Source organism: Neoarius graeffei, chromosome 2, assembly GCF_027579695.1.
Source record: "Neoarius graeffei isolate fNeoGra1 chromosome 2, fNeoGra1.pri, whole genome shotgun sequence".
NCBI classification, from domain to species: Eukaryota; Metazoa; Chordata; class Actinopteri; order Siluriformes; family Ariidae; genus Neoarius; species Neoarius graeffei.
Window position 1 is genome coordinate 14372390 of NC_083570.1, and position 72089 is coordinate 14444478.

The following is a 72089-nucleotide window of genomic DNA, read 5'->3' on the forward strand; positions in this document are numbered from 1 at the left end:
CTCAAAAAAAAAGAGTTTGCCATGAATACATTGTTTTTCATTCTTTTAATGAAGTATAATTGATTTGTTTTTCCAAAACCTTTGCTAATGTTAAACAGGTCAAGCAGTGAAGCTGATCTCAGCAGGTCGTCCACATCTAGAAAAACACAAGGTTACACTTGGACTGTCAGTCAAAGTCCATGAACAGCCATCAAGGTTTATTCTGTCCGATTAAATAATGAAGTATTTTATTTATGAAGCCATGAGACAAAGCCAGGGCCACTGTTTTCAACCAGGGGGTTAAAGGAACACACTGTGAGAGAAGGTAGGAGGCTTGTGGGGACAGTGTTGGCTCAGCAGATCCTTCATGCTGGAACATCACTGTGACAAAAACCAGCATGGCGAGGGGACAAACCCAAAAACGCCACTTCACTCCATCAATATACGCTGTTGTTGTTAAAAATCAGCGAATCCTGAGATTCACTCAGATGTGTCGGTCATGATTAAACCATGAAGACACAAATGTGAAAATATTCGAGGGCCTTTTGATTTCAAGAGCTTGGAAATAACTTGAGTGTCAATTTCGACAGCAAAAAATCTGAGTGTGCTCAGTTCATTGCTGCGATACTCGAATCTCTTTCACCAGAGAAGAGCTCATGAACATCAGGGGAACAACTCCAGCAGACTTAGTACCAACTTTTATGGTGTCATCTATGGAATTATTGGACATTCTGGTCAAAACTGCGATCACCTTTGCTCACTCAGTGAGATACCGGAGGAGAAGGAAATACACTGGTGCGCTCATGCGTCAACACCAGCACAGACTTCACACTCCTCTACCTGCAATATTTCTCTCCAGTGTTCACTTACTGTACAATAAACTGGAGGAACTCCAGCTGCTGGTGGAGAGAAACAGGGACTTTTATTCATCTTCCATTTTATGCTACACGGAGATGTGGCGATGAGGACTCGGACCAGACTCTGAACTGCAGCTGGTCAGCTTCCACCTTTTCAGAGCGGGCCGTAACACAGACCTCTCCTCTTTATCTACTTTTAGGACTTGTGTGAAAATCTGATGATGTTTTAGATCATATTTATGCAGAAATATAGAAACTTCTCAAGGGTTCACAAACTTTCAAGCACCACTGTAAATGGCAAACAGATGGAGTTTCTATAAAATGACACAAAGTTGTCTTTAAAAAGAGAAGGGCATCAGATTTGACCCTCTGGTTTCTTTTTTCCTCCTCTTTGGAGGTGCTCATCCCTCAGTTTGCTTTCCAAGGCGTCTCTCGGCCCGGTCCCCTGCTCAGCACCTTGTGCACATCAGTGTTTCGTTGGTTCTGCACTTGGGTTCACTCCCCCAGTCTCAGTTCCTGGAGCAGTAGGTCGCGCTCCTTTCTTTAGGAGCCGCGACTGAACCAGTTCCCCATTACATCATCATCATCCATTACTCTTCTTCTACAGTAGTTTAATTAATGATGTCATATCCTGTGGGCGTGGTCTTTACCAGTCTGGAGGCTGGAGGCGAGAGTGAGGCTGAGCGAGAGCGGGCTGAGAGGTTGCGCAGGAGCCGGCCGAGAGCTACCTGCGGGCTGCGTAACAACAACAAACGCAATGCCCCCGAAGAGAGCTCCTACGGTCGAGGAGATTGACAACATCAAAAAATCCCTCGACTTTCTGGGTGAGGAAATCTCTGCTGTCAGGATGCAGCAGAAGACCATCCTGGACCTGGTGGAAGAGGTCAGAGTTCTGCGGCTGCAGAACACGGAGAAGGCAAAGAGGATCGCCTTTCTCGAGAACCGAGTGGAGGATCTGGAGCAATACACCTGGATAAATAACATCATTATGACCAGACTGCAGATTAAACCCCAGTGATATGCTGGAGCAGTGGCGAGAGGAGACGGAGAGGAGCAGAACGAGGAGGATGCTAACTCTGTGGAGCAACAGGTGATAGCATTCCTGCACTCCAAAGGGATAGAGGTAAAAAGCTCAAACATCGAAGCATGTCACCCTCTCCCACGGAGAAGCAACACAGACAAACCGGCTTTAATAATAAGATTTGCCAACAGAAAGCATAAAATGCAACTGTTAAAGCAAGGGAGGAAACTGAAAGGCTCAGACATTTTTCTAAATGAGCATTTAACCAAAAAAAATGCAGACATTTCAAGAAAGGTGAGACTCCTGAGGAAACAGGGGAAAATCCAAAACACTTGGACACAAAACTGCAAAATATTCATAAAGCTGAAGGGATCTCCAGAAGAGGCCAAGATCCTGGTCATCCGAGATGTTGGGGAACTGGATAAACTCTGAGGGAGCCAATCAAAGCAACTTACAATCATGACACAAGGATTGGACACTGGACACAAGAACTGGACACTTTCCTTTATACTGAGCATAAAACACAAGATATGGAAAATAATATTGATCCGGAAAATAATCTTTTCAGCAACATCAATATCAGCTGCCGGTATTACACTGAAAATCAATACAATGCAACAATCAGAGAAGGAAATAAGATACCAATTATTCATTTCAATACCAGAAGTCTGTATGCCAATTTCCATAAAATGAAGGAATATCTCAGTCAGTTCAATACTCCATTCAATATAATAGCCATATCAGAAACTTTTATCAATGATGAGATGGGAGTAGATTTTGAGCTAAACGGGTATGAACTTAATTATATCAACAGAAAGAACAAAAGAGGAGGGGGAGTGGCAATATATGTTGATAATAGTTTGGAATATAAAATTAATAATAAAATGATGGCAGCTGTTGATGATTGGATGGAGTGTATTACAGTAGAAATATGTTGTGAAAAAATGAAAAATATAACGGTGAGCTGTATATACAGATCTCCTGGATCAAGCATAGAAGTTTTTATAGATTGGATGGAAAGTATGTTTATAAAATCAACACAGAAGGTCATGTACATCTGTGGTGATTTTAACATCGACCTCTTAAATCATAAAAAACATAAAATGACAGAAGAGTTCATTAACTCAATGTTCAGTATGGGACTGTATCCAACTATTACCAGACCAAGCAGGATCACTTCTCACAGCACCACTTTAATAGATAATATATTTATTAATATCATGGAAAATAATATAGAGAGTGGACTACTATTAACAGACATCAGTGACCACCTACCTATTTTTAATGTATATTACTGTAATTATAGCAAGAAAAAGGATACTAAAAATTATAAATATATAAGAGTGAAAACTGAAGAAACCATGATTGCACTAAAAAATGACTTAATGATACAGGACTGGAATGTAGTTTATAAAGAAAAAGATGTTGATAAAGCATATGAGGAATTTTTAATAATATTCAATGAACTATATAATAAAAATTGTCCTATAAAGAAATACAGTAATATACATAAATATACAAATAGTCCGTGGGTCACCAAGGGGCTACAAAATGCCTGCAAAAAGAAAAAAAATTATACAGACAATTCTTAAAGCATCGAACTATAGAGGCAGAGGAAAAATATAAAAAATATAATAATAAATTTACTAATATTATGAGGATATGTAAGAAAGACTATTATAATAAATTAGTGGAGAAAAATAAAAACAATATTAAAGGTATATGGACTGTACTAAATGGTATTGTGAGAAATGGATCCAAAACTGCAAATTACCCGGAGTACTACACTGAAAATAATAAGACCATAAATAATATGGAGGATGTGGTGAATGGTTTTAACCAATTCTTTGTAAATGTGGGACCAGATTTAGCAGCAAAAATAAAGGACCCCGAGACAACACAATGTGGGGACATAGAAGATATGGGGGACAGAAATCCAAGTACAATTTTTCTAACTGCAACTGATGAGGAAGAAATTATCCAAATTGTAAGAAAATGTAAAAACAAAACCTCTGCAGACTGGAATGATATAGACATGTTAACAGAAAGTTATTGAGGGAATTGTGAAACCACTCACCCACATCTCCAATTTATCTTTCCAATCAGGTACATTTCCAGACAAAATGAAAATTGCAAAAGTGATACCATTGTTTAAAACCGGAGATAGACACCATTTCACAAACTACAAGCCTGTTTCTTTACTCCCCCAATTCTCCAAAATACTCGAAAAACTTTTTTCAGATAGACTGGACAAATTCATTGAAAAACACAACCTCCTTACAGACAGTCAATATGGATTCAGAACGGACAGATCAACATCGATGGCACTAATGGAACTAATAGAGGAAATCACAAAATGTATAGACAATAAAAAAATAGCAATTGGAGTATTTGTGGACCTAAAAAAAGCATTCGATACCATTGATCATAGTATATTATTAAGTAAACTAGAAAAGTGTGGTGTTAGGGGAGTTGGGTGGAGCTGGCTGTCGAGCTATCTAAGAAACAGGCAACAGTTTGTGCAGATAGGTGACCATAAATCTGATTTCATGAACATTACATGCGGGGTACCACAGGGGTCAATATTAGGTCCAAAATTATTCATATTATATATCAATGACATATGTAGAATTTCGCAAGTACTGAAATTTGTTTTGTTTGCAGATGACACCAATATTTTTTGTTCCGGTGAGAATTTGCAGCAGACTTTCGAGACAATCACAACTGAAATAAATAAACTAAAACTATGGTTTGACAAAAATAAATTATCATTAAATCTAAGCAAAACAAAGATCATGTTGTTTGGGAGACACAAAATAGATTGTAATGTAGAATTGATAATAGAAAATACTAAGATCGAAATGGTACAGGAAATTAAATTTCTTGGTGTGATTTTGGATCATAAAGTCTGCTGGAAACCTCATGTAGGATACATACGAGCAAAACTGGCAAAGTGCTCGGCAATTCTCTGGAAAGCAAAACATATTCTTGATTGCAAATCTTTGCGTACTCTATATTACTCGTTATTTTTGCCATATCTGACTTACTGTATCGAAGTCTGGGGAAACACCTACAAAACCACCCTGCAGCCGATATGTACAATACAGAAAAGAGCAATAAGGACAATAAACAAAACGGGATACAGAGATCACACAAACCCACTATTCATAAAATCACACATGTTGAAATTTATGGATCTGGTCAAATTCAGAACAGCACAAATAATGTACAAAGTGAGAAATAATCTATTGCCAAAAAATATACAAGGAATGTTTAGTGAGAGAGAGGGGGGATATAATCTAAGGGGAGACCTCAATTTTAAAAAAACAAAGCTTCGAACAAATATGAAAAGCATGTGCGTATCGAGCTGTGGGGTGACTTTATGGAACAGACTGGAGACAGAAATAAAACAAAGTGCAAATATAAATCTGTTTAAAAAAGGTACAAAAATATTTTTAAACAAGTATATAGAAGAGGAAGTATGTTAACGGAGGATGATGAGGGATAAATAGAATAGGGTTGATTGTTATATTAGAACTAACTTAGTATATGGTATATATTTATTAATGGGGATAGTTTATATATTCATATTTACAGGCAGAGCCGGCCCGTGCGTATAGGCAATATAGGCAAATGCTAAGGGCGCTGCGTCCATCCAGGGGCGCAGAAACGGGGGGAGAAAAATGATGACTTCCACTATTCTGAAAACGAGTCAGCATTATAATGTCTTAGCCTAATTTAATTGTACAGCAAAGCAGGGTGCGATTTGTCAAAAAAAGCGGGGTGGGGTGTGGTGTGGTGGTGGTTGTTAATCATGAAACAATAAGCGCTCAACAGTGCAAGTGCGCATCCGCGGCTATTCTCTGTTTTGGCCATAGAGCGCAAAGTGTGCCCAGGGGCGCCAAGGCGACCAAAACCCCACCAAAAAGGAGGGATGGAGTTATTGAATGGAGATGTTACCAAGTGCATCAGTGGTGTACAGTGTTTTCAACCACTGTGCTGCCGAACTCTAGTACCGCGGAACACTAGTGTGCCGTGAGAGATCACCAAGTGTACCGTGGAAAATTATAGAATGACTGTATATTGTAAATATTGGCAACAGCGTTTTAGTTTCAGTCAACATTTTCTATTGGTGATGTGCCTTGAGATTTTTTCATTGAAAAAAGTGCGCCCTGGCTCAAAAAGGTTGGAAAACAAGTGTAGCCTACGCAGTAGTGGTCGGTGATTTCCTTATGCCTACTAAAAATGCACAATGATAGGTTATAAGGGTGGCGGGGGGAGCGGTGTTCATCGGGGAATGAGAATGGCTATCCACTGCAAAAAGTAGCCCAGACTACAAGTGCTTAAATGAAGAAATCCAAACTCTCGGCTACAGGAAGAAACAAATAGAGCCAAGTATAGAGTTAAGTCTGATCTAATCTCTCATATCAACCATTATAGTGGCAAATTAATATTTTAGATGCCTGAATCAATGTCTGCCTAGCTAACTAGAATCAAACAGCAATAGACTTCAATAACAAAGTACCCATAATAGCACTTTTGTTTGAAAATACAGCCCATTGATGTCCTAACAGGGTGCTTAAGTTTGCACAATTTAGAATTGTAGAATTTTTGATTCATTTAATTTGTTAATTCTTCAGAGATGACTTAACTTTTAATAGCAAAAAGGAAAATAATTTCTTGTTTATTGTCCATGCACTACACTTTGAACAGGGTGCGGAAGAGTTTTTGCCCATTATATGGAGATATGGATTGGATTTGTGTGGTCATTTTACTTTGTGACACTTTATGTTAATAATGATAACAATAATTACAATATAAAAATGACTTCTTGTTTATTGTCCATGCACCGTACATTGTTTAATAGTAATAGAATAGAGTGATTAGATTAAAGTGTTATTTAGATGTTATTAGAGGGTTTTTTTTCTTGGGGGGGCAAAACTCAATCTCGCCTAGGGCAGCCAAAGACCTAGAGCCGGCCCTGTTTACAGGGATAGGTATGTAGTAGATGTAATTATATATTTATATAGATATTCATGAAGTGTATATATGGTATATATTTTTATAGGTGTATTAATGTAGTTTGGATTTCGGGGTAGTTAAAAAGGGGTGGGAAATTAAAAAAGTATTGTACTTCTTCCCACTCCTTTTTCGAACAATGTGCGGTGTTTTGTAATGTCTTAGCTCTGTATGTTATTTTATTTATTTTTTGTTAATTTCTCGTTTTCTTTCTTTTGTATGTACAAATAGTTACATACATTTTTTATACATGTTCAAAATAAAAATAAATTCATTCATTCAAGTTGTGACGTGGCGGATTTACGGGTCAGGGGCGAGACAGTTGATGCAGCGCACAGACGCTTTAAAATCTCCCGTGTGTTCTTCCCCCTGAGTCTGCTGTGTTCTCTGAGCAGTTTACTGTCACAAACATCACCTGTATTTCTATAAACATCACTCACTCATCACTAATCCATGTTAATCATTGAGCTTTTGATGGTGTTCAGTGTTTAATGTCAAATTAAAATTCTATTTGATTGAGGGGGAATTTTGGAGCTGATTATTTGAGCGGATTTACAGCGCAGCACCTTTACTGCTGTTTCTGTGTGAGTCGTTTACACCAACATTTATTCACTATGAGAGAGACACACACCATTTGTGCAGCATTTTTCAACTGAGGAGTTTATTTTTGAAAAGTTTCTCATTTCCAGTCAGGGCGTGTCGATGTTACTGAGGGACGACCTGAAAGAGAAAAGCAGAGGAGAGATTTTTTTACAACAATAATCATCAAACCTTTTATCCTGGTATATAATATTCCCATTGCACTATTCTAGATCATATTACTGCATTCAAAAGTATTCGCTCCACATGTGCTTTGTTTAGTAGCGAGCTCCTGAGGTAATGAACAAGACCCATTCTGTAAGACATTACAAATATGACTGTGACTCATTCTGAGCTCCCTGACCACTGCACCCTTCTTCTCCTCCTCAACCTTCTCCTTTACCTCCAGGATGTCGTCCACCTGCCCCTCCATCCTTTTGGCGCCCCATTTCCTCCATTAGTTCTCCCCAAGGGAGTAATGTGGGAGTTGAGGGTCTGGATGGGATTGGGTCGACGCTGTCCATTATCTCGCCCCACATCAGTGCCTTTGGACTCGCGGGTCTGGAGGACAAAGGCTCCTCGACGCCCACAGTTTCAGGTGGCAGACTGGAAGCGGGTTGAGGTTCGGGCTCTGACTCAGCTGGTGCTGGTGTTTCTGGTGCCGCATGTAGATCTGGACAAAATCAAGGACAAGAAGGAGATAAAATGGAACGTTAAGACAGAGAAAACATTACAACATTAAAGAATGCGCAAAAGAATCAACAGCGGAAAACTGAGATATATTTTAATCTGGTTTACCGAGTGTGAGCACGTCAGTGGCATGAGCCTGAGCAGTGATCACACAGCCATCGTCTACACGTCCACCTTCAGGTGGTGTCACAGGAGACGTGGCGTTTCCTCCCAGAATCTCCTCCTGGACGGATGGGACGTGGTGTTCGTTCTTCCCCATCGTTGCGGGTGGAGGGTAGTAGGAGGCGGATCTCAGAACGGGGTGGGACGGGGGGTAGAACCGGTCCGGCATGATGAAGTAGGCCGGGGGGAAGAACTGCGGTGGTAGGATGGGGTAGAACAGGGGGTCGAAGTGAGCAGCCTGAGACTGGAACTGAAGAAAGAAACAGAGTTGGATTTTAGAGAAACAAATTATTTCTTCAGCAACAAAGTCCAAAAAGAAATGAACAGGTCCATACTGTCTTACTGAATATTACAGCGACAAAATCCCGGTGGTTCTGTCATATGAACCCTGACCATCAAATTTACTCATCAGCATCATCATCTTCAGAAGGGGATCTGGTTCCAACTTACCATTTTCGATAGAGGATGGTGTCACGCGTGAAAAGTGAAGTTTGAAGGCAGAGAGAGATGTGAAGCGTCGAGTGAGAGACGTGAAGTGTGAAATGTGGAGTGTGGAATGGAGTGGGTGTGTCATTTATATGTATTGTTTCAGGATTCCGATCTTTGAAGTTTGAATTTGAATTCGATTCTGTTTTTGTTTAAATTGTCCAGCATGAAAAACTTCATCATAGCTCCGCCCCTTTTTACAGTTATTTTTTGAAGTTTGTATTTCAATTGTTTGAGTTTGAATTGGACCCTAATATTGTCATTTTTATTTTAACATGGGGAGACCCTCAAAAAACCATCAGGTTGCAGGCCTCCCCTGCATGTCTTGTATTTGTTACATTTTTTAAGCAAATTTTGTTCTTGTATGTGCAATAAACAATAAAACAAAACAATAAAACCAGATGATGTATAGGTTCATGAATAGAGAGCTATTTATCTGAAAGGTAAATATGGCTTATTTGAACTTTATTAGTTATAACATAAGATGAATTAATAACCCAATCAAGAGGGGAAAAAATTATGGAGCAACTAAAGAAATGACAATGTTCAGTGGCTCTTATTCAAGAAACTCCTTTATCTGAGACAGAGCACTTAAAATGAAAAAGAGAGCGGGTTGAGCAGAGTTACAGTCCATCATGTAGGAAAGGGAAGAAAAAAGGGGTGGCCATACTTTTCAACAAATCTGTATCTTGCCATTTTAAATGGCAAACAGAAAACCCTTTTGACAGTAACTGTATGTAACCGTACCGAGGGCGTTTTGATTTCGAGAGCTTGGAAAACATTTTAGTGTCAATTTCGACAGCAAAAAGATCAGAGTGAGGCCTCTTGGGGCTGAGCCGCTCATATCTTAAAGCCTCGGCACATTGTGTGATGTGGTTATGAACATAAACACAGTACGGTTACAGACAGTTACTGTCAAACATTGACTGTCAAAAGGGTTTTCTGTTTGCCATTTAATATGGCAAGATTATACAGATTTGATTAGGGTCCAATTCAAACTCAAACAATTGAAATACAAACTTCAAAGGACTGTTTAAAAAAGGGGGCGGAGCTATGATTAAATTTTTCATGCTGGACAATTTAAACAAAAACAGAATTGAATTCAAATTCAAACTTCAAAGATCGGAATCCTGAAACAATACATATAAATGACACACCCACTCCATTCCACACTCCACATTTCACACTTCACGTCTCTCACTCGACGCTTCACATCTCTCTCTGCCTTCAAACTTCACTTTTCACGCGTGACACCATCCTCTATCGAAAATGGTAAGTTGGAACCAGATCCCCTTCTGAAGATGATGATGCTGATGAGTAAATTTGATGGTCAGGGTTCATATGACAGAACCACCGGGATTTTGTCGCTGTAATATTCAGTAAGACAGTATGGACCTGTTCATTTCTTTTTGGACTTTGTTGTTGAAGAAATAATTTGTTTCTCTAAAATCCAACTCTGTTTCTTTCTTCAGTTCCAGTCTCAGGCTGCTCACTTCGACCCCCTGTTCTACCCCATCCTACCACCGCAGTTCTTCCCCCCGGCCTACTTCATCATGCCGGACCGGTTCTACCCCCCGTCCCACCCCGTTCTGAGATCCGCCTCCTACTACCCTCCACCCGCAACGATGGGGAAGAACGAACACCACGTCCCATCCGTCCAGGAGGAGATTCTGGGAGGAAACGCCACGTCTCCTGTGACACCACCTGAAGGTGGACGTGTAGACGATGGCTGTGTGATCACTGCTCAGGCTCATGCCACTGACGTGCTCACACTCGGTAAACCAGATTAAAATATATCTCAGTTTTCCGCTGTTGATTCTTTTGCGCATTCTTTAATGTTGTAATGTTTTCTCTGTCTTAACGTTCCATTTTATCTCCTTCTTGTCCTTGATTTTGTCCAGATCTACATGCGGCACCAGAAACACCAGCACCAGCTGAGTCAGAGCCCGAACCTCAACCCACTTCCAGTCTGCCACCTGAAACTGTGGGCGTCGAGGAGCCTTTGTCCTCCAGACCCGCGAGTCCAAAGGCACTGATGTGGGGCGAGATAATGGACAGCGTCGACCCAATCCCATCCAGACCCTCAACTCCCACATTTCTCCCTTGGGGAGAACTAATGGAGGAAATGGGGCGCCAAAAGGATGGAGGGGCAGGTGGACGACATCCTGGAGGTAAAGGAGAAGGTTGAGGAGGAGAAGAAGGGTGCAGTGGTCAGGGAGCTCAGAATGAGTCACAGTCATATTTGTAATGTCTTACAGAATGGGTCTTGTTCATTACCTCAGGAGCTCGCTACTAAACAAAGCACATGTGGAGCGAATACTTTTGAATGCAGTAATATGATCTAGAATAGTGCAATGGGAATATTATATACCAGGATAAAAGGTTTGATGATTATTGTTGTAAAAAAATCTCTCCTCTGCTTTTCTCTTTCAGGTCGTCCCTCAGTAACATCGACACGCCCTGACTGGAAATGAGAAACTTTTCAAAAATAAACTCCTCAGTTGAAAAATGCTGCACAAATGGTGTGTGTCTCTCTCATAGTGAATAAATGTTGGTGTAAACGACTCACACAGAAACAGCAGTAAAGGTGCTGCGCTGTAAATCCGCTCAAATAATCAGCTCCAAAATTCCCCCTCAATCAAATGGAATTTTAATTTGACATTAAACACTGAACACCATCAAAAGCTCAATGATTAACATGGATTAGTGATGAGTGAGTGATGTTTATAGAAATACAGGTGATGTTTGTGACAGTAAACTGCTCAGAGAACACAGCAGACTCAGGGGGAAGAACACACGGGAGATTTTAAAGCGTCTGTGCGCTGCATCAACTGTCTCGCCCCTGACCCGTAAATCCGCCACGTCACAACTTGAATGAATGAATGTATTTTTATTTTGAACATGTATAAAAAATGTATGTAACTATTTGTACATACAAAAGAAAGAAAACGAGAAATTAACAAAAAATAAATAAAATAACATAAAGAGCTAAGACATTACAAAACACCGCACATTGTTCGAAAAAGGAGTGGGAAGAAGTACAATACTTTTTTAATTTCCCACCCCTTTTTAACTACCCCGATATCCAAACTACATGAATACACCTATAAAAATATATACCATATATACACTTCATGAATATCTATATAAATATATAATTACAAAAATAAATATATACTACATATCATATACACACACACTTCATAAATATCTATATAAATATATAATTACAAAAATAAATATCTACTACATACCTATCCCTGTAAACAGGGCCGGCTCTAGGTCTTTGGCTGCCCTAGGCGAGATTGAGTTTTGCCCCCCCAAGGAAAAAAACCCTTTAATAACATCTAAATAACACTTTAATCTAATCACTCTATTCTATTACTATTAAACAACCATCTAAAAAATAATGGGGCCAGTACTGGTTCTTCAGGGCGATGCCATAGAAGAACCTTTTTCAGGGCTTCAAAGTACCATTCATGCAACAGTTCTTTAAAGAACCATTTATTGAATGGTTCTTCAAAGACCTTGTTTTAGTTCCATGAAGCACCTTTTCAAAAGGTTCTTCCAAGAACCTATTCTTACAAGGATCTTCAAAGAACCAGTGAATCTAGTTCGTCAAAGAACCAATTAAGGTTCATTTTATACAGCACTTCATTTTATGTTAGTTACTTTTTTTTTTTTACACAATCAATCTATGCTTTTGGAGAAAGAAGACTGACAATGCTTAACACTTTTTGTCATTTTTATGTTTATTTAAAATTATGCTTAGTTCATTACAGTGATCAACTATATAGATGGGCACAGCCAAAATAGCAATTTTATTATTTCGATACAAACAGGTGTGAACACACACATACCGTAAGTTTTATGAGCAACTGATTCAAGTGTTATTAACTCAATGAACTGATTACAACATACACACCTGCACTACCACACTGATCAGTCAATTGTATTTTACACACAGATGTGAACACACACACACACACACACACACACACACACACACACACACACACACACACACACACACACAAATCCAACCCTAATCTGAAGTCACAACAAGACATTAACAGTCCACCAGTCACAAGACCTCCTTAAACTACACTCCTACTTAATTTAGTGTAGAAGATCCAGAAATGTTGAACTAGTGTGAATATTTTTTTAATCACATTTTTAAAATATATTTTAAAATAACTTCAATGTCTTCTAAACTTCTAAATGCCAAAGATTGTCCAGATAATTATGTAAAGCAAAGTAGCCTAGGCTATTAGCATCAGCTCAGTTCAGAAGAAACTGCAAGACATTGGAAAAGTATGTGGCAGCATAACAATATCTACATAGTATATTTAAGGAAGAAATACAGATTAATGTAACTTTATCCAAATGATGCATGTAAGCCCTTGGCCCTAACTTGTCAGCCTGAACGATTAGCTCTATACAAAGGCAGTCTGCCTGTGGCGCCAGTTGCCTCACACCAAATCACATTTTTACTGTAGTTAATAAAATGCAATATTTTAGACATGAAAAGCCTCCTGTTTTCCTGCCATACATGTTTGAAATTATGTGGCCTTCCTTCAACCAGAGCATAGCAAGTTGCTTGCACAAGGGCTTATTTGACAAGGGCTATTTGACATGCTTTGCTTAGATAAACTCTCCCTGCTAGGACCAATGTTGTATCAAGTATCTAGATGCTCATACACACACACACACACACGTACACATACACATGCGCGCACACACACACACACACACACACCCAACCCTACTCTGATGCCAAGCTGTCACCCAGTACACACAGACACACACACAGTACACAAATATCACAAAAATCACTCGAGTGAATTGAATAGTTTCTGAACTGTTAGAGGAACACTAGTTTTCATCAGAAAGACGAAGGCCTCGAGAAAGGCCATTGTCTTTCTGATTTGTTTTGGATAATGGACTTGGTAGACATGGAAAATAGTAAAAGAAATGGCCAAGGCCAAACTGACATCAATGCTACCATCATCTAAAATCATCTCAGAGCCATCCATCTTCACTGTTATGTCTGTGCTGGTCAGGGGGTTGGTGCCAGTCATCACAATGGTGGGAGTGGGAGAAATGGGTTCCTGTAAAATTAGACTGCATGTTACAAAATATTACAAACAGTTTAACCAAATACAAGCAGACAAACCAACAAACAATGAACCAGCTTTCTTGTAATACATTATCAAATTCTATCATGTGCTCTACCAGTTCTACCATGTGTGACCACAGTGTTCAGAGTAACGTGAAAGCAAAAGTATTACATGAAAATAGCATATTAAAGCGATAAGGTAACAAAATGCTACGGCCTATTTTTTAAGGAGGCATTACCTGGTCGTTGACAAAAAGGAATGCAGGATTTTCTTTGAAGAATGATGGCAGCAAGACAATGGCTGCATTGACCATATGGGCTATAACAAAACAAAATAAAAAACAGACATCCTTTCAATTCCAGAACCCCATACTGTTTAGTCACTACATAGCATTCTGCTAAATAGAACTCACTTTACTTTTAAACATTACATTACATTATCAAGGTTCCTTGATAATTATTGTATACATTTTGCATTAGGTTTCATTTGCATACTTGTACACAACACTTCAGAAAACTGGTAATACAAAAGATGTCAATGTGAATAATCAGATGAGGTTTTGTGTGGCTATCTATAAGTTGAATTATAAACTATTCCCCTCTAATATAGCTCTCCATGGATATATATACTGTATTATAGACATAAACTTCCTGATAAAACATTAAAAGTTACGCTAAATGCAATGCAAACATCGAGACTCACTGCCCTTTAGTGGTACAGATGGGCCAAATTTGGGCATCTGGCTCAAGGACTAGGAGTTTCTACAGCGAAAACTGCATAGTGTTCCTTAAATGAAAAACATACACACCTTTTCTTTCCTGCTCATCTTCACATGATTGCAGTGTCTGAAGGCAGGTGTCTTTTAAAGCACCTGTAGAAAATCAGTGATTCAGAAATCAACAATGCTAAACGGTTTGAAAACAAGCACAATTTATATGTCAGTTGCTGAATCCTCTCTAATCCTCTCTAAGACCTGAGCCCTCACAGACTTCACTGGCTCACATTATTGTGATTGAATTTGTGCTCACTGACCACAGTTACATGCAAGGACTATTACGGTTTTAAATGGAATATTGGCGACATTTAGGTTATGCCAGATACCAGAATACGGCCAAACCGTATTCTGGTATTTGTAATTGATTGATGTCAATCAATCGAGTTTACATGACTTCTGTGCAAACCGAATATCACCACTATTAGTTTAGATTCGGAATAATCCCTGCATGTAACTGTGCTCAATGGCTACACGTTTTTTTAAGGGAAAAAACTGTACCTTTAGGGGCCTTTTCTAACAACTTTGGTGCAAATTCTCCCATTTTGGCTAGGATGGCTTTATCAGCGTCAATCTGGTGGATTCTTTTCATCTCTCCAAGGAGCTGCAGTAGACACAGAAGAAAATTGATGATTGTACAAACAAAGTTGGTTGTTCTTGAGCTACAAATGGCAGATTTACTGTAGGGAGCAGTGGCAGTGTAGTCTTAGTGTATGGGTTAGCAAGCTGTAGCCAGAAAAGATGTGAAAATTCTCAGCTGCCACCACTTGCCACCCTTGAGCAAGGCACGGCGGAAGTCACTTTGGATAAAATGTCTAAATACGTAAGTAAGGGATAACGTTCTGCGAGGCGGTCATTATTGTGGAATAACTCCCAACAGGGTGAAGCAGCGCAGCCCGAGGCCTACCTGTGGCATCACTCTGAAGGGAGATATTCCACGATAATGACCACCTCGCAGAATGTTATCCTGCTTATTACACGGCTACCTACTGAAGATATCAATAACATGGCAATGAAGCATTGTTTATCATTGCTTTCATTGTCATTTTAATGATTAAGATGGATAATAGCTTCCGGGGTCTGTTATACTTAGCAACGGTCCGTTATCAAGAAATATCAGACCGTAGAACGTTGGGAAAGCCCACTGAAGTGAATGGAGCATTCTACAGCATTACAAAGAGCCGTGTAATAAATAAATAAAAATGTATTTATATTCTCCAATACATATACTTACAAGAGTTGGTCTCATGAGACAGGGAAATTCTTTAAGGACTTCTGCAGTGGTGTGGTTTTGAATGTAGTGCTGGCGATAGGTCTTGGTTCTGTCGAGTCTCTGTAGAATTATGTCAAAACTTGGCCTCGCCTTATGATGCTCCTGCTGCAAAACCTCAATGTGCTGCAGGATGGATCTCAAGTCTTCTGCAGAATCCAAGGAAACCTACAGTGTAGAACCAAAAACAAAAAAGCCAAACTGTTACCTTTGTCATCATCAACGCTGATTTTACATACCAGAAGAACAGAGGGAAGCGGTGATCTGAGTTCAATTTATGCATTTAACCTGCCTCAACAAATGCTGGCGCTCCATTTCTTACCGCTGGGATGTAGTGGTGCGTAAACGCACATAAACGCCGTTTACCCACCTCCAGATTTTAGGAAATAGCGTTTATGAACCTCTAAATATAGTTTACGCACGTCCAAGCATAGTTTACCCACCTCTAAATACAGTTTACGCACGTATGTCTCTTGTTTTATACAGATATTAAAACAGCTTTTCCGTTTTTTTTCAATTGCCTACACCTAGTAGATGCTGCACAAGTTCTTGTGGGTTTTATCAATACTGCGTAGCCTACGCATAGTAATTGTCTGTCTACCGCTCGCCCTCTTGCGGGAGCCAGCAGACTGCGAGATTCATTAGTCACTGATTACGTGTGTGAAGAAATGGTGAAGAAATGGATATTAGGCGATTTCTGAAGCGTCGGAGCATCACCCTTCCAGCTGATACCAGCAAAACGTCTCGACACAGTGAGTCCAAAAAGAATCCTAAACTTCACGTTTTTAGGATAAACTCCCCATCGTTTTGGTTTGTGAACCATGCCACTAACTAACGTTAGGTTGTTAACTTGTGCCAACAAATTAGCCTACCTTTCTGGCAGACAAATGACATTGTTAGTGCAGTCTAAAGTTTTTGGTAATTATTATATCAACATAAATTCAGTATTTGTAGTGCATTGTAAGACAAATAGTTGTCATTTCATGTTAATCTCGAAGTCATGATGACAGCATGCTAGCTTCATGTCACGGACATAATATAGAGAACTTAGCCTAAAGTAACGTTAGGCAAGTCACTCCTCCCCGCCCTTCTCGGTGTGTGAGTGTGTGTGTTTATTTTTTAAAGAAGGCTATAGCATTCAGATTGGGCAGAAATACTTGTCCACATGACTGGTGTACTTAGCCGTTTTAATTTAATTTTACAGATAGTGGTGGAGAGACAGACAGTGTTGCGGGGCCAGGAGAAACAGCAGGAGGAGAGACAGAAGGAGGAGAGAGTGAGAGGAGGACAATAGGGCAAAGAGAGGATGAAACAGGATCAACTACAAGAGGAGAAAAGGGAGGAAAAGAGAGAAGGCAAATGGATGGAGAATCAGATAGGCCTTTAAGAGAAACTTTGATAGAGGAAACTGAGGGAGAAACAGAGAGAGGAGAAAATGAGGGAAGAAAAACAGAAATAGATGGAACAGAAGGAAGAGAAAATGAGGGAGGAGAATCAGACAGAGAAGATGCAGAGACAGACGAAATGGAGGCAGAGGAAACTGAGACAGTATCAGAAAGCATCAGATGCCATCCACACATCTGGACTGAAAAACAACATAAACAATTTAAAGAAGACAATACTTGGCTTGTTGTCCGTGGTGAATATCTTGGCTGTGAAACATGTAATCATGTCAAATCCCTTGGAGTGTTTAAAGAAACAGGAATGTCTCTTTCAAATGAATGGTCTCAAACAAAAGTGACATACAGCCACAATGGCAATCGGCAGTATCAGCTATCATGCTTGAGAAGCAAAATTTACAAACATGCAATGTCAAAAAGCCATAAGGCAGCAGAAGAGTTGTCAAAGAAAAAAAGTACAATCGATGTGTCCATTCAAAAACAACTAGAAGGGGAAGTGGACAAGACAGCCTCACTTTTTCGAACAGCTTACCATATGGCAAAGAAAAACAGGCCTTACACAGACTATCAGGACCTGGTGGTACTCCAGCAAGCAAATGGCCTTGACATGGGCATCACGCTCCATTCAAGATACACTGCTAAAAACATAATTGACCACACAGCGCAAGAAATGAGAAATAAAATATTGAATCACATACTAACTGAAGATAAGAGGTTTAGCGTACTAATTGACGAGTCCACAACACTAAGCAAGAAGTCAGCATTGGTGGTATATTTAACATCCACAGTAAATAATGTGCCCACTGCAATATTTCTTGACTTGATCGAGCTAGAAAGTCAGTCAGCTGAGAATATCACCAATACCTTACTACAGTGTCTAACAACTTGTGGACTAAATGAAAATTTTATCAGGGCAAACTTTGTTGCATTTGCTTGTGATGGTGCCAGTGCCATGCTTGGGAGGAAATCTGGTGTAGCCACACGTCTGCAACAGATGTATCCAGAGTTAATCGTATGGCATTGCCTCAATCACAGACTTGAGTTGGCCGTGGGTGATACTGTGAAAAAAGTCAACAATGTCAACCATTTCACATCCTTTTTGGACAAAGTATATACAGCCTACCATAGATCACCAAAGAACACCCGCGAACTGGCTCAGCATGCGGAAGAACTTGAAATACATGTGCAGAAGATTGGGAGGGTTCTTGATGTTCGGTGGGCTGCTAGCAGCTTCAGAACAGTTAAAGCTGTCTGGAATTCCTACAGAGCTTTACACCATCACTTCAGTGCTGCTTCTGTGGATTGCACAAGAGATGAGAATGAAAAGGCTATGTACAGGGGCCTGATGACAAAAATGGAGACCCAAGAATTCCTCTGTGATTTAGGTTTAATGTATGACACATTAGAGGAAATTTCACACCTGTCCTTGACCTTACAAGAGAGAGGAATGACGCTCACCAGAGCAGACAAACTAATGAAAAGGACCATTCGAATAATTGCATCAATGATAACCTCTCCAGGGGATAAAAGGAAGGATGCTCTTGCAGCTGCAGAGAGAGAGGAGTTTCATGGCATTCCCTTAACAGCCAGTCCTAGGCTGAGATGGATAGACTCAGCAGTGTTCCTTCAGTCCCTTACTGAGAACCTAGAGGAAAGGTTGTTCAGCACTGGCTCAAGCAGACACCCTGGTGTATCAGCTGAGAACACTGCTCAATATACAGACTTACTTGAGCACTTTAATGTCCTGATTCCAGAAAACTGGCCTGTGCCCTTACAAGAGCAGTATGGAGAAGCTTGCATAAAGCAACTTGCACATCGGTTCAGACTTAACCCAAGGAAAGCGCTTGAAGGCTTCAGGGATTATAAAGAGAACTCCAGTGAGATACCTGAAAACTTGTCCCCACTCACCAATATTCTCAACCTGATACCTGTGAGCAATGCCGAATGTGAACGAGGATTCAGTTTAATGAACATTATTGTGTCTCCGCTTAGGTGTAGGGTGTTGATCCAGTCTGTGTCATCACTGATGTTTGTTAACCTGAATGGTCCCCCATTGATAAAGTGGAACCCAAAAGACTATGTGAAATCTTGGCTGGTAAAGCACAGGGCAGCTACAGATCCACGTGCACGTCCCTGCACACTAAAATATCCAACAGACAAAGAGGCTCTGTGGGCACTGTTGTGAGTGACATTATTACTAATGGGTAGCTACAAAGTTAGGTTCAGTGCTGTAATGATTACTTGATATTGTTCTTTGTTTTGTTTGGACTGCTCCTGCAGCTTTGTGTTGTGTACCTGGACATAGTCACAGTCACATAGTCTTTATTTTTCTCTCTTTACTGATTATTAAGATTTCATAAATTCCACCCTACATGGTGCCACACACACATGCATGCCCACATTCACACATGCACACACAAACACACACACACACACACACACACACACACACACACACACACACACACACACACACACACACACACACACTCGTACACACACAAAGGTTAAGATTCTTCTAGTGCAAGATCTAATGATGTGATGTATGTGTCAGCTTATGGATTTCATATGGCCTACAGTTGGTTCAGTTTACAATTTGGCCATTCTTACCCAACAGACAAAGAGGCTCTGTGGGCACTGTTGTGAGTGACATTATTACTAATGGGTAGCTACAAAGTTAGGTTCAGTGCTGTAATGATTACTTGATATGGTTCTTTATTTTGTTTAACTGCTCCTGCAGCTTTGTGTTGTGCTACCTGGACATAGTCACAAAAGATTATTCTAGTGCAAGATCTAGTGATGTGATATATCTGTCAGCTTATGGATTTCATATGGCCTACTGTAAGTATGTGTAATTTGCCATTCTTACACACAGTCTTTATTTTTCTCTCTTTATTGATTATTTAGATTTCATAAACACCACTCTACTTGGTGTCTCACACACACACACACACACACACACACACACACACACACACACACACACACACACACACACACATAAATGCTTGGACTCACTCACACATGCACATAAGTAAACACACATGCACATTCACACTCACACACACACACACAAACACTTTCATACACACACATACAAAAGTTAACATTCTTCTAGTGCAAGGTCTACTGCTGTGATATATCTGTCAGCTTATGGATTTCATATGGCCTACTGTTGGTATGTGTAATTTGCCATTCTTTCACACTGACATTATTTTTCTCTTTATTAAGATTTAATAAACCTCAAACATACTTATTGTGTATCTTGTTTTATGAATGATATAGAGTAGAGACCTCAGGGAACCCTTGTCACACACACATACATACATGCACTCACACACACAAGTACACACACATGCACATTCACAAACACTCTGTCATATACACACACACACACACATGCACTGTCATGCACACACACACACACACACACACACACACACACACACACACACACACACACACACACACTCCTATGTGTCAGAAAAGTTGTTTCATACAATACGCATCGTAGCATCCTTGCGTCATGCTTGCGTCGACTATGAATTGGCCCTGACAACGTCGTGGTCCCCCGATCCCAAAATTTATAGTTTACCCACCTCTTTTTTTACCACTACACCCCTGACTATAAGATACAACTCATGCACTCTCAACACACACCCTCTCTAACACACACACACACACACACACACACACACACACACACACACACACACACACACACACACCACTCATGCATGATGCACTCCATTTCTATATTTACATGTAACACACTCACTGGTATACACACCACTCGTGCACTCTGAACACACACTCACCCACACACCACCCATGCACTACATTTCTATATTCACATATAACACACACAACACTCATGCACTCTGAACATACACTCTCTCTCTCACACACACAACTTATGCACTTCATTTTTGTATTTACATGTAACATAGCTTCACACACACACACACACACACACACACACACACACACACACAATTCGTATACTACAGCTCATCTATATCTACATGCAGTGCACATACCCCCCCCCCCCCCCCACACACACACACACACACCACTCATGCACTACACCTCATCTATGTCATGTGTTCCATCAGTGTAACACTTTCACTCACTCACACACACACGGGCACACACACAAACACATTCTGTAACTCAACACATTTAGTTTGTACAGTACTTATAATGGACAATATCACAACATGTTGTAAGTGTTTACATATGTTGTATGTATGAGTTAAGTATACAAGAGTTTTCCTTTTCCTGAGCAAAGCACTCTTTATTCAAGCCTGACTAATATCCTTCCTACTTCCCAGGTGCCTGGGACAGGTGATCTTTTAGTTTTTACTTCTGCATTTTAGTAGTGATCGTTAAAATCCTGATGCTTAACTAGAGTAAACAAGTTGGATGGTTTCTTTGTTTTGCAGATGCTTTATGTTACATGAATGAATTAATACATTAATTTCTGACCTCTTGGCTCACATGTGTTTTGTTCATGAGTTAGGCACCAGATATACTACCAGATACATCAGAATACAGGAAATCAAATCTCGCTAATTCTAAAATTCAAAATTTCCCGGGGGAGGACCCCCGGAACCCCACCGCTTTATTTAGTCACAGCATGGCCACCCCCTGGATATCCTTGGCCCCCCTTTGGCCACCCCATGTAAAAAATCCTGGCTACGCCACTGTCAGCATTGGTCCCAGGTTTTGGCACCAGTGTGACACATCAGGGGGTTGAGAGACTAATGTGATGGAGCCAAGTTGCCTACGTACTTTTACTGCTTTATTCACTTCACTATCAGCGTTCGCTTGTCAGCTATTTTATCGCTTCTCAGTCTCCCTCTGAGACACACACAGACACACAGGTACACACAAACAGCTCTGTGCTGGATCTTAAATTGCATTCTCTCCCCTCTCTGCTTTTCCCCCCCTCCTCTTTTAAGGTATGTATACTATTTTCATTTTATTATATATGAAAGCATCCAGGTCCTGGGTTCGAGCCCCGGGGCCGGCGAGGGCCTTTCTGTGTAGAGTTTGCATGTTCTCCCCGTGTCCGCGTGGGTTTCCTCCAGGTGCTCCGGTTTCCCCCACAGTCCAAAGACATGCAGGTTAGGTTAACTGGTGACTCTAAATTGACCGTAGGTGTGAATGTGAGTGTGAATGGTTGTCTGTGTCTATGTGTCAGCCCTGTGATGACCTGGCGACTTGTCCAGGGTGTACCCCGCCTTTCACCCGTAGTCAGCTGGGATAGGCTCCAGCTTGCCTGCGACCCTGTAGAAGGATAAAGCGGCTAGAGATAATGAGATGAGATGAAAGCATCCACATCACAATATTTGTGATATATTTATTTATTAGTCTTAATGAGTCATAAATTTATGAAAACAGAACAATTGTTAAATGGATGTACCGAAGAATGTACTTTTAGTATGGAGGTCCTTAGATTATTAATAGATTCCTTGGAAAATGTATGCAAGTTTTGCACAGACCAGTGTAGAAGCTTACACATACAGTCGTGAAAAAAAAAATAAGTCCATCAAATAGAAATTAGAAACTTTCCTCAACAAATTTAAACAAGCAAACATTTCACTCTTTTGATACAGTGCCTCCAGATAAAGGTGATATACTTGAACAAAACAGCAGGAAAAATAAGCTCTTTCAATCATTTATTGAATAGAATTATTAATAGATTTATTCAATAACATATAAATAGATGTAATATTCTTCTGTGGAGAAAGTAAGTACACCCTTTGCTTCAAAATCTAGTACTGCCCCCTTTAACAGAAATAACTTTTTGAAGGTGTTTCGCCAAATCGTCCAACAGTCTCTGATATCAGATTGCTGAAATGTTTGACCTCTGTTCCATGCAAAATTCCTTCAGTTGCAAGACATTTCAGGGTTTTCTTGCATGTTCTGCCCTTTTCAAATCTCCCCACAAGATTTCAATGGGGTGCAAATCTTGGCTTTGACTAGGCCTTTCCATAACCCTCCATTTTTTCTTTTTCAGCAGTTCCTTGGTTGATTTGCTCGTGTGCTTAGGATCGTTTCCTTGTTGAAAGGTCTACCTCTGGTTCAGCTTCAACTTTTGGACAGATGGCCTCACATTATCTTCAAGCACTCTTTGATGGGATTCAGAATTTAGAGTTAAATCCATTAAAGCACACTTCCCAGTCCCTGAGGCAGTGAAGAAACACCAAACCAAACATGATGCTTCACAAATGGTATGAGGTTTTCTGCTGAAAAGCTCTTTGGTCTGTGTCACATGTGTACTCTTACTGTGGCCAAACAGCTCTACTATTGATTCAGCTGTCCAGAGCATGTGAGACCAAAAGTCCTAGTCGTTTCCTCTATGTTTGTTTGCAAACTATAGTCTTCTTTTAATGTTCCTTTTGGACAGCACAGGCTTTTTCCTGGCATGCCTCCCATGCAGGTCAAATTTGTCCACTCTCTGATTGTAGATGTGTGCACTTTCACACCAACAGGTGCAAGAGTTACCTTGAGATCCAGTTTTGAAATTTTGGGATTCCTCGAGACTTTGTTGAGCATCAAATGGTCTGCTCTTGGGCTGAATTTGCTGAGGCGGCTAGTCCTGGACAAATTGGCAGTTGATTGAAATCGACACCACTTGTAGATGATTTTCCTTACAGTGGAATTATTAATTTCTCATCGAGATATTTTTCAATCCCTTGCCAGATTCATTGGTACCCGCAACACTTTTCTGAGGTCCTTCGGGAACTTTTTAGATTTTGGCATGATGAAACCACACACTTCAAAAGCAAAGAGAATACCAGACCCTAGATGGCAGGTTTAAATAAGACAGGTTCCACCTGCACTTCCAGCTGCAGGAGGTTCTGATCAACGGCACTTAATCTGGAACACCTGGTTCTAATTTTATGGACTTGAAAGTATGATAAATCTAAGGGTGTACATACTTTTTTCTAGGGTGTCCTAATTTTTTTATTTATATATTTTTTATTTAAATTATGAAAATGCGGATAAAATATCGATTTTATGTGTTGTTTATTGGAGTATATCATGTTTATCTACAAGCATTGTATCAAAGATGGTGAAATATTTGCTTGTTTAATGTGTTGAGAAAAGTCAACAATTTCACAATTTCCATGGGATGTACTTATTTTTTTCACATGGCTGTACAGAATGTTATATTGTGCAGTTTGGAGGTTTATATTTTGCCTCAGAAAAAACTGTGTCCAAGAAATGATTAACAGAGGAACGTTCATGAACTCTGTCTTTGCGCTCCTCCTCCTCTCTCTCTCTCTCTCTCTCATTACACACACAACCAGGAAATGACTTCGCATTTCAGAAGAAAAGAAACTTAGAGACTCTCTCTCTCTCTTTGTCTCGCAGTGCGTGAGTTCAGGAAAATGGCCGAGGCCAGTATTTCAATAGATCAGGACCAGTTCCTCTGTTCAGTGTGTCTGGATCTACTGAAGGATCCAGTGGCGATCCCCTGTGGTCACAGTTTCTGTAAAGTGTGTATTAATGACTGCTGGGATCAGGATGATAAGAGCGGAGTTTATCGCTGTCCTCAGTGCAGAGACACTTTCACACCAAGGCCTGTTCTACGCAGAAACAACATGCTGTCTGAAGTGGTGGAGAAACTGAAGAAGACTGAAGTCCAAGCTGCTTCTCCTGCTCACTGTTACGCTGGACCTGGAGATGTGGAGTGTGATTTCTGCACCGGGAGAAAACACAAAGCTGTCAAGTCCTGTCTGATGTGTCTGGCCTCCTTTTGTGAAACTCATCTGAAACCTCACTATGAAGTTCCAGCTTTGAAAAAGCACAAGTTAGTCGAAGCTTCTGGAAATCTACAAGAGATGATCTGCTCTCAGCATGATAAAGTGCTGGAGATCTACTGTCGTACTGACCAAAGCTTCATCTGTTATCTCTGTACGATGCATGAACACAGAGGTCATGACACAGTCGCAGCTGCAGCGGAAAGAACTGAAAAACAGGTGAGAACGTTTTAGAAACACTTTCAGAACCAATTCATCCTAATTTTACTCGTGTCTACAATCAGATGTTTTAATCTGTTTACAAATTAATCGAAGGTTTAAAAATGTTATGATTGTTTGTTCATCAGAAAGATTTGCCAATGAACTAAAAGATTTTTAAAGTGTAATATAACATCATTAAAGGTAGACTGACTTTCAGATTTTTCGAATTTAGGCCATGAATAGAATTTTCCCTGACACCCAATTATGTTTTTTTAGTGGACCAAAAGTTACTGAACTCGAATCACAGACTTCAAATTTTATTACTTTTTTCCCTAAAAGAACAATTCATGAATTTAGAGCCCTGTGGCCCAAAATTCTCTGCCATTTTTTTCTTGCCTCACCGTGAGCTAAACCAAGACACTACGTCACGCATGACATGGTGTGGTTTCTCCGTTCGCAACACATTGTGGGATACAAATTTGCAACCTGAGATAACAATAGAACATGTGACTGCGCGCTTGAAACATGGAAGACCGACTACCCTTAGCAAAAAGTAGTATACTTAAAGTTCATTTTGTAAAGTATTCTGAAGTGTAAGTATAAGTATATCAAGTGTACTACAGGCCATGTACTTCAAGTGTACTAGAAAGCATACTAATTTAATACTTCTTCGGACTAAATTGGAACATTTTAAGTTTATAAAAGTATACTTTCAAGTCCGTTTTAAGTTTACAAAAGTACACTTTCAAGTATACTCATTTATATACTATCAATGCACTTGGTATATCCCTATTGTGTACTTGAAGTATATCATAAGTACACTTATTTATGTACTGCCATTGTACTAGTTATATACTGTAAGTATATTCATTTATATACTATCAATGTACTTGGTATATCCTTATTGTGTACTTGAAGTATATCATAAGTACACTTATTTATGTACTGCCATTGTACTAGTTATATACTGTAAGTATACAAGAGGGATATACCAAGTACATTTACAGTATAGATATAGTATAGATGAGAGTACTTAAAGAGTACTTTTGCTAACTTAAAAGTAACTTTGAAGTATACTTTTATAAACTTAAAATGTTCCAATTTAGTCCGAAGAAGTATTAAATTAGTATGCTTTCTAGTACACTTGAAGTACATGGCCTGTAGTACACTTGATATACTTATACGTACACTTCAGAATACTTTACAAAATGAACTTTAAGTATACTACTTTTTGCTAAGGGAAACCAGTATAAAAATGTCATATAGGCTTGCCATCGAAAAGTTGTGTGGGAAACTAAGTAACTGCTTTTGGTCTTACAACCGTTTTTTGGTTGATGGAGTTACGTACCACAGTAAAACCTATGACAGACTAAAGAAGAGATTCAACAGTGCTGCATACTTGAAAGATGGTACATTGTTGTATTATAGAATTGGTTGTTTTTAAACAAATATGTTCACATGAAATCTCTGCTTTTTGTCCATGTCGCAAACTATGTTGTGTTTTAGTTGACGTACTTAGTAAATCAGGCAGGCCTGTATGTAAAGATTCGCAAATAAATGTACAAAGTCATTTTGTATATGATGTTCAAAAAACTGAAACTGTTCATGCTGTCTCGCCTGACATGATCAAAACAAAATGTGTCCTTGTTGAAACAGCTGACACACTGTACATAACACCATTGCCAAACCCTTTTGAAAGGGACTAGTTAAATAAATAAAGTCAAGCCAAACTTTTTTCTGTTTTCCTGTTTTTGTGTATGATGAAGTGTAAGGTACATGAAGATAATGCAATTCAGTACACATAATGACTAAGTGTTAATCTCCAGAATTATAATAAGACATTAAACAAGACATGCATGTTGACGGTTGGGTTGGCTGGTAATGTTCATCATGTGCTGTTGAGTAAGGCTGCTGCAGAGGGGATGAAGGACTTTTTGTTTATAGTGGTACATTGTAGCGCCAGCCTGATGGGAGCAGTTGGAAGGAGTGATGGAGGGGGTGAGAGGGGCCCTCTGATCAGGTTGGATTCCCTAATCACTTACCAGCTGTATAGCTCAGCTAATGTAATATAAATTATATAATATATATATATAAAATATAATGTAATATAAATTATACATATAGTATAAATATATAAATTAAATGTTGAGTCAATTAATGAGTTGACCTTATTGTGCTCTTGAAGCAAGATATATGCTAAGCATTCCTATTTTGTGGCAAAAAGATTTACAAAGTATACTTAGGTCCAAGTATAAGTTTTAGTATTAAAGTAATGTATAAGTGTAAGTCTTAGTATTGATATAGGTCTACTTATACTTTTTTATACTTGGTTCAGTATAAACCAAGTATACTTCCCTGTACTATGTTTTAAGTGTATCAAGAATTAGTTTATAAGAAGTAACCTTCAAGTACACTTCCTCGATTTTAGTATAAAATAAGTATACTTGTAGCACACTTGATTAAACTTCTTTTTGCTAAGGGTCCTGAATGATGCAGCAAAAAACATTCACCTTCCAGTCAGGAGATGATGAGTTTAAATCCCATCGATGCTCTACGCCAGCATAACTGGGCCAGATCTCACCTCTGTCAATTAGAACAACATTAGCCGTGTGGGTGTGAGCTCATGTATATAGAAGGAGCAGATGCAGGAGGAAGTGGAGGAAAAATAACAAACATCTAAACAGCTAAATGTTCACAGAGTGAGTTAAAGGAGGAGCAGATGAAATCCCAGCAGAGAATCCAGGAGAAGCAGAAGAAGGTGCAGGAGCTGAAACAGGCTGTGAACACTATAAAGGTGAGCAGTGAGCAAAGACAGAGCTGCTCCTAGAAACACACACAACATGGACAACGAGTCATTTACAGTCCCAGTAAGAGAGGGAATGATAGATGAGCTTTAAATCTTGTGTGTGTGTGTGTGTGTGTGTGTGTGTGTGTGTGTGTGTGTGTGTGTGTGTCCTAACAGCTCAGTGCACAGACAGCAGTGGAGGACAGTGAGAGGATCTTTACTGAGCTGATCAGCTCCATGGAGAAAAAGCGCTGGGAGGTGACGGAGCTGATCAGAGATCAGGAGAAGGCTGAACTGAGTCGAGCTGAACGACTCCTGGAGCAACTGGAGCAGGAGATTGCTGATCTTCAGAGGAGAGTCACTGAGCTGGAGCAGCTTTCACACACACACGATCACATCCATTTCCTCCAGGTAACTAACACACACACACACACACACACACACACACACACACCAGTCTGAATAATCTCATGAATATTTCTCCACCTTTCTCCTTCTCCATGATGTTTGTTTCTTTCTCTCTGTAGAGTTTCCAGTCTCTCTGTGTCTCTTCTGGACGTGAGGACTCACCCAGCATCACTGTCAATCAACATCTCTCATTTGATGGAGTGAGGAAATCTCTCTCTGATCTGAAAAAGAGACTCGAGGAATTCTGCCAGGAGGAATTCATCAAAATCCCTGAACATGGTGAGAGAAATCGTCCTTCTGGGAAATCTTTACTTTCTCTGCAGCACAGTAAAGAGAGACATCAGATTTCCCCAAAACACACAGAAATTATTTCAGATGATGACGTGAACTTCCTGTTATTGCTGCTCTCGACTGGAAAGATGATTTTATACACTTACACTTTTTATTCAGGTCTTAATAGTGTCAAAGCTTCTGTTTTGTTTTCAGTGATTGTACTATTAATAAAGTATAGAGGACACACACATTTATTCGCACATTCCTCCAGAGAGAGAGAGAGAGAGAGAGAGAGAGAGTTCATAAGTCATATGAATAGCATTTATTCTGTACTCATTAGTTACCAAAGCAGCTCTCTGCTCGTGCTCATGTTATTAATCACGTTTATTTCTGCGTCATTCAAAAATCTCATTTAAATCCCACACCTAGAGAATGTGTTTTCTAAAATAAAACGCTGATTAAACATCAGACACAAATTGTATCACTTTAAACTGTTTCCGTCTTTTACAGAACCTGATTTTTCATCTCCATTGTGTTTCTGTGTCTCCACAGCTGCAGCAGTTCAGATGATTTTACCCTCAGAACCAAAGAGCAGAGAAGATTTTCTGCACTGTACGTGTAAAAAACACACACACACACACACACACACACACACACACACACACACACACAGTGTCTCACTCTCCACATAAATCTGTGCTGTGATTAATATCTAACATGTTCACATTTCTCATGTGTTTAGATTTCTGTGATCTGACTCTGGATCCCAACACAGTAAATTATCACCTCATTCTGTCTGAGAAGAACAGAGTGGTGACGGGCAGTGAGAGAAATCAGCCGTACTCTGATCATCCAGAGAGATTTGACTCCTGGTGGCAGGTGTTGTGTAAGGAGAGAGTGTGTGGACGCTGTTACTGGGAGGTGGAGTGGAGCAGTAAAGATTGGGTGTACATATCAGTCTCATATAAAGACATCAGAAGGAAAGGACGGGGTAATGAGTGTTGGTTTGGACTCAACAATCAGTCCTGGAGTCTGCGGTGTTCTTCTTCTTCTCTCTCTTTCTATCACAACAGCATTGAGACTGATCTCAGAGTTCCATCCCCCTCCAGAATAGGAGTGTATGTGGATCACAGTGCAGGAACTCTGTCCTTCTACAGCGTCTCTGACACGATGAAGCTCCTCCACAGAGTCCACACCACATTCACTCAGACTCTATACGCTGGGTTCAATTTGCATTATTGTGGATCAACTGTGAGATTGTGCGATCCAAAATAAAATATTCATGATTTGACGTTTTTAAAATTAAGATGAACAGCTTTACTTTTATATAGAGTTTTTAAGTCCAATAAAGATGGAACATGAGGAAAGTCTTTTACAGACCCTCCAGGATTTCGCGATGTTGTGATTTGCAACTTCAACGCAAATTCAACCAATCCCCGCGAATTCAGGGCGGGGCTGCAATTATATCCAATCACCGCAACTTTCCCGCAAATTTGACCAATCGTTGGCGTCGTCTTGAGGTGACGTCACAAACTACCTTCCACCTTACTTCCGTGTTTCCGTTCAAGAGAAGCAGCATGTGCGCAGTGTTGCCAGATTGGGCGGTTTTAAGTGCATTTTGGCGGATTTTGAACATATTTTTGGCTGGAAAACGTCAGCAACGCTGTGCGAGTCAGTGTTTATATAGGCTTAAATTCTGTTACTGAAAGTGTGTTATGTTTACAGTGAAGGACTGTGTGCACTTTACATTTTTTTTTACTTAATACAAGAAATTAATGGATGCCAACATTTTTGCAAAAATGGTATTTTATTTTCCATTGTTTAGGCAGCTTCAGCATCATACTGTGAGATTCTGTTCAAATTGTTTTTTTTTTCTTCTACAAAGCCTGAGCCACTTATTTTTTAGTTTATAATTGTTTAATTTAGTCTTCAGGAGAGACTGCCTGCACACAGTACTAGTATTAATAGTTTTTTTTTTCTTACATGAAAGCTGAGGCATTTATATTATATTTTAAGGTAACTTCATGTTGTGCTGTGAGGTTCTATGCACTTTGACTTTTGAACCAACAGGAGCATTTGGATAAGTAAAGCCTATTTTTCTGCATTTTTGTAGTCCTGGTAACCTTTTATATTGGTAAAGTTGTTTATAGGACCATTTCTCAGTGTCTTGGTTTTTTTAATCAATAGTTTTTCAGTAATAACTTAATATTTAACATACTCAATTTTAATCACAAAAAGAGAAAATCGCAACAATTTCTCGCAACTTTCACTTCCTCCCGCAATGTAATCACCACAAAAGCCTAAAAAACACCGCAACTTTCATTGCAATTTTTTGGAAAACCCCCCGCAACATCAGACATTTTAGCCTGCAACAATCACAAAAAAGGCCCGCGAAATCCTGGGGGGACTGCTTTTAGATTTTCTAATATTTATTTATAATATGAGATCTTCATTTCTCTGTCTTTTAGGAGATTTAATATTATAATTGTGACCATTATATAAAAATAATTATCAGAACTTAAAAAAAAAATCTGCATTATCATAACTGCTATAATTGCTGGCACGTTATTTTTTTAAATATTCAAATGAAATTTTACAGCTTTACAGTTTTATTAATATTAGATTGATGATCATTGTATCACTTCGACAAACTTATCATTTTGTAATCTCAGAGGAAATGAAAATGAATCTCAGTAATGTGTTGTTCTTCTGTCTGTATCTCATTATATTATCTGTCTACTGACTGTCTCAATTATAGCAATACATAAAGTGCATAATATTATTAAATTATTAACATTTCCTCAAATATTTCTCAGTCAATGTTGTTGTTTTTTTCTTCCTATAAATCACCAGGGTTGATAATGTATGTAGCTAACAAGCTAAGAATTTGGGAAAATGTTAGCATAACAGCTAAAAGATTAGCATCGTGAAAGGATTTTCTGTTTTGTTAAGTTCACTAATTATTAATCTTCCACATGAATCATTAAGTCTGTCCTTGTCCTGTATATTCAGTCACAATTTCCTGTAAACATTTTGTGATAAACTGTAAATCTGTTGTTGGAGGACTGGAATATAATTATTCTGCCCTTGTTAGTTGTTGTGGACTTGGCAGATCGCGAACAGAGTTCTTCAATTGAGGTATTTCACCTGACGTCGCAGGGTCACGTGACGGCCCGGTGTCCGCCATTTTGACCGTCAAGCTACATACTAACGCTGCAGACAGAGAGGGAGAACCGGCTTGAAAAAAAACGTGTTACAGACACCTAGAATAGATTAATTTGTCAGTAAGCACTCTATAAATAACCATGGCGTTTGCTTGTTGTGCTGTGGGCTGCCACAACAGACAGGGACAGCGTGCAGGACGCTCCTTTTACCGGTTTCTAGTGATGGGAATTTCGGCTCTTTTGGCTCTTCTTACTATAAGGAGCCGGCTCTTTCGGCTCCCAAACGGCTCCTGAGATTTTATTTTTGATTTAATTGCTGCAATTAACTAGTTAATTAATTACATTATTTATATTTTATCAATAGGATGTTTTCCATTTTATTTTTTAGTTTTTGTAGCCATTGTAAAGCTTTGTAAAGTATAGCAGTGTAACAATGTTCTAGCTATAGAAATAAAACTTACTTACCAATTAATAAATTATTTTCTCACAAACATAATGCAAAACTGTGTTATATTACCAATATAAAATACACAGCTGATTTTCCCCTCCTCAGGTGCCTCACAGACTCCTCTCCCCTGCGCTCCACAGCTTTAAGCATTACACCAATTTTCCTATTTTCGCAGCTGTGAATGACATCAACCAAAAAAAGTAGTCGTACACCATGCTACTTTTTTTCCTTTGAATGGTAATAGACAACACAAAGACGCAATCGGACAGCAACTTTTTTTGTGAAAGTCTCTCTCTCTCTGAGGCACCTAAGGACAAAAAAATAATTCGGCTCCCCAACTCGGCTCCCACCGAAGAGCCAGCTCCCATCGTTCACTTCAAAGAGCCAGCTCTTTGAACCGGATCATTCGCGACCGACACATCACTACCGGTTTACTACTGACCCAGACAAGAGGGATTACAGCTGTGAAAAGACAGGATTGGGAGCCAACAGAGTACTCCAGACTTTGCAGTGATCATTTCATTTCAGGTTAGTCATAGGCGGTTTTAAACAGGGGCCAGGGGGGCCAGTGCCCCTGTAAAATTGCTCCTGGCCCCTGTTGTGGCCCCTGTGCTGAACAGATAAGCTTTATTAATTTTGACATGCGCTGGCTCGAAGATCGGAACTGACATGACGGAGTGTTCTACACGGACTCCTTAAAGCGCTACACGCACACTGTTACCTGCAGCAGAAAGATCAGCAGCAGCGCGAATTGTAAACTTCAGACATGAGAGATAACAGCTGCAGCCCTGCAAGGACTAGGCTATTGCAAAGGGGCGAAGGTAAGGAAAATTATTCAATTTTGTAACATCAGTGTTTGCACATATCCGTGTTTTACTGTTGTTGTTCACTACAATAATAAATCCGTTTTATTGCGCTTTCTTAAAAGTGCGTTGCACAGCAATAAGTAGCCTAACTTAATATTTTTGGGAAATGGGTAAAATAACCGACAGTGTTTAACCTGCTTGTAAAACTCGAATGGCCTTGTGATATGTAGAGGCTACATTCCTCTCTGTTTACTTTTTAGTATAGGCCTACTGTAGGCTGTCATCATGAAAAGGAGCAAGAAGGACATTATGTCCTTTTTTGCACCTGTTGGCAAAAAGCAACATAGAGAGAGTAAGGAAGATGAAGATTATGAAAGAGGAGAGAGAGCCAGAGGTGGAGAGAGAGCCAGAGGTGGTGGTTGGAGAGGTGGAAAGTGAGGCATCTGAAAGGCAATCTGAGAGTGAGGATGAAGACATTCAGGATCAGATTGAGGGACAGAATGAGGGACAACCCAAGGAGTCATTGGGACAACCAGATTCACCATGCATATCAAGTACAGCACCATCAGGTTTGTGATGTTGAACAAATGCATGTGTGTGAGCAGTGTTGGCCTACAATTCATATAGCCTACCCTGAAAGTGTGAAGTCTGAATAATAATTAATAAATATAAAATATAATAATAGATATAATAATAAATGAATAATGATAAATAAATGTTGTTCTCAGTAGCACTCTCATATTTACTGTATTCATCTTTCTCCAGATATCAGCAAGTGCTTGGACGACACTCCAGTGCAGCCACATCTGAAGAAAAGATTAATTGTATGCAAAAATAGAAATCTTATTTTACAAAAAAGAGAAACATGGTTTTAAGATTTATTGAGCACAATTTATTTTATGTTTAGGCTATTGAGACAATGTTTATCTCATTGGATTTATGCTCAATGTATTTTGTTTTGGTTTTAAATAAACTAAACATTTTGAACGTTTAAATATTGCCATGTTTTGTCCCTATGTGCCCCCCTGAAAAAACACTGGCCCCACCTCGGCCCCCCTAGTAATTTTGGTCTAGAACCGCCACTGTACGCACATATCACGCGGACTCCACACATGCATCGCGTCTGAAGTCATAACTCATCAGGGGAAATCGTGTCCGCATTGGCATGTTCAAAAAACAACCTCGCGTCAACAATGATACCACACGCAAGAAAAAAAAAAAACAGTCAGGCTACTCAACAACCAACCTGGCAGCAGCAGTCGTTGTCATGTAAACACAACACTTCGGATATGCAAATGCTTCCCGTTACACACGATTGCTATGTCAATAAACATCATTTTGCCGATATTTTAGAGACCCCCCAACATTTCCCAAATCATGTTTTCAAAGGATCTCATGTCTGTTTCAGGGGATCTCGGATCCCCCGAGTAACAAGACAGTGTTGTGAACATAGCCTACCTTGTACCGTTTCAAACTGCTGGGGTCATCCTTCATCAAACTGTTGACTTCTGTCGACAACCTTGGCTCCATACCAAGGCTGGGTACAGTGTTTGTGATAAAAGACAGATCCAATTTAACACGAATCACAGCTTACTTTCTTGTTAAAATGTGCAAAGGTCTCCACCATCTCATACTGCCTTGCACTGAAGGACTTAAGCGCGCCGTCCAAAATGGCTGCATCACGTGACTTGGTCACGTGGGTGAAATACCTCAATAGACCAGTTCACACGCATCACCGCGCATGCGCAGGGGTCAAAGGTCGAGGCCTCATCGGAGATGAAAACATGGCGGCAAACAAGCCAAACCTTAGCAAATAGGCCTTATGGAAGAAGGCAGAATTGCAGAGGCATATGAGAGAACGGGGATTGCCAACTACCATGGGGGTAGAAGAGTTAAGGGCGCTTGCATATGCCACAGATATTTTGAAAATCCAGCCTGTACCGTCCAAGGAAGACGAAGAAAAATCGAGGTATGCACCCGGTGATACTGCCACGTCCACTGCAGTTTTTGACAGGTCAACGACTCATAGTTATAGTTCTATATCTGACACGGAGAAATAATATAAGTCATGCTGCCTACCAGATTACAGTCGTCTGTTTTATTGTATCAGTACTAGTATCACTTACTATACTCATCAGTCATAGATTAGTCCAATTAATGTTAATGCGCCGAATCCATTCTTTCCGTGCATCAGGATTCTGCCTTTCAGTAGGAAAGGTGAACAGCAAGAAAGGTGGAGGGCATGTGCAGGCGCCAACATTGTGCTTGAATCCTAAAATTACATCATATAAATGTGAAAAAGCTAGATTGGATAGATACTGAAATAAACAAGATCTACTAGATCAATTAAACGCACAGATGCAAGGGTTTGGCTAATGATGCCTTTGAATAAGGGTGCCCAGCGACAGGAAGTGATCGCATTCATGATAATACTCACTACAGACAATGATTATCGGCGAGAGTGAAAATCAAGGCGGGTCCATGAACATGAATCTGACAGCTGACACGGTCGGGATATAAACAAACTTTTGCGTTAACCTGTGTGCTCGGATTCACATAATTTTTTCTGTATACACTCACTTAAATGTACACTACAGTCTTCTCGCATCCACTGTTCAAGCAGTCGACGTCCATTGTGGCAATCGACAACACAACAGTGTCCCCACAGTGAGCCTGTAGCCTCCGCCATTGTTGACGTGCTCTACTTCCACTCGTTTATGAGGCCTTAACCTTTGACCTTTCCCACAACTCCTTGCGCGTTGCCGTGTTTGTGAACTCGTCTATAGAGGATGTGCAGTCACGTGACCCGCACGTGTGTACTCTGCCATATTGGACGGCATCAGGATTGTTTACCTTGCGCGAGCGTAATGGATCCAGGGAGTAATCCCCAAGAAAATTCGGAAAATACCCCATCTACATCGCGCGATAACTTGTCTAAGTTTGTTCAGCATCTTGAAGGTGACGTGAGGCAGCGTTATGTGGAAAAATGTTCCAGGTTGGGGATTGCAGATCCGTACAACTTGCCGCAATCCTTGTTCAGGGGAATTCGGAGCTGCGGTGCCGGTGATTTGCCCGATCTGGCCTACCACGACATTTACAATTTTCTTGTTAATCGTGAATCGTGTTACACTGGCAAAGCCCTCAAAGCTTACAAGAGCCTGGAAGCTTATAAATATTTTGTTGCGGGATGGGTATCCCAACTATACCTCTGGAAGGTTCCGAAGAAGAATGTCTACTTGATAACCTCACGGGTAAGTGGCATAAAGACTTTTATCATAAAGAGACTATGCAGGACGTTTTGTCGTAAGAATGTTCAAAATCTAAACTCAGTTCCAGATAATGACAGGGTTGTAAATATGTGTGTTTTTGTCTGAAAAACAGTAAATCAGAAAGCTGCGCACGTTTTCGCGGAAGCTGCGCAAATGTGCGCAGCTTTCTGATTTACTGTTTTCTTCTCATACTTACTGTATACTTCCTATGTTTCATGGACTGTAATGGCATTTGCTCATTTAGTAATTTTAATACAGAATTTACTTTGATGAAATTATTCAGACACTCCAACGCCCCCCCTAAAAAAAAAAATCAGATCTGCACGATTCAGCCGTGAAAAAGGCGCATCCGCCGTATGCATCCCTGTTTAAACTCATAGGTTAACCGACTTTAACCGGCTAATGAGGCTCGGTGGTCGGTCAAGTTTTTTTTAGTTTTCGCCATCCCTACTATGGATTGGCCTTTCAAAGGCATATATGAGCCAAAAAGATAAAACATTGTCATAGACTAGGCCAGGGTAGTAGGGCTAGGCATAGCCATTTTAAACGTTAGAGACTGTCTAGTTTCTAAGTATGCAGCTATCATTCAATCCGAAAATCAACTTAACAGATGTACTAGGAGTATTGAATTAGAAGATTACACCTACCTGATATGAAGTGTTCACTACAAATTCGGCTGGTAGAACTGGGGTTCCAGTTTTCTCTTCACACAGCGGACACCCATTTTGCGCGTCTCTCCTTGTCTGCGGGGAATCTATAAAATGACAGGCCCTCCTTTTGGCCCTGTCTATTGGTACAACCAAATGCTGAACAAGATATAACCATTCTCGAAAGATCTACTCCCACACACTGGATAATTAGAATGGGTTCGTCTAAGTTCTGTGCGCGGCCTTGCCGTCCAAGATGGCAGATAAACAAACATCACGTGACCTCGTGACGTCACGTGCACGCTCTCTATAAACACCGAGTCAGCAGGGGAGTTTCTCAAATGTTTACTGTTGAATCGCTGTGAAACTGCAATATAAAAATAAAAAATGTTACATGTTGCTTGGCTTTGTTATTTAACACAATTATCATACACAGGGGTGGTCCTGGGGGTGGGCTGACCGGGCAGCCGCCCGGGGCGGTGGCACGAGTGCGGGTGCGAAAAAAAAAGGTCCCCCCCCAAAAAAAACCCCCGAAAACAAAAGAAAACAAGACGGGCGGGTGTGTGTGTGTGTGAACATTTTGGATGGGGAAGCCCACAGACCCTTTTCACTGACGTCACCGGAAACCAGAAGTAAACAAACCCTGCACCATATTGGAAGACCAACAAACTGGTGATCAGGGGGAAATAACAGCAGCGCGCGGAATTTAAACCCACGAGGCACTTGATTCATCATAAACCTACAATGGTAAACTTTTGTGCTGTGTTAGGGTGTTCCAACAAAGCTGATGGGAAAGGTGAAAAGAAGTCTTTCTTCTGATTTAAGTGATTCTTTTGCCAACTTGTCTACCTTCCCATTGTCCTCAACACCTGTATGTGCTGGAACCCAAGTGAACTGTAAAATGAGTTTTAGCTGAGTTATTCTGAAAATCATCTGGTGAACTTCATCTAAAAGATCCTGTCTGCACGCAGATTTCCCAGTCTGGATGCTTGTTAGGGAGGACATAGAGTCTGAACAGATAACTGTTTTATATGGCTGTATATAACTGTTCTGAAAGCTCCACAATACAGCCGGAGAGCTTTGGCCTGCACCCTGTCCAGTTCAGCTAATGTGGAACAGCTTCACTCCAAGCCCCCTGTCCACGAAAAGGAACTAATCAGCAAGTCTAAAGAGACACACAGCACGGCCAAGTCCACAATGCCCTCACTCCCTTACAGGGCCAGCACAATAATTCTCATCTCATCTCATTATCTCTAGCCGCTTTATCTTGTTCTACAGGGTCGCAGGCAAGCTAGAGCCTATCCCAGCTGACTACGGGCGAAAGGTGGGGTACACCCTGGACAAGTCGCCAGGTCATTGCAGGGCTGACACATAGACACAGACAACCATTCACACTCACATTCACACCTACGGTCAATTTAGAGTCACCAGTTAACCTAACCTGCATGTCTTTGGACTGTGGGGGAAACCAGAGCACCCGGAGGAAACCCACACGGACACGGGGAGAACATGCAAACTCTGCACAGAAAGGCCCTCGCCGGCCACGGGGCTCAAACCCGGACCATCTTGCTGTGAGGCGACAGCGCTAACCACTACACCACCGTGCCGCCCAGCACAATAATTAAATGTGTTAAATCAAGATGTAATGTCTATTTTCGTGTAATTATTTTTTTCTTTGTATGACTATTGGTCTAAGCTTTGCCTTCATGAACACTATTTCTTTGTACTTGTAGTTTAATAATAATATGTTCAACTTATATAGCGCCTTTCTCAAAACCCAAGGTCGCTTTACAATAATAAGCAGAAAAAAAAATGAATGACCAAAAGTGTTAAGGTGGGTTTCTTGGAGGAAAGCAATCCCTACATTAAGTTGATTTAAATGTGAAAATACTTTTTTACGCTTCACTGGATGGTTTAAGGATTTAACATTCCAACTCACAAAGGTGACCTGACAACCACCTGGTTTATTCACATTCACGTTCAGGTGTGGCCTAACCATATTCTGTTATAGGGGACATGCATTTAAAGGTATCATAATATATGATGGACTTGATTGGTTGTACATATACAAAGATAAGCTCCTCTACGAAGACATTAATGGACAACACAGAAAAGGGAAAAAACAAAAAATAAGAGTTGGGTGCAATGTTCTCCCATCCCCAGCCACCAATGGGAATGTGGTGACTACGAAACCCCTCCCAAAAAAATCCACACATTACGTGCTTGTGAGAGGAAACGCTAGTCTCGCAGGTTGCTCTGCTCTTGTCTAAATGTAACAAGTAATTTAAACGATGAAAAAAAATAAAAAGGTGGCGCCCTTTAAACAATAGACATTTCTTGGTCACTCAATATTCTTAAATATAATTGTGAAACAGAGATGACTGAATGTGTAAATGACTAATACAGCAAATTAGATTCTAAACTGCGGTGATCAGCAATAGCAAGTGATCCTGTTTACACTAGTCTCCCGAGCACAATCCTTACCTTACACTGTTCCGCTTTCACCATAAACTTACTCACCAAATGAAGGTCATGGAGAAAATAAAAATAAAAGGCGGGGAAAACAGTTCGCAAAGTAGGCTATGCCTTGAGTATTATGGTAAGTCTCTTCCATAGCACAGTGAGACAGAACCGTCTTTAGAGGATGTTTGCCTTCACATAAGCCATAGCTTCGGTCACGTCATGAAACTGTCTCTCAGTCCCGTTGTGTGTAATCCGGAGCCGGGCTGGATGAAGTATTCCATAACGGATACCGTCCCGTCCTTGAAGCAGTTTCTGGACATCGTTAAATGCCGATCTCGCATGGGCGACACTCAGTGGATAGTCAGGGAAGATGGAGATGGTGGATCCGTTGTACTGCAGTGGACCAGCCTCCCTGGTCCGGCGGAGGACTTCGACGCAGTCTTGATAGTAATGCAGCTTTGCTATTATGGCTCGGGGTTTGCCATCTGATCTCTTTGGTTGGAGAGCTCGGTGAGATCCGTCAATCAGCACTTCTTTATCCATTTTCAGAGTCTCTCTAATCAACTTTGAATCAGAGACTGGAGAGCTTAAGCCGGGCTCCTCTGCCACATTCAGTATACAAATGTTTGATCTTCACATCCTCCCTTCCAAGTACAGAAGACAAGACTTCTTCACAGTGCTGTAGCTGTCATCACATTTCAAAAATATTGTGAATTTTATTTTTTGTACTTTATTACAAGAGCTGGCATCATGAATGTATGGAGATGGATCAAATAAAAAAATGGATGTAATTAAGGATGAACTTTTAGTATCAAGGTCAGTTATTCTGATTGTTAATAGATGCCTTGGAAAATGTGAGTTTTGCAGAGAGTAGAGTACAAGTGTACACGTATACACACAGGATAGAATCTTATATTGTGCAGTCTGGAGGTTTTCATTTTGCCTCAGGAAAACTGTGTCCAAGAAATGGTTAACAGAGGAGCATTCATGAACTCTGTCGTTGTGCTCCTCCTCCTCCCTCTCTCTCTCTCTCTCTCTCACACACACACACAAAAAAATAGGAAATGACTTCACGTTTCAGAGAAAACGAAACTCAGAGACTCTCTCTCTCTGTCGGAGTGCATGCTGGGAGTGAGCGGAAGGAGTGTGTGTGAGCATGAGTTGTGCCCGCTGTGGCTTGAAAGAGTATTTTCTCTCTTCTATCTTTCTTCTAATTTTGTGTGTGTTGGTTAAACTGTGTGTAAAGAAAGAGTTTCCTTGTTTTGCGCTTCTGTACTTTGTGGGTCGCCAATAACCAGTGTTAAAACTGGGAAGCATGGCGACTCCAGGCCCGGAAGTGTTTGAAGCACTCACGGAATTAAAGTGGTGTCGCCAATCAGAGTGGATGAGTGCAGTGTAGCGGTAGGAAACATTGTTGGACATGAAAATGTGCTTGCTGCGTCTAAAATGAATAATGCCATTGTTCTTTTTCTGAGCTCTGCAGCTAAGGCGAATGAGGTAGTTCAAAAAGGCTTGACTCTGAATGGGTCGTTTACCGCCGTGCTCCCTCTCTCCACACCTGCCAGGAGAAGAATGCTATCAAATGTGCCGCCTTTCCTTAAGGATGAAATGTTGGTCAGAGAGTTGGGTCGGTATGGAAAATTGGTATCTCCAGTTAAGAAAATACTTATTGGAACCAAATCAGCACTTGTGACACATGTTGTGTCGTTTAGACGATATACATACATGATTTTGAATAATTGTAATATGGAATCAGATCTTGTTTTGAAGTTTAAAGTCGATGACTTTGATTATACAGGTAGTCGTCGACTTACGACTGCGTTTGGTTACGACTGACCGGTCGTAAACTGATCTGGTCGTAAGTCGGCCTATGTTAAATGAATGTAAGTATATTGTGATGTGCAATGATATTGTAAGCATCTTAAAGTCTTATTTTATCAACATTTTCTTATGATGATGATGCCCTTTATTGTCACTAGTCACATGTACCAGCGAAATTAGCCGTCAACCTGTCCGTACATATACAACATACAATTGACATAGGGTAGACAGGACAGGAAGACAGGGATAAAGATAAAAAGGAAACACAACATGAGGAGAGAAAAGGAAAAAAGAACACCCCCAAACTATGCTCCTGTCAGGAGTACAGTGTGGGAACATTTAAAAACACCTTTGCATAAGCACAACTACAACACAGGTACACTTTAAACACGGGACATGAGGGGAGGGCGTACGGCAAACACAGAACCGCAAACATGGCGCCGAAACGCAAGTTCACTGTGGCATTTAAACTGGAAGTAACTAAATACGCAGAAGAAAATTCAGGAGAACAGATAGCTAGGCATTTTAACATCGATGCCAGGCAGGTGAGGGCATGGAAAAAGCAGAAGGAAGCACTCACCAATGCAGCAAGACTAATTTCTCCGAAGAGAGCCAGACTACAAGGCGGGGGGAGGCGACCTGTCAGTGAGGAGATGGAGGCTACTCTGAGGTGCTGGGTACACGAACGAAGACGGGTTTTAAAGCTCATCTGAAGCAGTCGTATGACGCATGGTTGGCAGAGGAGGGAAATAAAACTTTTACCAAGGGAGGGAATATGAGGGCAGCAGACAAACGGACCATCGTGAGCTGGGTCCGAGCAGCGTGGGCGTCGCTGGATGCAGACCTCATCAAGCGGTCGTTCAAGGTGAGTGTAGTGTGTGTGCAGTGTGTGCCCTTCATTGATAATCATCTACGGAAGCATACCGTTAATTATGAATGCAACCTAGTTTAAAAACGTGTTTCTTGTGTTCTCTTATAAGGTGTGTGGCATCACTGTGGCTGCAGATGGGACTGAGGATGATATGGTCCACTGTTTGAAGGCAGGGCAATCGTGTGCAGCTGGGAAAGACGTGCTACAGCAGGCCAGAGTGACTGAGGCAGTGGTGGCTATGGAGGAGGAGGAAGATGAGGGAGAGACTTTTGAGAATGAAAACTTGATAGAGGAGGATGGGAGTGATGATGAGGTGGAGAGAAATGAAAACGTTGAAGAGTAGCATCACATTGAGGCCTGATTTTTGTGAAGAGTTCGTTTGCTGGTTCATTAAGGCATTGATACAGGCATTGTCTCTGTGTGTGTGTGTGGCCTGTCTGTCTCTCATGGTATTTTCTTCTTTGTCTTTGAATCTTCGTGTTCAGAGGATGGGATTGAGTTGGTTTCTCTTGTCAATGTTTAGCAAATGTTTTTTTTTTTTTTCTATTAATTATTTTGCAGTGTGTTCTGTTGTAATGTAATAACTATTGAATGTAAAATGGGCGAATACTGGTGGATTCTGTTGTAAACCACAAAAAATGAACACTTTAAAGACGTATGAATTAAAAACAAATGAAATTGTATGAATTAAATAAGTATGAATTAATAAATGTATAAAAACTGAGTTTCGTTTTTTTTTTCAAATGACAGTATCGCTGGGATTTTAAAAAGAAAATTAGAAGCCTCCTTCAAATAGTAGCCTGCCCCTATTAATAGCCTGGTCCAAACTAATTTTTTGTTAATAGTAGCCCCGGCTACTATTTGAGGAATTACGGTAATTCAAAATTTCCCAGGGGAGGACCCCTGGACCCCCCCTCCCCCTCTTTTATTTAGTTACAGCATGGCCTCCCCCTGGATATCCTTGGCCCCCCTTTGGCCACCCCATGTAAAAAATCCTGGCTACGCCACTGTCAGCATCGGTCCCAGGTTTTGGCACCAGTGTGACACATCAGGGGGTTGAGAGACTAACGTGATGGAGCCAAGTTGCCTACGTACTTTTACTGCTTTATTCACTTCACTATCAACGTTCGCTTGTCAGCTATTTTATCGCTTCCCAGTCTCACTCTGAGACACACACAGACACACAGGTACACACATAAACAGCTCTGTGCTGGATCTTAAATGCATTCTCTCCCCTCTCGGCTCTTTCTCCCCTCTCCTCTTTTAAGGTATGTATACTATTTTCATTTTACTTTATGTGAAAGCATCCACATCACAATATTTGTGATTTATTTTATTTATTAGTCTTAATGAGTCATAAATTTATGAAAACAGAACAATTGTTAAATGGATGTACCGACGGATTTACTTTTAGTATGGAGGTCCTTAGATTATTAATAGATTCCTTGGAAAATGTATGCAAGTTTTGCACAGACCAGTGTACAAGCTTACACATGCAGTCGTGAAAAAAATAAGTCCATCAAATGGAAATTGGAAACTTTTCTCAACATATTTAAACAAGCAAACATTTCACTCTTTTGATACAGTGCCTCCAGATAAAGGTGATGTACTTGAACAAAACAGCAGGAAAAATAAGCTCTTTCAATCATTTATTGAATAGAATTATCGATAGATTTATTCAATAACATATAAATAGATGTAATATTCTTCTGTGGAGAAAGTAAGTACACCCTTTACTTCAAAATCTAGTAGTGCCCCCTTTAACAGAAATAACTTTTTGAAGGTGTTTCGCCAAATCGTCCAACAGTCTCTGATATCAGATTGCTGAAATGTTTGACCTCTGTTCCATGCAAAATTCCTTCAGTTGCAAGATGCTTCAGGGTTTTCTTGTATGTTCTGCCCTTTTCAAATCTCCCCACAAGATTTCAATGGGGTGCAAATCTGGGCTTTGACTAGGTCATTCCATAACCCTCCATTTTTTTCTTTTTGGGCAGTCCCTTGGTTGATTTGCTCATGTGCTTAGGATCGTTACCTTGTTGAAAGGTCTACCTCTGGTTCAACTTCAACTTTTGGACAGATGGCCTCACATTATCTTCAAGCACTCTTTGATGGGATTCAGAATTTATAGTTAAATCCATTAATGCACACTTCCCAGTCCCTGAGGCAGTGAAGAAACACCAAACCATACCATGATGCTTCACAAATGGTATGAGGTTTTCTGCTGAAAAGCTCTTTGGTCTGTGTCACATGTGTACTCTTACTGTGGTCAAACATCTCTACTATTGATTCAGCTGTCCAGAGCATGTGAGACCAAAAGGCCTTGTCTTTTCCTCTATGTTCGTTGGCAAACTGTAGTCTTCTTTTAATGTTCCTTTTGGAACATTAAGGCTTTTTCCTGGCATGCGTCCCATGCAGGTCAAATTTGTCCAATCTCTTTCTGATTGTAGATGTGTGCACTTTCACACCAACAGGTACAAGAGTTACCTTGAGATCCAGTTTTTAAATTTTGGGATTCCTCGAGACTTTGTTGAGCATCAAATGGTCTGCTCTTGGGCTGAATTTCCTGAGGCGGCTAGTCCTGGACAAATTGGCAGTTGATTGAAATCGACACCACTTGTAGATGATTTTCCTTACAGTGGAATTATTAATTTCTCATCAAGATATTTTTCAATCCCTTGCCAGATTCATTGGTACCCGCAACACTTTTCTGAGGTCCTTTGGGAGCTTTTTAGATCTTGGCATGATGAAACCACACACGTCAAAAGCAAAGAGAATACCAGACCCTAGATGGCAGGTTTAAGACAGGTTCCATCTGCACGTCCAGCTGCAGGAGGTTCTAATCAATGCCACTTAATCTGGAACACCTGGTTCTAATTTTATGGACTTGAACGTATGATAAATGTAAGGGTGTACATACTTTTTTCTAGGGTGTCCTGACTTTTTTATCTCATCACATCCCATCTCTAGCCGCTTTATCCTTCTACAGGGTCGCAGGCAAGCTGGAGCCTATCCCAGCTGACTACGGGCGAAAGGCGGGGTACACCCTCGACAAATCGCCAGGTCATCACAGGGCTGACACATAGACACAGACAACCATTCACACTCACATTCACACCTACGGTCAATTTAGAGTCACCAGTTAACCTAACCTGCATGTCTTTGGACTGTGGGGGAAACCGGAGCACCCGGAGGAAACCCACGCAGACACGGGAGAACATGCAAACTCCGCACAGAAAGGCCCTCGCCGGCCACGGGGCTCGAACCCGGACCTTCTTGCTGTGAGGTGACAGCGCTAACCACTACACCACCGTGCCGCCGACTTTTTTATTTATATATATTTTTTTAAATTATGAAAATGCAGATAAAATGTCGATTTTATGTGTTGTTTATTGGAGTACATCATGTTTATCTACAAGCATTGTATCAAAGAGGGTGAAATATTTGCTTGCTTAATGTGTTGAGAAAAGTCAACAATTTCACAATTTCCATGGGATGTACTTTTTTTTTTTTCACATGGCTGTACAGAATGTTATATTGTGCCTCAGAAAAAACTGTGTCCAAGAAATGATTAACAGAGGAACGTTCATGAACTTTGTCTTTGCGCTCCTCCTCTCTCTCTCTCTCTCTCTCTCTCTCTCTCTCTCTCATACACACACAACCAGGAAATGACTTCGCATTTCAGACGAAAAGAAACTTAGAGACTCTCTCTTTCTCTGTATCGCAGTGTGTGAGTTCAGGAAAATGGCCGAGTCCAATATTTCAATAGATCAGGACCAGTTCCTCTGTTCAGTGTGTCTGGATCTACTGAAGGATCCAGTGGCGATCCACTGTGGTCACAGTTTCTGTAAGGTGTGCATTAATGACTGCTGGGATCAGGATGAGAAGAGCGGAGTTTATCGCTGTCCTCAGTGCAGAGACACTTTCACTCCAAGGCCTGTTCTACGCAGAAACAACATGCTGTCTGAAGTGGTGGAGAAACTGAAGAAGAAGACTGAAGTCCAAGCTGCTTCTCCTGCTCACTGTTACGCTGGACCTGGAGATGTGGAGTGTGATTTCTGCACCGGGAGAAAACACAAAGCCGTCAAGTCCTGTCTGATGTGTCTGGCCTCCTTTTGTGAAACTCATCTGAAACCTCACTCTGAAGTTCCTTCCTGGAAAAAGCACAAGTTAGTCGAAGCTTCTGGAAATCTACAAGAGATGATCTGCTCTCAGCATGATAAAGTGCTGGAGATCTACTGTCGTACTGACCAAAGCTTCATCTGTTATCTCTGTACGATGCATGAACACAGAGGTCATGACACAGTCGCAGCTGCAGCGGAAAGAACTGAAAAACAGGTGAGAAAGTTTTAGAAACACTTTCAGAACGAATTCATGCTAATTTTACTCGTGTCTACAATCAGATGTTTTAATCTGGTTACAAATTAATCGAAGGTTTAAAAATGTTACGATTGTTTGTTCATCAGAAAGATTTGTCAATGAACTAAAATATTTTTAAAGTGTAATATAACATCATTAAAGGTAGACTGACTTTCAGATTTTTTCGAATTTAGGCCATAAATAGAATTTTCCCTGACACCCAATTATGTTTTTTTAGTGGACAAAAAGCTACTGAACTCGAATCACAGACTTCAAATTTTATTACTTTTTTCCCTAAAAGAACAATTCATGAATTTAGAGCCCTGTGGCCCTAAATTCTCTGCCATTTTTTTCTTGCCTCACCGTGAGCTAAACCAAGATACTACGTCACGCATGACATGGTGGGGTTTCTCCGTTCGCAACACATTGTGGGATACAAATTTGCAACCTGAGATAACAATAGAACATGTGACTGCGCGCTTGAAACATGGAAGACCGACTACAGTAACAGGAAGTGAGAAGAAAAGACTCTGTATTGGGAAGGAAAGGAAACGCCGGACCAAACTAATTGCGTTTAACACCTTTTGATTTAATTACAGCATTCAGTCTTTTTGGGGTTCACACCTGCCATCAATTAAAATGACTCTGATTAACCCCAAATAAAGTTCAGACATTTACTCAGTTGCATCCTGCAGTAAAAGCCAGGATTCACAGAGAGCTTACAAAGCATCAAAGGGATCTCATTGTTGAAAGGTATCAGTCAGGAGAAGGGGACAAAAACATTTCCACGGCATTAGATATACCATGGAGCACAGTGAAGACAGTCATCAAGAAGTGGAGAAAATATGGGAAAACAGTCAGTGTGTTTACATGCACATCCAAATCGAGCTGCTGTCGGTAATCGAGCTAAGGGTCCCAGCAGGGGTGCCAGAGAAATCCAATCCTACATGCACACAAGGAAATCGAGCTATTGTGTGAGGTACATTGTGCAGCCGAGCCACAGGTGGCGCTACACGCCCCATCGTGTTGGTCCACTTCCGGTTGTCGTCATGAAGAAGAGCTATTCAAGAGTATCAACAAAGTTATCAGTTCCGTTTTCACAAGAAGAGTGTTTGTATGTACGAACAGAAGTGTTCCTAATAAAATGGCCACTAAGTTGAAGTTGATCTGTAATGGTGAACATATTAACTGTTAGCCTGCTAACATGCTAATAACTTACCAACTAATTGGAAATGGGTGCGTACATGCCCAGACACAAGTGTTCCTAATAAAGTGGCGACTAAGGTGAAGTGTCATGCCGACCGAGGCTGTTGTGTTTCCCGCTTGTGGTCTCATCACTCGTCACTTCCGGAAGGGGCAGTGCTGAAGTAAGTAGCTCGACAGGGTTTACATGCACTAAGTAGCTCGGCTACAATCGCATAATCTAGGTCGCGTAGCTCGATTATGAAAAATCCAGTTCGGTTCGATTTCAGCCGAGCTAAGGTGTTTCCATGGCATTTAGAACTTCGATTTCAGTCGAGCTACGGCAGAAATTCGATTTTCTCTATGTGCATGTAAATGCACTGAGTGACAATACCGAGAACTGGACGTCCCTCCAAAATTGATGAAAAGACAAGATGAAAACTGGTCAGGGAGGCTGCCAAGAGGCCGACAGCAACACTGAAGGAGCTGCAGGAATTTCTGGCAAGTACTGGCTGTGTACTACATGTGACAACAATCTCCTCATCTCATCTCATCTCATCTCATTATCTGTAGCCGCTTTATCCTGTTCTACAGGGTCGCAGGCAAGCTGGAGCCTATCCCAGCTGACTACGGGCGAAAGGCGGGGTACACCCTGGACAAGTCGCCAGGTCATCACAGGGCTGACACATAGACACAGACAACCATTCACACTCACATTCACACCTACGGTCAATTTAGAGTCACCAGTTAACCTAACCTGCATGTCTTTGGACTGTGGGGGAAACCGGAGCACCCGGAGGAAACCCACGCGGACACGGGGAGAACATGCAAACTCCACACAGAAAGGCCCTCGCCGGCTACGGGGCTCAAACCCGGACCTTCTTTCTGTGAGGCGACAGTGCTAACCACTACACCACCGTGACGCCACAACAATCTCCTATATTCTCCATATGTCTGGACTGTGAGGTAGGGTCAAAGAAAAACATCCAGGCCCGGCTAAATTTTGCAAAAATATATACATCAACTCTCTCAAAAGCATGTGGGAAAATGTGTTATCGTTTGATGAAACCAAGGTTGAACTTTTTGGCCACAATTCCAAAAGGTATGTTTGGCGCAAAACCAACACTGCGCATCACCAAAAGAACCCCATACCCACGGTGAAGCATGGTGGTGGCAGCATCATGTTTTGGGGTTGTTTTTCTTCAGCTGGAACAGGGGCTTTAGTCAAGGTGGAGGGAATTATGAACAGTTCTAAATATCAGTCAATTTTGGCCCAAAACCTTCAGGTGTCTGCTAAAAAGCTGAAGATGAATTTCATCTTTCAGCATGACAATGACCCCAAAAAAGTTTTGGAATGGCCCAGCCAGAGCCCAGACCTAAATCCAATTGAAAATCTGTGGGGTGACCTGAAGAGGGCTGTGCACAAGAGACGCCCTCGCAATCTGACAGATTTGGAGCGCTTTTGCAAGGAAGAGTGGACAAATATTGCCAAGTCTCGATGTGGCAGGCTGATAGACTCCGACCCAAAAAGACGGAATGCTGTAATTAAATCAAAAGGTGCTTCAAGAAAGTATTAGTTTAAGGGTGTGCACACTTATGCAACCAACTTATTGTATGTGATTTATTTTATGTTTTTCCCCCCTAACAGATTTGTTTGTTTTTCTATTGAATTGTCCAGGTTATAGGTCACATTAAAGGGGGGAAAAGTTTTGAAATGATTTATCGTGGTCTCATTTTTTCTTAGATCAGAAAAACCTATCATTTCAACGGGGTGTGTGGACTTTTTATATCTCTATCCTATCACTCCTTCAATCAAACTTTAGGGATTTTTTTTCTCTCCTCGGGATCATGTCTGAAACGGGTGGGTTATACAGGAAATTCACGAGGTTATACTAAAGTCGAGTTTAGGAAAGTCTATTAGTGGCATTACAAAGATAGTGGAGGGTTCGTATTCCCAAAACTATTACTTCTGATCACTATGCTTGGCAAAAACATTAGCAAACGCAAAAATCAAAAAGATGAGCGTAATGGTTTCATGATATAGTGGACACTGAAACAGGCAGGCGGGATCAATGTCACGTTCATTTTTATTTTTTAAACTGTCTCTTAACACAAAACACGCTTTTCAGCAGTTTCAAAATAAACTATGTGCCACAGTACCGATGTGATTTCAGCCAGGGGAAGAGATCCTCACTGCACACACACACACACACACAGCACAGGCCTCACTCTCCATTCACAAACCAGTGCTTGCCCACGCCCCCACTGCCACAGTGAAAAACAACCGTATACCGTCTTGCTCAGTGAAATACAGCGCACAGTATGATAGTGAATCGAGAGGTTGTTCACCAGATGTTGTGCAATATAGGTGTATCGTCTAATTACACACATTTTCACTCAGCGGTCTTCACCATCGCAATGATAAAAAAAGGACCTTCTATGAAAACTATCTAATGCACAGGAATAATATTTACATTGTGAAATAAATACATAATTTTCGTTATGACTAACGAATATTGGCTAGAATACGCTCAATGAAAAACAAGCTTCAACAAGATGAGTGACCAGGCTCAAGTTCGCCTCAAAAAGATACATATTTGGGCTAATTGCAGCCCGTTATTCACTAATTATAATATTTATGACAGGGAGAAACAGATGAACCAGCATTTGATGTGTAGGATCCATTGGCGCCGTCATATTTTCTGTCACAACTTGAGCACTGAACTCGCAATGTGAATGTTATGATTAGCTCCTCATCTCTCGGCAAAATGACGTAACTGGGTCAGTGCCCGGTCAATGAAAACCTGCGCATGCGCACAGCGGACTTCCTCTGTCTGCTTGACTGCACGAAGTGCGCAATTTCATGCACATTATTTGCTTTAATCCCCTCAAATTAAATAACTTCCCAGCCACAGAATGGCCTGGTATTTTTTTGAGATATTACAGAAATAAACATGAATCACAATGACCAAATTTCAGAGGGAACTAAATTTCACTGATTTTATGAAATCAAAAGTCTGTCTTGCTTTAAGAGAATGTTAAATGTATTGTTACTCAGAGGGTAAATCTTGGGTGTGGCACCATCATCCAGACTTTTACAGCTTAAGCATGTGCACACAAGTCACAACTATTAAACACACACACACAGTACACACTCGCTTTACAGAACAGCTCGAGACACTGCTGTGTAAAATGTGATAAACTCATTAACAGTTAAACCTCCTGAATGATGCAGCAAAAAACATTCACCTTCCAGTCAGGAGATGATGAGTTTAAATCCCATCGATGCTCTACGCCAGCATAACTGGGCCAGATCTCTCCTCTGTCAATTAGAACAACATTAGCCGTGTGGGTGTGAGCTCATGTATATAGAAGGAGCAGATGCAGGAGGAAGTGGAGGAAAGAAAACAAACCTCTAAACAGCTAAATGTTCACAGAGTGAGTTAAAGGAGGAGCAGATGAAATCCCAGCAGAGAATCCAGGAGAAGCAGAAGAAGGTGCAGGAGCTGAAACAGGCTGTGAACACTATAAAGGTGAGCAGTGAGCAGAGACAGAGCTGCTCCTAGAAACACACACAACATGGACAATGAGTCATTTACAGTCCCAGTAAGAGAGGGAATGATAGATGAGCTTTAAATCTTGTGTGTGTGTGTGTGTGTGTGTCCCAACAGCACAGTGCACAGACAGCAGTGGAGGACAGTGAGAGGATCTTTACTGAGCTGATCAGCTCCATGGAGAAAAAGCGCTGGGAGGTGACGGAGCTGATCAGAGATCAGGAGAAGGCTGAACTGAGTCGAGCTGAACGACTCCTGGAGCAACTGGAGCAGGAGATTGCTGATCTTCAGAGGAGAGTCACTGAGCTGGAGCAGCTTTCACACACACACGATCACATCCATTTCCTCCAGGTAACACACACACACACACCTGTCTGTATAATCTCATGAATATTTCTCCACCTTTATCCTTCTCCATGATGTTTTTTCTTTCTCTCTGTAGAGTTTCCAGTCTCTCTGTGTCTCTTCTGGACATGAGGACTCACCCAGCATCACTGTCAATCAACATCTCTCATTTGATGGAGTGAGGAAATCTCTCTCTGATCTGAAAACGAGACTCGAGGAATTCTGCCAGGAGGAATTCATCAAAATCTCTGAACATGGTGAGAGAAATCGTCCTGCTGGGAAATCTTTACTTTCTCTGCAGCACAGTGAAGAGAGACATCAAATTTCCCCAAAACACACAGAAATGATTTCAGATGATGACGTGAACTTCCTGTTATTGCTGCTCTCGACTGGAAAGATGATTTTATACACTTACACTTTTTATTCAGGTCTTAATAGTGTCAAAGCCTCTGTTTTGTTTTCAGTGATTGTACTATTAATAAAGTATAGAGGACACACACACATTTATTCACACATTCCTCCAGAGAGAGAGAGAGAGAGAGTTCAGACCTTAAGTCATATGAATAACATGTATTCAGTCATAACATTTATTCTGTAGTCATTAGTTACCAAAGCAGCTCTCTGCTCGTGCTCATGTTCTTCCTTCCATCCATTATCTGTAGCTGCTTATCCTGTTCTACAGGGTCATAGGCAAGCTGGAGCCTATCCCAGCTGACTATGGGTGAGAGGCGGGGTACACCCTGGACAAGTAACCAGGTCATTGCAGGGCCGACACAGAGACAAACAACCATTCACACTCACATCTATGGTCAATTGTGAGCCACCAATTAACCTAACCTGCAGGTATTTGGGGGAAACCGGAGCACCCGGAGAAAACCCATGCAAACACAGGGAGAACATGCAAACTCCACACAGAAAGGCCCTCGCCAGCCGCTTGCTCAAACCCAGGACCTTCTTGCTGTGAGGCAACAGCGCTAACCACTACACCACCGCGCTGCCTGCTAATGTTCTTAATAAAGTTTATTTCTCCAACGTTCAAAAATCTCATTTAAATCCCACACCTAGAGAATGTGTTTTCTAAAAGAAAACGCTCATTAAACATCAGACACAAATTGTATCACTTTAAACTGTTTCCCTCTTTTACAGAACCTGATTTTTCATCTCCATTGTGTTTCTGTCTCCACAGCTGCAGCAGTTCAGATGATTTTACCCTCAGAACCAAAGAGCAGAGAAGATTTTCTGCACTGTACGTGTAAAACACACACACACACACACACACACACACACACACACACACACACACACTGTCTCATTCTCCACATAAATCTATGCTGTGATTAAAATCTAACATGTTCACATTTCTCATGTGTTTAGATTTCTGTGATCTGACTCTGGATCCCAATGTGGATGCTGTGGACGATGTGGATGCTGTGGACGATGTGGATGCTGTGGATGATGGGGATGCTGTGGACGATGGTGATGCTGTGGATGATGGTGATGCTGTGGATTATGGGGATGCTGTGGATGATGGTGATGCTGTGGATTATGGGGATGCTGTAGACGATGTGGACGATGTGGAAGCTGTGTATGATGTGTACGCTGTGGACGATGGGGATGTTGTGGACGATGGGGATGCTGTGGATGATGTGGATGATGTGGACGCTGTGGACTATGTGGATGCTGTAGACGATGTGGACGCTGTGTATGATGTGGACGCTGTGTACTCTGTGGACGATGGGGATGCTGTGGACGATGTGGATGATGTGGACGCTGTGGACTATGTGGATGCTGTAGACGATGTGGACGCTGTGTATGATGTGGACGCTGTGTACTCTGTGGACGATGGGGATGCTGTGGACGATGTGGATGATGTGGACGCTGTGGACTATGTGGATGCTGTAGACGATGTGGACGCTGTGTATGATGTGGACGATGGGGATGCTGTGGACGCTGTGTACGATGTGGATGCTGTGGATGATGTGGACGATGTGGATGCTGTGGACGATGTGGATGCTGTGTATGATGTGGACGCTGTGTATGATGTGGACGATGGGGATGTTGTGGACGATGTGTATGATGTGGACGATGTGTATGATGTGGACGATGGGGATGTTGTGGACGATGGGGATGTTGTGGACGATGTGTATGATGTGGACGCTGTGTATGATGTGGACGATGTGGATGTTGTGGACGATGTGTATGATGTGGACGCTGTGTATGATGTGTACGATGGGGATGTTGTGGACGATGTGTATGATGTGGACGCTGTGTATGATGTGGACGATGGGGATGCTGTGGACGATGGGGATGTTGTGGACGATGTGTATGATGTGGACGATGGGGATGCTGTGGACGATGTGGACGCTGTTACTGGGAGGTGGAGTGGAGCACTGAGCGATATGTGTTAATATCATTCTCATATAAAGACATCAGAAGGAAAGAACAGGGTGATGAGTGTTGGTTTGGATGCAACAATCAGTCCTGGAGTCTGCGGTGTTCTTCTTCTCTCTCTATCACAACATTGAGACTGATCTCAGAGTTCCATCCCCCTCCAGAGGGGATGGAACTCTGTTAAATTGTCATTTTAATTTTATCCACGCGTCTCTAATCGTATTGTCATTTTAATTTTATCCACGCGTCATTTTATTTATTTGTCATATTTTATCTGCTGCCTTTTTTTATTAATTAATTTATTTTTTCTTTTACTTTGTTACTGGCAACAGGCCTGCCATTGTATATTGTACATAATACGCTTTTTTTCCCCACCCATTTTTGTGATTTTATTCTTTTTGTGATTTTATTTTCTTGCTCTTTTAATGTACCGCTCTTCGCCCTTCTAATTGCCCTTCGGGGATAAATAAAGTTTTGTCTAAGTCTAAGAATAGGAGTGTATGTGGATCACAGTGCAGGAACTCTGACCTTCTACAGCGTCTCTGACACGATGAAGCTCCTCCACAGAGTCCACACCACATTCACTCAGACTCTATACGCTGGGTTCTGGCTGCTTTCTTATGGATCAACTGTGAAACTGTGTGATCCAGAATAAAATATTAATGATGTGATGTTTTTAAAATTAAAATAAGCAGCTTTACTTTTATATATCTCAGTTAATTCTAATAAAGATGTAATATGGGTCATTTCTTTTAGATTTACTAATGTTTATTTATAATATTAGTTCTTCATTCTTTTCCTTTGTCTTTTAGGAGATTTATTATGATAAATGTGACTATTATATAAAAATACATATCAGAACATTATTTTTAAAAATCTGCATTTTTGTAAACAACTGCTATAATTACTGGCACATCATTTTAAAAAAATATTCAAATATAATTTTACAGCTTTATGAATATTAGATTAATGATCATTGTATCACCTCCACAAACTTATCTTGTAATCTCAGAGGAAATGAAAATGAATCACAGTAATGTGTTGTTCTTGTGTCTGTATCTCATTATATTATCTGTCTACTGACTGTCTCAATTATAGCAATACATCAAGTGTATAATATTATTAAATTATTAACATTTCCGGAAAATTCGGCAAGTAGTTCAGTTCACTTTTCTTCATGTTCTTAATATTCTTGTTTGCTGGTTCTCCTTCTGCTGCTTGCCCTCCATGTTTTCCTGCATTTACTGCAACATTAAGGCATCCTGATCTTCTGTGCTTTGTTTTATAATTAGCCATTTTGTATTTCAGGCTATTTTTCCAACCACTACAGTGATTGGATGAGCCTTGTTCCTGGAGACAGGGGTGTTTGGTTATCAGTGCTAGTGCTATACATTCAAACTGAACATTATTTGGATATACTGTGTAGCTATCCATGCTCTCAGCCAGTCTCTCAAGGACCTCATGTTTCAGGTCCTTTGATACTTTCAGGTGTGTGCTATCATGAAGATACAGCAGATTTGCTTGCCTCTGTACTCTGCGTCAACAGAAAAGTTTGGAATATCAAAGAATTCTGGCCAAGGCTTCTGCCGATCCTGGGATGATGTTGAGAGGATTTCTGTGTCTGCTGAACTGAGTGTGTCACTCTGGATTTCATCAGATGTTGAGGCAGGTACCAGATCAAGTACAGGGATGACTTTGACTGTTGTCTTTTTTGAAGCTCTTTCATATCTGTCAGATTGCATAGTTCATAATTTAATTCTGGATCTTTGTACTGAAGAGAGAAGTTGTAATTAAGTCCCAGTGTTGCTTTAAGCTGATTGATCAAATCCTCCACTGTAGCAGGCCTTGTATTCAGGATGACCTTTCTTATATCTGACTCTGTGAGAATGACCCTCAAGGTCATCTTCTGGTGTGCCAACATCTTGGGAATAAAAACAATAATCAGCTCATTAGAAATATACATGTCCTCAAGAACAGTTGGTTGCTAAGCCACTGCCAAATACAACAGGAAAGTTACAATATATAGATCTACGTAAGTAATATGTAATAGCTGCAGCGCATTATCAAGAAATAGTTTAGTACATCCACAAAAAAAGGTGAAAAATGTGACCCTTTAAGCCTAATTTAGACTTCTTTCTGAGCTGCATTTGTTAAGAATCCAGCAAGGACACTTTAGACTTTTTAACAGAGAATATAACATCTCAGTGTCACTCTTAAATTCTCCCCAAATGTAAACTTTTAGCTGCAGTGACATTAACCTAACTGACAAACCTCTGCTAATGAATGGGTCTAAAGATAACACAAAACAATGACTGACAAGGAATGTAGTCGGCGAATTCCGAATCACCGTGTTAACACCAGATTCATATTACCATGGTAGCCCTGCCAATGGTTGCATCCTTTGAAAAGTTTATGTTAACAGTATTGATAGAAATGCAAGAATCACCTCTGTTTGATACCAAACGTGGGTTAACCACGTTTGATAGAACATTTGATAGAACGTGGAACGGCCATCACTGAACAGAGGTGGGGGTCTAATGGCCCTTTTCCACGACCCTTTTTCAGCTCGCTTCAGCTCACTTCAGCCCGACACGGCTCACGTTTCGACTACCTCAGAGCAGCACGACATCTCGTTGCCGTTGTCGTGTGGATGTAGGCTACATCCACACGACAACGGCAACGAGATGTTATTTAAAAAATATCGCGTTCAAATGGGCAACGATCAGTAAAATATCAGGTCCATATGGCAATGCAATGCTTGCTGAAAACGATGCAATACACATGCCACACCTCTAGGGGCGCTGTAAGACGGTCCCTTCGGAGACACCAGAACAATAGAAGAAGTAAGGATGCATGTGCATAAACTATTCACAAGGCTGGCCAGCTATTCAGCAAGTCTCTGACTGGCAATTCACTCTTAACAATGTCTTGGCGGTGTAAAGCAAAGGTTGTCTGCATAAGTTTATCTATCCACACCAGATTTTTCTCTGTCTTTTCAAATTCTTTAATGATCTCCAGTCTCATGTTTTGAAGTGTTTCCTGGTTCTCTCCTCTGGGAAAGTTGGGAAGGAAGTTTACTTCAGCACGACGAGCTCGTTTAATGTTGGAATGAGGGTGCTCATTGTCTGGGTTATTTTTGCTTCTTTTTCCTGCATTGACAGACACCTCTGCACACCCTGATCTGGCCAGTTTTTGGCGATAATTACCCATCTTAAAGCCTAAACTGACCTTCCATCCATACCATCCAGTCTTGCTTCCAAGCTCTTTCAGGCAAGGGTGGGCTGTAATGAGGGATTCAGCAGCCTTACCAATTTCCCTGTCACTAGGGTATGGCTTGAAGCTGTGAATAATTGCAGCCATACTTTCCAGCACATTGTGCTTCTGGGATCTTGTCAATTTCACAGTCTTTCCAGATGTCTCAAAGACATGATTTCCTTCTTCAAGTACATGCTCCACTTCATAGGACAAAGTTGGCACAGGGAAAGCATCAGGCCATTTCTTCTGGCGCTGAGTTAAGGGTACATGTGGGAGTATGTCTGTATCAGAACTTGCAGTAGAAGACTCCTCACTTTCTGATCTCTTAACTTTCAAGGTAGCCTTCTCTGGAAGTTCTTCTATGTCCACAAGTACACTTAGCTGCCCATTAAAGTCTGGGTCTTCATATTGAAGGCTGAAGTCACTATCCAGTTTTGGCTTGAACTTCTCTTGCATTATCATCTTCAGCTCTTCTACAGAGTTTGGTCGGCCATTTAGAGTGAGCTTCATGGCAGTATCCATATCCACATAAACACGTAGCAGGAATTTCTGGGGGGCAGCCATATCTTTTTTCTGTTTTTAACACACTGAAAAGTAAATTAAATGTTTGAGTACACAGATCGAGCATTAAACAGCTGTCCCTTTTCAGAGGTATTGTCCAATTTTAACAATAAGCTACCAATAGGACTAAAGTCCATATGGTAAGAATCAATCTACTTCTCAATTAATGTATATATATCACCTTGGTGTTATGAGAAGTTTTCCTTGTCTGAAATATGCAGACAGAGGCAATGTGTCATTGAGCTCTGATGTGATGTGAACTGCTAAATTTCCTGATACAAGTTCATAGGAGCACGGGTGTTCAATGTATCGTGATTCATGTTCTCGGCAAAGGAAAACGATGTGATTGTTCACCAGGAAAATCTGTTCAATTCTACAAAACTGCGGCAGTGCACCCTCTTGTCCAACTGACACAAACATTCCTGCAGAATAATCAGTTCCATCTATGGTTACCCTTGATCTGCTGTAAATCATGCTGCTGTCAGTGTTTTGGGCAATGTATGCCATGGCAATATCAGAGAGTGTGGAAACCATCACAGAAGAAGCACTCGATGTCTGCTGGTGAGGTTTAAAGAAAGATGGGGCACTCAGATAGTATGCCATCATGTATTGATGCCTCCATGCTAATGTTTTTAGCACATTCTTAAAGTTTTGTGTGTCATGAACAGTATGCTTGAAAAAGCGATGTTTGCCCTCAAACCTAATCTCCCACAGGTGAACAACGGGGCCAAAACAACGAATGAGGTCAGGATAATGCTCAACATAGTGGTGTTTTCGGCAGAGTGTGACATTAGGAAAGACTTCCTTCAACATTTGCCGGTGGTCTTTTATCTTTGTCTCTAAATATTGGGGACAGCACCAATTCAACTATTTCCTTCAAATCCATAAGCACAATCCAAGCTCCATCATCCTCAGGAATTCTATCACCAGTAATCAAAGGGAGTAACCTGAGCAATGTCATGTTCTCATGACCATTGCCTCCAATGGTTTTCTTTTTAGCATATGTCTTTGGGATACGCTGGGGTCTGTCAACATTGTCTGTGTGCTGGTATGGAAATGATGCTATTCTTTTGTTCAAATACTGAAGAGTGAAGTATTTGGAACGGATCATCTTTCTAATACACAAGGCCAGTTCTACGGGCACAATGCCCTCCGACAGATCATGTAGGACATCAGGTGGGAAACCAGTGACAGTATGAAAATACTCCAACCTCTGGTTGAGAACACAGTCCCCTTGCACACCACGCTGACTCACTTTCTCCCCCTGCTTCACAACACTCAAGTCATGATCATGGCTGGCTTTTGTCCTCACACTAAACTCCCCAGCTGAAACTTCGTGAGACTGAATTTGGTCTATTGTAGCAGTGCAGAATCTGCAAAAATATTTGGCCCTAAAAGACTTCATAAAACCTGCAAAACAATGGGCTGCAAGATTGTCAGACACCACACACATGACAGTGCCCTTAACTACCTGACCAATGGATTCAATGAACACACCATCTCTTTCAGGAGTACAAAGTTCTCCCAAGAGAGGGCCAAGTGTTTTTTCATAACCAAATCTCTCAACGTCAGGGACTTTACATAATGCTGCAACTTGCAAGTCAAACATGCAAGTTTGACCTGTATTTACTAGGAAGATCCACAAAGGCCCAGTAAACAGCAGTGATTTAATGAATTTTTCTCGACGTGCCAAGCTGATTAGCAATTTCAGGATCATCAGTGTACAAAAGTAGGGGTAATGTTAGCTCTTCTGAGGACAGTAGTTCATTATCTTTGAAATATGACCCATCTTGGTGGCTCATGTACTGACCTTGTTGTGCTGGTTTTGTTTCTTTAATTTTATCAAGAATGTCAGTATGTCTAAACATTTCCTGAATCATCTCAAGAATGGAAATGTGCACAGTAGTGTGTCCTGGCTCTAGTTCATACTGTACAGGCCTTACCACAGGGTAATGTCTTTCAACATAAGTTTTCCGTCTCTTAGTCGTGGATAATAACTCACCTTTACCGGTTGCGCTAGTAAAAATGTTACAGCCCATAACAGCACTGACAAGCTCATCTAAACATGTTTCACTAACAACAGTGTCATGTCTCAATAAGACCTCTTGTATGGTCTTCTTGATGATGGGTTGGGACAAGGAAAATATTTGAGACAAATGTTCTACAATTTCCTGAGTTGCCAAGTCAGAGACATGGAGAATAGTTTGCATCTTTAAAAATGATGATGCCAAGTTATGGAGCAATGGGCCCTCAATTCATCTGTGTCACTGTCACTCTCATCCTCAGTCTGATTAAAGTCATCTGTAGCCTCAAACTGAGCAGGCCCTTCATCAACACCATCAGCAGAAGATGCTGCTGGAGTGCCATCATTCTCTACAGACATCACACCATCTTCAAAATCTGAACTACCGCCATGGGTTCTGCTTTTGTGTGCATTAAAGGAAGAATAAACATTTGTGCGGTAGTTACAGTTCTTGAATGAGCAAGCGACCATCTCATGCTTTCTCAAATGACCAAACAGTACTGCCTCAGAAAAGGGATGCTTGAAGTTACACATGCGGCATGAATAATATATATGAGCACTCTTTTCTCTATCCAATCTTTCTGTATTGCTGTGACATCGTGATAGATGTGCTTTAAGTGAATCAAAAGACTGAAAACTACAAATGCAATCATCATAGAGACATGACAGAGGGCTAACTCTAGGAAAAATTACTGTGTTGTAGGCGACAATGTCTGAATAATTTTACTTGGGACTGAAATGATACAGTGCACAGCTTGCATTTCCACCCCATTTCCATCCTAACCGTAACTAGCCTTAAAATTAGACCTGATACAGTACCAGGATCGAGGAGGAATTGCTTGTGCACTTCTCACCTTCCACTTGAGCCTACAAGAGAGAGCAACAATATAAATATTAACTTCACATAATACCACATTACTCATCTCATCTCATTATCTCCAGCCGCTTTATCCTTCTACAGGGTCGCAGGCAAGCTGGAGCCTATCCCAGCTGACTACGGGCGAAAGGCGGGGTACACCCTGGACAAGTCGCCAGGTCATCACAGGGCTGACACATAGACACAGACAACCATTCACACTCACATTCACACCTACGGTCAATTTAGAGTCACCAGTTAACCTAACCTGCATGTCTTTGGACTGTGGGGGAAACCGGAGCACCCGGAGGAAACCCACGCGGACACGGGGAGAACATGCAAACTCCGCACAGAAGGGCCCTCGCCGGCCCCGGGGCTCGAACCCAGGACCTTCTTGCTGTGAGGCGACAGCGCTAACCACTACACCACCGTGCCGCCATAATACCACATTACTGTGAAATATAATAACAAAGTATCACATTTTGCATATATAATATTTCCTTCAACTCGTTTAAACAAAATGCATCATTAACATGCATCAAGAAGATGTACAATGGTGAAATTAATTTAGTCAAAACTCAATGTGGTCTTTTGGTCACACAGATCTTCCTCACTCTGTCTCTAGCTGCATGTGCAGGCAACTCATTGCATCGTGAGCAAAAAAATAGGTTACCCATGAGAATCCGGCCATTTCTACATTCTTTTTTGCTTTAAGTTTTGTACAAATAAACATACTTTATTTGCATGCTCAAATGTGCTTTCTAGCCGCAAGTTATTAACTTCACACTAACCAACACTATAGCTTGCTAGAGGCAGAAGACAGCAGCGATCAGCTAACAATGGTTTGCGCGTGCAAACAACGTCAAAAACAACGACAAAAACTTTACTTACCAGATAAGGCCACTTAATACGAAAAGCAACGAGAATACTATAAAAGTATTTCCCCTGGTGAACACCCTTCCCACGGAGGCAACGGGAATGTAGAAATCAGCCCCGTCCATCTCATCCACCAAAATTCTCCGCCATTTTCTTGATTCTGTTCAGATTGTGATCTGCAACGACGTTGGTGACGTCAGACGTCACGTTTGACTGGCACTGAAAATATATTAGCAGTCAGGCAATGTGTACTCAAAAAAATAGATTCCAATACAATCAAAATGTGTTAACTTGCTCAGAAAACTATTAAATTTATTGTTGGCTCAAATAAATACCAGGTTTTAAGTACTGAATAGATAATGTTAATAAGTTGCAAGAACTGTTTGGGTTTACAGTGCAGTTCAGCAATATTCCTGATGCAGATCACCTTGGCTTCCTCAGGGGTCCCGTTTAGTTTTATGAATATTTTACAGTTTGAAGTCCAGGTGTTTTGTATTTTCCTCTGTTTCTTGAGCTGACGTGCTTTTCTGGCTATATCAGCATTGTGTTTGGCTCGGTGCTCGTTTATGAAGACATCTGTTACCTTTAGCTTTCTTCCCTGTTTCAGAAGTGCACTCTTGTGTTTTCTGTTTGTGAATCGCAGTGTTACGGCTGGTCTGTCGCTGGCGTTCCTCCTGTGCAGAGGGTGGCATGCCTCGATGTAATTACAGTCCAACTTGATTCCCTTGGACTGTAGGAAGTCAGTCACCTGTTGCTCTGCGGAGTCAGCATCCAGCTCACCGGGCTCTCCCCCATCGTTCTTGGTCACCGCTTGAGCGTATGACCGGGGCTTTATTTTGAGACTGGTGATGATCATGTCATTGACCCGCGTATACTGCTCCAGGTCCGCCACTCTGCTTTCCAGGTAGTTGATGCGCTTTTCTTTTTCAGCATTCAGCAGCCGCAGAGCCTTCACTTCTTTGAGCAGATTCAGTATACTCTTTTGCTGCAGCCGAACAGCAGACACTTCCTCTGTTATGAAGACTAGCGATTTTTTAATATCGCCGACTTCCTCTGCCTTCAGATTCTTCTTCAGGCCCATGTTGCCAGTTTTTATTGGCACAATTAAGCTGTTTGCCGGAAAATCTACCTGCACTGGGTCCGCCATATCCGCACAGCCAGCTGTTAGCCTAGCTGCTAGTTCAACAGGAAAGTAAACAGGAAAGTAATCCCTTTAAAGGGCGGCACGGTGGTGTAGTGGTTAGCACTGTCGCCTCACAGCAAGAAGGTCCTGGGTTCGAGCCCCGGGTCTGGCGAGGGCCTTTCTGTGTGGAGTTTGCATGTTCTCCCCGTGTCTGCGTGGGTTTCCTCCGGGTGCTCCGGTTTCCCCCACAGTCCAAAGACATGCAGGTTAGGTTAACTGGTGACTCTAAATTGACCGTAGGTGTGAATGTGAGTGTGAATGGTTGTCTGTGTCTATGTGTCAGCCCTGTGATGACCTGGCGACTTGTCCAGGGTGTACCCCGCCTTTCGCCCGTAGTCAGCTGGGATAGGCTCCAGCTTGCCTGCGACCCTGTAGAAGGATAAAGCGGCTAGAGATAATGAGATGAGATGAGATGAGAATCCCTTTAAAGGCAAGTAATTATATGTTTAAAGGTGGATCCATAAGATCTGTATTTCTCAACATGGAAATTTTGCTAGAGTTGATGGGACTACCACAGCCTGGGAGCAGGCTATCATCAGTAGCAGGTCATCTCTACAGCGTCCAGTGAGTGAGAGGTAGAAGAAGTTACTCTGTCAGATTGCCTTTTGCCACAGTTGCAGCTCCAGGAGGAAGAGTTGCACTGCTGTAGGCTGTAATCTGCGGTCCTGTGCTGGAGGGAGGATGGACAGCGCGGGGAGGAAAGGGGTTGTTTGTGATACAAAGATTCACAGTAAGAAGGTAATCTCTCCAAACACACACTCGATGAAGTGTACAGTATCGTCTCGTGTTCGTAGCACGAACCCCATTTCCAGAAGAGTTAGCATATTTTCCAAAATGCAATAAAAACAAAAGTCTGTGATTTGTTTAATTCATGTGAAGCTTAATTTAACAAAGTTAGAATTTGATGCCTGTAACGCACTCAAAAAAAGTTGGGACAGAGACAAAATAAGACTGAAAAGTTTATAAGATATTCAAGTAACACCATTTTGGAAGATTCCACAATAAGCAGGTGAATTGCTATCATGATTGGGTATAAAAGGAGCAACACCAAAGGCTCAGTCTTTACAAGCAAAGGTGAGTTGTGGCCAGGCTTGTAGTACTCGAGTCCGACTCGTGCCCTAATTGTAAAGACTTGTTACTTGACTTGGACTTGAGCACTGATGACTCGGACTTGGATTCGGTCTTGTGCATTAACTGCATTTGGACTCGTAAATTGGAGAAAAGGACTCTGAATTTTTCTTTATTTTTTTGTAACATGCCATAATAATTTAGCATAGGATATTTATATCTACATTAATTTTTATACTAATTTCGTGCAAGAGAATGCACATTCACCTGTTCGTACATCATGTTCAGGAACAAGCTAACATTAATGGCACTCAAATGCCTGGAGAGAACGCCCCTAGGATTGTCTGCTTTGCTTATACAGAATTTTCGTGCAGTGGGAAGAAATGCACTGCTGTGTGTTCCATATTGAAGTTTTTACATGTTTATTCAAAAACGAAAGTGAAACATACAGACAGACACTAGGTGGCAGTAGTTCCTGTCTTGACTTCCATTGTCAAATTACTGTATTACAACACTCCCACTTAATTTTACAATGAAATCAAGACTTTTTTTTCACTAAATTATATTACTTAGGAGGATAGTTAAACTTAAACACTTTCGGGACAACACTCCCTATTTACTCCAATTAGCAAGATTCTTTTTCTTCCTTTTTACCTTGCTTACAGTTTTCTTAACTTAGACTATTCAATACTAAACAGTACACCTTAACAGAATTACACAGCACAAAGTCCAGTCTCTCTCCTAAGATACTCAAACCTTTGCTTTGCTAATGGCTTGGTCAAGATACAGTATCTGCCTTCATATTTTCTGTCGGACAATATTGCAGTTGAATTTGTCCATTCTGCACACATTCAGGAATGTAGCGATAACAAATGTCTATGTGCTTTGTCCTTGAATGATCAACTGGATTCTTCGCGATGGGGATAGCTCCTTGGTTATCTTCCAGGATCACCACGGGCGATTGCTCTAAGACAACGAGGGAGGCTCAGCCTCCTCTAAAAATGACGAACATCGTGTAGGATGAATTGCGCTAGGCATAGCCGGCGATTGCTATAGGCGACCTAGGCAATTGCCTAGAGCGCAAAGTGTGCCCAGGGGCGCCAAGGGCGACCAAAACCCCACCAAAAAGGAGGGATGGAGTTATTGAATGGAGATGTTACCAAGTGCATCAGTGGTGTACAGTGTTTTCAACCACTGTGCTGCCGAACTCTAGTACCGCGGAACACTAGTGTGCCGTGAGAGATCACCAAGTGCACCGTGGAAAATTATAGAATGACTGTATATTGTAAATATTGGCAACAGCGTTTTAGTTTCAGTCAACATTTTCTATTGGTGATGTGCCTTGAGATTTTTTCATTGAAAAAAGTGCGCCGTGGCTCAAAAAGGTTGAAAAACAAGTGTAGCCTACGCAGTAGTGGTCGGTGATTTCCTTATGCCTACTAAAAATGCACAATGATAGGCAGGGCCGCTGACAGCTTTGGCTGGGCCCAGGACAAAATGCTCTGAATGGGCCCCCCCTAACACCCCCGGGCCAACCCACACACACACACACCTCTCTTATCCCAGTCTCTACTCACTCCAACCCTTAAATGACAGGCATTCAAAAACCATTCAACCGGTCAACAACCATTTCATTTTAGCATTTCAACATTTTTACAGTTTTAACGTTTTAACAAAAAAAAAGCCCAAAACCAGCAACCTCACACACATTGTGATCCTGTGAAGTAATCCCCAATTTCACTGAATCTTTCTCCCCTGTACTGTCACGGAATAAGCAGTTATTGTTATTTTGTATCCTTTAACCGAACGCCATTAAATGTATTCCGTTATGCCCCAAGCCTGCATGCGACAGCCCCCGCAATGCCTTCCTAAACTCGTGGATAGTCTACTATAATCACGCGAATGGGGTGCTCTTGAAGGAGCAGAGATGGACAGGGGATTTCGGGCAGGGCTGGGGGCGAACATAGTATACTGTGCGTGCGTACTGTCCAGTGTGAAAAGCAGATAAGAACACACCGCTCGAGAAACAGCGGGATATGATTGCGGGCTAATGTGAATATTCTTAGCTTCAATCAGATATATGAAACACAATGTTATTAAGCCGTTGTGGTTATGAAATGATTCAATGCCCTGTGCGTTTGATATGGTGTTCAGTGTGACTTGCTCTCCCCTCGTTTGTAACATGAATTGCGTGCCGCGCGTGCCTTGGTTGGGGTTACTTTACGGGGCTGGAAAAAGTTGGCTGTGTCTTACCTGGCTCAGCTGCCCCACTGCCTTTGCTAGTACCTGCTGCATCATCCGAATCTTTTTTAAAATATTTATGCAGTGAGCCCCTGAGTCTCTTGGTTTCTTCCTCTCTTTTTCTCTTTTCTTTTCTTTGCTCCTGACTTGTGCATGTTGGCAAATGGCACGCACGCTGATTGTCGAAGCGCTATGATCGAACGATGTCATTTTTTTCCCCTTAATCAAAGAGTCAGGCCAAACCATTTTTGCATTAGGGGTGGTAGGGGGTTCTTGACGCCTTTTTCAAAGACAATAAAGGCAAAAGATCTAGAAATCATTTATTGAATGCAAATATAGCACATTTCTCCCCCAAATCAACACATTTTGAAATGAAATAAAATAATTTAATCGCAACTTCATGAGAGCCCAGTTCTGGGCCCTCGCCATTCCTGGGCCCGGGACAACATACCCGTAAGGGGGGTGGGGGGAGCGGTGTTCATCGGGGAATGAGAATGGCTATCCACTGCAAAAAGTAGCCCAGACGACAAGTGCTTAAATGAAGAAATCCAAACTCTCGGGTTCGCAAGGGCACAAACGAAGGCTACAGGAAGAAACAAATAGAACCAAGTAGAGAGGTAAGTCTGATCTAATCTCTCATATCAACCATTATAGTGGCAAATTAATATTTTAGACGCCTGAATCAATGTCTGCCTAGCTAACTAGATGCAAACAGCAATAGACTTCAATAACAAAGTACCCATAATAGCACTTTTGTTTGAAAATACAGCCCATTGATGTCCTAACAGGGTGCTTAAGTTTGCACAATTTAGAATTGTAGAATTTTTGATTCATTTAATTTGTTAATTCTTCAGAGATGACTTAACTTTTAATAGCAAAAAAGAAACTAAAAATAATTTCTTGTTTATTGTTCATGCACTACACTTTGAACAGGGTGCGGAAGAGTTTTTGCCCATTATATGGAGATATGTATTGGATTTGTGTGGTCATTTTACTTTGTGACACTTTATGTTAATAATGATAACAGTAATAACAATAATGAAAAGATAAAAATGACTTCTTGTTTATTGTCCATGCTCCGTACATTGTTTAATAGTAATAGAATAGAGTGATTAGATTAAAGTGTTATTTAAATGTTATTAGAGGGTTTTTTTCCTGTGGGGGGGTGCCAAAACTCAATCTCGCCTAGGGCAGCCAAAGACCTAGAGCCAGCCCTGGCGCTAGGCTTATGTTATAGCCGACCTTATAACATTGCTATTTCAGATCCAGAATCATAGAAATATATGTGCTCAACCCACTACAGTGCGAAATCATTCCCTTATAACTTTAATGTGTGCATGAGTTTTTCCCCCTCGTGACAGCGCGATGCAGCCCAGCCTCAGTGCACTTCAATGGCATTTGGGAGCTATGCGCTTTCAATATCAAAATGCAAGACGATTATTGGACAAATACTGCGAAAACGCCCGCCTATGGAGTCCCACGGACTCCCAGCCTCAGTGGACTTCAATGGCATTTGGGAGCTCTGCGCTTTTCAATATCAAAATGCAAGACGATTATTGGACAAATACTGCGAAAATGCCCGCCTACAGACTCCCAGCCTCACATGGGAGGGACATGGCAGTTTCTGCGAGGAGACTGGTGATTGGTGAAAGCGGACGGATATTTTCTTTGATTGACAGCTCGTTTCAACTATAGACAGGCAGCGGTGAATTTCAGTTCAGTCCCATGCGGATTCGCAAGTGCTGTGGTGTATTGTAAGAGCTCAGCTTACATTTCGATTTCATTCATTACATACGGTTTCTACCAGCTTTTTTAGTTTGTATATATTTTCATTGTAAATAAAGTGTAAATATAGTGTTGTCAAGTTTGCTATCTTAGTTCCAGAAATTTCATTTGTTTGAGTGACTGAACTTGAACTTGAGGGAGCTAGTCAGCTAGCAAGAAAGCTGCGCACAGATGCCAAGCATTGCTGATTTAATTTTGGCGAAGCCATTTGCCAGTCTTCCTTTCGAGGAAAAAATTAAAATTAAAGAGCAGGGTAGACCAACGCCTCAAATTGACTTGGTGAAAAAAGTAGGGAATAATACTCGTTCCTTTCAGCTCTCCTGGTACGAGAAAGTGAATTGGCTAACAGCAAGTGACCCACATCAACAACAGTAAATAGGCTACTTTAGTAATATGTCATGGATGGACCAAAAATATAGAATCTATTTAAAATGTTTATGCTGAGTGTATTATATTGGAATACATATTTTTCTGGATATGAATTAAACACAGCTACTATTTGGAAAACATTTTTAAACAAAACCACAGCCAAGAACATTTCATACTACAGACCTGGATTAAAAGTGAAGGGTTATCAAAATTGTCAATAAAACATTTCTCAGTCAAAATAAGTCAAATATACGGAAAGTGTCATTGAATGAAATGTGTGGCACCCAGCTCTACTGCTGAGGTTCCTGACAAAGAGCTGCTTTCAATAATGATCAATTTTTAAACAACATGCCACAATTTTAAAATATAAAATGTTAAAATATACCCCTCCCCCCAACAGCACCATCATGTATATTGGACAGTAGGCTAATGCGCCAAAAGAACCTGTTATTTCACAGTTTGTGACGCTGCCAACAATCAGCCAGATCAGAGGCAAGAATATGGGCAAAATTGATGTTTTTTCTTTTAAAATCTGGAAATATCGTAACCGACCAGCCTCCCCTGTTTGAAAGACTACCAGCCGCCACTGAGGATCACGCTAGGTGTAGCATCCATTCCGAGATCACTCAGTAGTCGTGTAAGCCAGGTACACTCCTGTGCTGCCTGGCTGAGAGCGACGTATTCAGCTTCAGCTGTTGACAGTGCAACTGTTGACTGTTTCTTGCTGAGCCAACTCACTGCTCCTCCACCCAGTATGAAAACATTACCGATTGTAAAGCGACGGTCATCCTGATCTCCAGCCCAGTCGGCATCTGAGAACCCGACTGAAGTTCCAGACTCTGACCACTCATACTTGAGAGTGAGGTTCACGGTGCCCTTTACAGTAAGTAACAAAGAATTCTTTTCACAGCAGTCAGATGCGCAGTAGTTGGATCTGCATTGAACTTTGACACAACACTCACTGCTTGTGCTATGTCTGGTCTTGTGGCCATTGCAGCATACAGCAGACTACCTACAATGGACTGATAGGTACTTGGGTTCACTGGCTTACTCACACCATAATTTCTTTTTAACTTCACATTTGTGTCAGCCGGGGTTGTCCTGGATTGGCTTTATCCATTCCATATTTCTGAAGAATGGCTTCAATGTAATGCTTCTGGTGAAGAAACACACAGTTCTTTGTCTTGTCTTGGACAACTGAGATGCCCAATATGTAAGACAGCTCACCCATGTCTTTCATCTTGTAGCGCACCTTCAGAGCAACTTTCAACTTATTCATGCTTTCTATTGACTCTGTAATCAGAATCAAATCATCAACATACACAGATAGTATCTCTAGTTTCTGCTGAGATCTCACGAACATACAGGAGTCTGATGTGCTCTGTTTGAATCCAACATCCTTCATGAACTCTGTGAAATTCTTACTCCAGCAGCGAGGAGACTGCTTAAGCCCATAGATTGACTTCTTCAGTCTACACACTAAGTGCTCCTGGCCTGGTTTGACATACCCCTCTGATTGCTCCATGTAGATTTCCTCCTCTAGATGTCCATTTAGGAATGCAGTTACGACATCCATCTGATGAACATGTAGATTATTTTGAACAGCAAAGGACAGCGATGTACGAATGGAATTGAATCGTACCACAGGTGAAAAAGTTTCATCATAGTCATCGCCATACTTTTGTGACTAACCCTTAGCGACAAGCCTGCACTTGTATCTCTCCACTTGTCCGTCACTATGATGCTTGACTTTGAGCACCCATCTCGATCCTATAGCCTTGCGATCTCTTGGTAAATCCACTAAGTCCCAAGTTTCATTATCAAGCAGCGACTCATATTCCAAGTCAGCCGCGTCCTTCCATTCCTTTGCATTAGGACTCATCATTGCTTCCTTTAGTGTTCTTGGTTCTGTTGCACAACAGACATTGGCATAATGTTCAACAGTCACTATGTCAGCAAACTCATCATATCCATACCTCTTTGGAGGCTTTCTGATTCTGACGCCTTCTCTTGGAGCTTCATTGACAGGTGCCTCATCAACTGATGCTCCCCTTTCATCTGTATTCATGGTAGTCTCATTCTCTGAACATGAAAATTCCACTTCCTGTTTCCAGTCAAAGTCTGATTCATTGAAGACAACATCCCGATGAATTAGAATCCTCCTTTTCTCCTCATCAAACAGGCAGTAACCCTTGGCATTGTTTGCATATCCCATGAAAGGAAGCTTCACAGCTTTCTTGTCCAGCTTTCTTCTCTCTATGTCTGGGACATGTGCATAAGCTACAACCAAACACACTCATGTGACTCACATTTGGCTTTTTTGCCACACCATGTCTGGTAGGGGGTCTCTTGCTTTAGAACAGATGTGGGCAGCCTGTTCTGTATGGTACGTAAGCTGCTGTTGCTACAGCCTCTGCCCAATAAGTCTTTGGCAACTTTGCATGAGACAGCATACTCCTAGCTGCTTCAACTAAAGTCTGATTTTTTTCTTTCTGCTACACCGTTTTGCTGAGGTGTATGGGGTACAGACATTTCATGATGGATGCCTTGAGCCTTCAAGTATTCTTGAAATTCTGTGGATGTGTACCCCCCAACATTGTCTGTCCTCAGTCTTGTGACTTTTTGTCCACACTCATTTGAGAATGTTTTTTCAAATTCTTTGAACTTGCTAAGCACTTCACTTTTCTGTTTCATGAAGTATACCTTGCAGCATCTTGAGTAGTCATCAATAAATGTCACGAAGTACTTTGATCCACTTATGGTTTCAGTCTGCATGGGACCACAGACGTCACTATGGATCAGCTGTAGCTTGCGCCTGGAACGGATTTCTCCCACTGGCTTGAAAGGCTTTCTAGACAGCTTGCCCTCCACACATGCTTCACAAAAAGAGACTTCTTTCTCTGCAGAAAAATCCACTCCACTTACCAGAGCCTTAAGCTCCTTCAACCTGGTAGTGTGACCCAGTCATTGATGCCATAGACTGGCTGCTACTGATGCACTTGCTGCACCATGACAGGCGGGCGAACTTCCCTCAATGTCCAGCTGATGCAATCCATCAGATCTTTGTGTTCCCATCCCTTGAAGATCTCCATCTTTGCCACGGATGTAGCACCAAGACTTCTTAAACTGCACTGTATTTCCTTTTCTGGCAGCAGCTCCCACTGAGAAGAGATTCCCAGACAGGAGAAGAATGACTTTTTTATTTGTAGGCTACAGAAACTTTGAGGAACGAAATAAAAACCGGTATTAACCGGTTACCATTATTTTTAATAAGCGTTTCTGTTCCGGAACATAAAAAATAAGAAAGTTTCTGGTTTCGTTTCTGTTCCATGTGAAATAGAAAAAGTTCCCGGTTTTCGTTTTCGTTCCGTGAACCGGTTCAAAGCCCTGGCTACAACAACATGGCTTCGGAGACACAGCGTGCGTGTGCTTAACTGGCCTGCTGACAGTCCAGATCTGACTCCTATTGAGAATGTATGGCGCATCATGAAGAGGAGAATCAGACAACAGTGACCACGGACTGTTGAGCAGCTGAAGTCTTGTATCAAGCAAAAATGGACAATAATTCCAATTGCAAAACTGCAACAATTAGTGTCCTCAGATCCCATACGATTAAAAAGTGTCATTGAAAGTAAAGGTGATGTAACACAGCGGTAATAAAGCCTCTGTCCCAACTTTTATTGAGTGTGTTTCAGCCATCAAATTCTAACTTTGTTTATAGTTACAAAATATAATTAAGTTTGTCAGTAAAACTATTT

The 72089-nt window shown here is 41.2% G+C and overlaps 3 protein-coding genes across 3 annotated transcripts; 2 read left to right on the forward strand and 1 right to left on the reverse strand.

Annotated features, from left to right (window-relative positions):
- Positions 1-7555: 7555 nt before the first annotated feature.
- LOC132868888 (ras-associated and pleckstrin homology domains-containing protein 1-like) lies at positions 7556-8992 on the reverse strand. The gene is made up of 4 exons (XM_060902152.1): positions 8758-8992; positions 8254-8557; positions 7859-8128; positions 7556-7596 (listed from the first exon to the last, which is right to left on the reverse strand). Exons 1-4 carry the CDS (start codon positions 8758-8760, stop codon positions 7556-7558), a joined length of 618 nt encoding a protein of 205 aa, XP_060758135.1. The 5' UTR covers positions 8761-8992.
- Positions 8993-9901: 909 nt separating this feature from the next.
- Positions 9902-11267, forward strand: LOC132868893 (ras-associated and pleckstrin homology domains-containing protein 1-like). Its single transcript, XM_060902166.1, has 4 exons — positions 9902-10065; positions 10266-10569; positions 10695-10964; positions 11227-11267. Exons 1-4 carry the CDS (start codon positions 10063-10065, stop codon positions 11265-11267), a joined length of 618 nt encoding a protein of 205 aa, XP_060758149.1. The 5' UTR covers positions 9902-10062.
- A 13440-nt stretch (positions 11268-24707) lies between these two features.
- Positions 24708-31400, forward strand: LOC132881428 (tripartite motif-containing protein 16-like). The gene is made up of 6 exons (XM_060913882.1): positions 24708-25349; positions 28030-28125; positions 28294-28527; positions 28644-28803; positions 29350-29409; positions 29540-31400. Exons 1-6 carry the CDS (start codon positions 24759-24761, stop codon positions 30070-30072), a joined length of 1674 nt encoding a protein of 557 aa, XP_060769865.1. The 5' UTR covers positions 24708-24758; the 3' UTR covers positions 30073-31400.
- The last annotated feature ends 40689 nt before the right edge of the window (positions 31401-72089 follow it).

Bases quoted from the DNA above. Each gene is read 5' to 3' on its own strand.
- LOC132868888 (XM_060902152.1), bottom strand. The intron at 8,129-8,253 runs GTAAACCAGATT...GATTTTGTCCAG, and splicing joins CACTGACGTGCTCACACTCG to ATCTACATGCGGCACCAGAA. The intron at 7,597-7,858 runs GTAAAGGAGAAG...TTTCTCTTTCAG, and splicing joins AGGTGGACGACATCCTGGAG to GTCGTCCCTCAGTAACATCG.
- LOC132868893 (XM_060902166.1), top strand. The intron at 10,570-10,694 runs GTAAACCAGATT...GATTTTGTCCAG, and splicing joins CACTGACGTGCTCACACTCG to ATCTACATGCGGCACCAGAA. The intron at 10,965-11,226 runs GTAAAGGAGAAG...TTTCTCTTTCAG, and splicing joins AGGTGGACGACATCCTGGAG to GTCGTCCCTCAGTAACATCG.
- LOC132881428 (XM_060913882.1), top strand. From the start codon at position 24,759: ATGGCCGAGGCCAGTATTTCAATAGATCAGGACCAGTTCCTCTGTTCA. The intron at 28,126-28,293 runs GTGAGCAGTGAG...GTGTCCTAACAG, and splicing joins AGGCTGTGAACACTATAAAG to CTCAGTGCACAGACAGCAGT. The intron at 29,410-29,539 runs GTACGTGTAAAA...TCATGTGTTTAG, and splicing joins CAGAGAAGATTTTCTGCACT to ATTTCTGTGATCTGACTCTG.